Below are 72,089 nucleotides of genomic sequence, written 5' to 3'. Positions count from 1 at the left end.
TAGGAGAAAAACATGGCCACCTTCTTCCAGAAACAGCGCCACACTCTTCTTCAGTTTGTGTGAGGTATTGCAGCTCAGTTCCATTGAAGTGAATGGAGCCAAGTTGTAATAACCATACACAGTCTGAGGACAGGGTGGTGCTGTTTTTGGACAAAAGTTACTATATTTTTTAAATCCCTTTTATCCTGACTATGTCTGCACTCCATATAATGGCGGTCAAAGCTACATAATAAGCTGCTAGATAGCCATTTCCTACTGGATATCTATCTATCTATCTATCTATCTATCCCCTATCTATCTATCTATCTATCTCCTATCAAATCAAATCAAATCAAATCATCAAATCAAAAAAGCTTTATTGGCAGGTCCAAGTTACACATTAGCATTGCCAAAGCATGGGGAGAATAGGGAGTTGAGGAAATGGGATTCACCCGGGGTCGGTGTACAGGGGTTCATGATGTATCATGGGGGGGGGGGGGGGGGGGGGAATACATTCAGGGTCGGGGTATTGGAGTCCATGACCTATCGGGGTTGGGGTATCGGAGTCCATGACGTATCACGCTCCTCTCAGTCTATGGCAGGCAGTGACGTATTGTGCCACTATAGTCGCTGTGGTCTCTTCTTCTCCCAGCAGGATGGGTAGTTTCTCTTCCTCCTCCATGGTGGAGAAGCCTGGGAGGAGGTTGGAGAGTCTCCTATAGTGAGTGTCCCTCACTGCTGAGTATTTGGAGCAGTGTAGCAGGAAGTGGGCCTCATCCTCCATGGCCTCCTGGTCGCACTGCTGGCACAGTCGGCTCTCCCTGGGGATGTAGCTCTGTCGGTGCCGCCCAGTTTCAATGGCCAGGTTGTGGGCGCTCAGTCTGTAGCGGCTCAGGATCTTCCGGTCTCTGGGGTTGGGAAGCTCCTCCAGATATGGGGCCAGTCTATACTCCCTCTGCAGGCTCTGGTACACGGCCAGCTTCTGGGATGCTCTGACCTCCTCTCTCCATTCTTGGACGTAGTCTTCTTGTCTCCTGGTTATTGTGTTCCTGATCCCGGCTTTTGTGAGCTGGTATGGTGGGATTGTCTGGTTGGGCTGGGTTCCAGAGGGTATGTTTTGGGGCTCTGCTTTGCCTGGGGCCCCTTGGTGTAGCAAGGCTTTATGGTGATAGGACCCTTCACTACTACCATGTAGGTGACCCCAGAATGACAGCGCCCTCTTCTGGATAGTTAGGTGCAGGGGGAATCTGCCCAGCTCTGCTCTACAGGCACAGTTAGAGGTGCTCCGATGGACCTGGAGGAGATGCTTACAGAACTCCAAATGGAAGATTTCCGTTGGGCTGGAATCCCATTTTGACCAGTCGGGGTATGTGTGAGGACCCCAGACCTCGCTGCCATACAGGAGAATTGGTGCAATAATGGAGTCAAAGATTTTAAGCCAAACCCTGACAGGTGGCTTAAGGTGGTAGAATTGTCTTCTGATGGTGTAGAAGGTTTTGCAGGCTTTGTCTCTCAGCATCTCGATGGCAGATTTGAAGCTCCCCGTCTGTTCTATTATCAGGCCCAGGTAGGTGTAGCTGCTGGTGGCTGTAAGGGGCTGGTTGTGTAGCGTGAAGGTGGGGGACCCGGCTGACTTTGTTTTCCTTCTCTGGAACACCACAGTGTTGGTCTTTTTGAGGTTGATGGGTAGAGCCCATGTGGTGCTGAACTTCTCCAGGATGGCTAGTTTGTCTTGGAGACCTTTCTCAGATGATGATAGGAGGAGAAGGTCATCCGCATACAGAAGGAATTTCACCTCGGTGTCATGGAGGGTGAGACCTGGTGTTGGGGAGGACTCCAGGGCTACTGCTAGCTCATTGCTATCTATCTATCTATCTCCTATCTATCTCCTATCTATCTATCTCCTATCTATCTATCTATCTCCTATCTATCTATCTATCTATCTATCTCCTATCTATCTATCTATCTATCTATCTATCTATCTATCTATCTCCTATCTATCTATCTATCTATCTATCTCCTATCTATCTATCTATCTATCTATCTATCTCCTATCCCCTATCTATCTATCTATCTATCTATCTATCTATCTATCTCCTATCTATCTATCTATCTATCTATCTATCTATCTATCTATCTATCTATCTCCTATCTATCTATCTATCTATCTATCTATCTATCTCCTATCTATCTATCTCCTATCTATCTATCTATCTCCTATCTATCTATCTCCTATCTATCTATCTATCTATCTATCTATCTATCTATCTATCTATCTCCTATTTATCTATCTCCTATCTATCTATCTATCTATCTATCTATCTATCTATCTATCTATCTATCTCCTATCTATCTCCTATCTATCTATCTATCTATCTATCTATCTATCTATCTCCTATCTATCTATCATCTATCTATCTATCTATCTATCTATCTATCTATCTATCTCCTATCTATCATCTATCTATCTATCTATCTATCTCCTATCTATCATCTATCTATCTATCTATCTCCTATCTATCATCTATCTATCTCCTATCTATCTATCTATCTATCTATCTATCTATCTATCTCCTATCTATCTATCTCCTATCTATCTATCTATCTATCTATCTATCTATCTCCTATCCCCTATCTATCTATCTATCTATCTATCTATCTCCTATCTATCTATCTATCTATCTATCTATCTATCTCCTATCTATCTATCTCCTATCTATCTATCTATCTATCTATCTATCTATCTATCTATCTCCTATCTATCTATCTATCTATCTATCTATCTATCTATCTATCTATCTATCTATCTCCTATCTATCATCTATCTATCTCCTATCTATCTATCTATCTATCTATCTATTTATCTATCTCCTATCTATCTATCTCCTATCTATCTATCTCCTATCTATCATCTATCTATCTCCTATCTATATCTATCTATCTATCTATCTATCTATCTATCTATCTATCTATCTATCTATCTATCTCCTATCTATCTATCTATCTATCTATCTATCTATCTCCTATCTATCATCTATCTATCTATCTATATCCTATCTATCATCTATCTATCTATCTATCTATCTATCTATCTATCTATCTATCTATCTCCTATCTATCTCCTATCTATCATCTATCTATCTATCTCCTATCTATCATCTATCTCTCTATCTATCTATCTATCTATCTTTTTTCTGTGCATGATAACACTGTCATAGTTAACACCAGTAAGCAAATATTATCACCATACTGTACACGTTACTGCCATACTGTCACTAAGCAAACCCACCAATATTTCCTATACTAACAGTATATAAGTAACAAATAATATCACCCCACCATGAGCACGGCCATTATCACCACATAGTGACTAATACCGCTACACTGTGACTGAATACAATCCACTATATACAACACTAAAATTAACCAATAATACGAGTAATACCATCACACCATGCCCACTACTCCCACCATACGGTGACTGGATAATACCACTATACCATCACACCATGCCCCCTACTCTCACCATACAGTGACTGGATAATACCACTATACCATCACACCATGCCCACTACTCTCACCATACAGTGACTGGATAATACCACTATACCATCACACCATGCCCACTACTCTCACCATACAGTGACTGGATAATACCACTATACCATCACACCATGCCCACTACTCTCACCATACAGTGACTGGATAACACCACTATACTGGCACCAAATAACAGCCACTATCTAAAGACCAATATTCTCCCAAAGCAGCGACAATAGAACACAGATGTTACACTCTGTCCCTCCAGCTGTTACAAAACTACAAATCCCATCATGCCTGGACAGCTAAAGCATGACGGGAATTGTAGTTTTGCAACACCTGGAGGGCAGGAGTGTGACACCCCTGATACTGAGGCAGATCCCAGCTGTATAAAGGTTCTGCAGACATTATAAGTGATTATAGTGCAGTTACATCCTGTCACTCACAGTAGGCGTCTTCTCTGCACTTTTCCTTTTCTTCTCCATCTAGCTCCGGTCATCAGGAAGGCTTCTCTGGCCATGACTCCTCTCCACGGGATCTGTCAGACAGACATTTTAGGCTTCTTGCTCCAGCAACATCCTCATCTATAAATCCCCCCATATAGAATAGCCCCCCCTGCATCCCCCCATATAGAATAGCCCCCCTGCTGTACATCTCCCTATATAGAATAGCCCCCCCCCGCATCCCCCTCCCATATAGAATAGCCCCCCTGCATCCCCCTCCCATATAGAATAGCCTCCCCTGCATCCCCCTATATAGAATAGCCCCCCCTGCATCCCCCCATATAGAAAAGTCCCCCTGCATCCCCCTCCCATATAGAATAGCCCCCCTGCATCCCCCTCCCATATAGAATAGCCCCCCTGCATCCCCCTCCCATATAGAATACCCCCCTGCATCCCCCCCCATATAGAATACCCCCCTGCATCCCTCCCATATAGAATAGCCCCCCTGCATCCCCCTCCCATATAGAATAGCCCCCCTGCATCCCCCTCCCTATATAGAATAGCCCCCCCTGCATCCCCCTCCCATATAGAATAGCCCCCTGCATCCCCCTCCCATATAGAATAGCCCCCCTGCATGCCCCTCCCATATAGAATAGCCCCCCTGCATCCCCCCAATATAGAATAGCCCTCCCTGCATCCCCCTCCTATATAGAATAGCCCCCTGCATCCCCCCATATAGAATAGCCCCCCTGCATCCCCCTCCCATATAGAATAGCCCCCTGCATCCCCCCCATATAGAATAGCCCCCCTGCATCCCCCTCCTATATAGAATAGCCCCCTGCATCCCCCCCATATAGAATAGCCCACCCTGCATCCCCCTCCAATATATAATAGCCCCCCCTGCACCCCCTCCAATATAGAATAGCCCCCTGCATCCCCTCCCATATAGAATAGCCCCCTGCATCCCCCTCCCATATAGAATAGCCCTCCCTGCATCCCCCTCCTATATAGAATAGCCCCCTGCATCCCCCCATATAGAATAGCCCCCTGCATCCCCCCCCCATATAGAATAGCCCCCCTGCATCCCCCTCCTATATAGAATAGCCCCCTGCATCCCCCCCATATAGAATAGCCCACCCTGCATCCCCCTCCAATATATAATAGCCCCCCCTGCACCCCCTCCAATATAGAATAGCCCCCTGCATCCCCTCCCATATAGAATAGCCCCCTGCATCCCCCTCCCATATAGAATAGCCCCCTGCATCCCCCTCCCATATAGAATAGCCCCCTGCATCCCCCTCCCATATAGAATAGCCCCCTGCATCCCCTCCCATATAGAATAGCCCCCCTACATCCCCCTCCTATATATAATAGCCCCCTGCATCCCCCTCCATATAGAATAGCCCCCCTGCATCCCCCTCCTATATAGAATAGCCTCCCCTGCATCCCCCTCCTATACAGAATAGCCCCCCTGCATCCCCCTCCCATATAGAATAGCCCCCTGCATCCGCTCCTATATAGAATAGCCCCCCTGCACCCCCTCCCATATAGAATAGCCCCCCTACATCCCCCTCCTATATATAATAGCCCCCTGCATCCCCCTCCATATAGAATAGCCCCCTGCATCCCCCTCCTATATAGAATAGCCTCCCCTGCATCCCCCTCCTATACAGAATAGCCCCCCTGCACCCCCTCCCATATACAATAGCCCCCTGCATCCCCCTCCCATATAGAATAGCCCCCCTGCACCCCCCCCATATAGAATAGCCCCCTGCACCCCCTCCCATATAGAATAGCCCCCCCTGCACCCCCCCATATAGAATAGCCCCCTGCATCCCCTCCTATATAGAATAGCCCCCCTGCACCCCCTCCCATATAGAATAGCCCCCCTACATCCCGCTCCTATATATAATAGCCCCCTGCATCCCCCTCCATATAGAATAGCCCCCTGCATCCCCCTCCTATATATAATAGCCCCCTGCATCCCCCTCCATATAGAATAGCCCCCTACATCCCCCTCCTATATATAATAGCCCCCTGCATCCCCCTCCATATAGAATAGCCCCCCCCCTGCATCCCCCTCCTATATAGAATAGCCTCCCCTGCATCCCCCTCCTATACAGAATAGCCCCCCTGCACCCCCTCCCATATAGAATAGCCCCCTGCATCCCCCTCCCATATAGAATAGCCCCCTGCATCCCCTCCTATATAGAATAGCCCCCCTGCACCCCCTCCCATATAGAATAGCCCCCCTACATCCCCCTCCTATATATAATAGCCCCCTGCATCCCCCTCCATATAGAATAGCCCCCTGCATCCCCCTCCTATATAGAATAGCCTCCCCTGCATCCCCCTCCTATACAGAATAGCTCCCCTGCATCCCCTCCTATATAGAATAGCCCCCCTGCACCCCCTCCCATATAGAATAGCCCCCCTACATCCCCCTCCTATATATAATAGCCCCCTGCATCCCCCTCCATATAGAATAGCCCCCTGCATCCTCCTCCTATATAGAATAGCCTCCCCTGCATCCCCCTCCAATACAGAATAGCCCCCCTGCATCCCCCTCCTATACAGAATAGCCCCCCTGCATCCCCCTCCCATATAGAATAGCCCTCTGCATCCCCCTCCCATATAGAATAGCCCCCCTGCATCCCCTCCTATATAGAATAGCCCCCCTGCATCCCCCTCCCATATAGAATAGCCCTCTGCATCCCCCTCCCATATAGAATAGCCCCCCTGCATCCCCCCAATATAGAATAGCCCTCCCTGCATCCCCCTCCTATATAGAATAGCCCCCTGCATCCCCCCATATAGAATAGCCCCCCTGCATCCCCCTCCCATATAGAATAGCCCCCTGCATCCCCCCCATATAGAATAGCCCCCCTGCATCCCCCTCCTATATAGAATAGCCCCCTGCATCCCCCCCCATATAGAATAGCCCACCCTGCATCCCCCTCCAATATATAATAGCCCCCCCTGCACCCCCTCCAATATAGAATAGCCCCCTGCATCCCCTCCCATATAGAATAGCCCCCTGCATCCCCCTCCCATATAGAATAGCCCCCTGCATCCCCTCCTATATAGAATAGCCCCCTGCATCCCCCTCCCATATAGAATAGCCCCCTGCATCCCCTCCCATATAGAATAGCCCCCCTACATCCCCCTCCTATATATAATAGCCCCCTGCATCCCCCTCCATATAGAATAGCCCCCCTGCATCCCCCTCCTATATAGAATAGCCTCCCCTGCATCCCCCTCCTATACAGAATAGCTCCCCTGCATCCCCCTCCCATATAGAATAGCCCCCTGCATCCCCTCCTATATAGAATAGCCCCCCTGCACCCCCTCCCATATAGAATAGCCCCCCTACATCCCCCTCCTATATATAATAGCCCCCTGCATCCCCCTCCATATAGAATAGCCCCCTGCATCCCCCTCCAATACAGAATAGCCCCCCTGCATCCCCCTCCTATACAGAATAGCCCCCCTGCATCCCCCTCCCATATAGAATAGCCCTCTGCATCCCCCTCCCATATAGAATAGCCCCCTGCATCCCCTCCTATATAGAATAGCCCCCCTGCATGCCCCTCCCATATAGAATAGCCCCCCTGCATCCCCCCAATATAGAATAGCCCTCCCTGCATCCCCCTCCTATATAGAATAGCCCCCTGCATCCCCCTCCCATATAGAATAGCCCCCCTGCATCCCCCTCCCATATAGAATAGCCCCCTGCATCCCCCCCATATAGAATAGCCCCCCTGCATCCCCTCCTATATAGAATAGCCCCCTGCATCCCCCCCATATAGAATAGCCCACCCTGCATCCCCCTCCAATATATAATAGCCCCCCCTGCACCCCCTCCAATATAGAATAGCCCCCTGCATCCCCTCCCATATAGAATAGCCCCCTGCATCCCCCTCCCATATAGAATAGCCCCCTGCATCCCCTCCCATATAGAATAGCCCCCCTACATCCCCCTCCTATATATAATAGCCCCCTGCATCCCCCTCCATATAGAATAGCCCCCCTGCATCCCCCTCCTATATAGAATAGCCTCCCCTGCATCCCCCTCCTATACAGAATAGCTCCCCTGCATCCCCCTCCCATATAGAATAGCCCCCTGCATCCCCTCCTATATAGAATAGCCCCCCTGCACCCCCTCCCATATAGAATAGCCCCCCTACATCCCCCTCCTATATATAATAGCCCCCTGCATCCCCCTCCCATATAGAATAGCCCCCTGCATCCCCTCCTATATAGAATAGCCCCCCTGCACCCCCTCCCATATAGAATAGCCCCCCTACATCCCCCTCCTATATATAATAGCCCCCTGCATCCCCCTCCATATAGAATAGCCTCCCCTGCATCCCCCTCCTATACAGAATAGCCCCCCTGCACCCCCTCCTATATAGAATAGCCCCCCTACATCCCCCTCCTATATATAATAGCCCCCTGCATCCCCCTCCATATAGAATAGCCCCCCCCTGCATCCCCCTCCTATATAGAATAGCCTCCCCTGCATCCCCCTCCTATACAGAATAGCCCCCCTGCACCCCCTCCCATATAGAATAGCCCCCTGCATCCCCCTCCCATATAGAATAGCCCCCTGCATCCCCTCCTATATAGAATAGCCCCCCTGCACCCCCTCCCATATAGAATAGCCCCCCTACATCCCCCTCCTATATATAATAGCCCCCTGCATCCCCCTCCATATAGAATAGCCCCCTGCATCCTCCTCCTATATAGAATAGCCTCCCCTGCATCCCCCTCCTATACAGAATAGCCCCCCTGCATCCCCCTCCATATAGAATAGCCCCCCCTGCATCCCCCTCCTATACAGAATAGCCCCCCTGCATCCCCCTCCTATACAGAATAGCCCCCCTGCACCCCCTCCCATATAGAATAGCCCCCCTACATCCCCCTCCTATATATAATAGCCCCCTGCATCCCCCTCCATATAGAATAGCCCCCCCCTGCATCCTCCTCCTATATAGAATAGCCTCCCCTGCATCCTCCTCCTATATAGAATAGCCTCCCCTGCATCCCCCTCCTATACAGAATAGCCCCCCTGCATCCCCCTCCCATATAGAATAGCCCCCTGCATCCCCTCCTATATAGAATAGCCCCCCTGCACCCCCCCCATATAGAATAGCCCCCCTACATCCCCCTCCTATATATAATAGCCCCCTGCATCCCCCTCCATATAGAATAGCCCCCTGCATCCCCTCCTATATAGAATAGCCCCTCTGCACCCCCTCCCATATAGAATAGCCCCCCTACATCCCCCTCCTATATTTAATAGCCCCCTGCATCCCCCTCCATATAGAATAGCCCCCTGCATCCCCCTCCTATATAGAATAGCCTCCCCTACATCCCCCTCCTATACAGAATAGCCTCCCCTGCATCCCCCTCCCATATAGAATAGCCCCCTGCATCCCCTCCTATATAGAATAGCCCCCCTGCACCCCCTCCCATATAGAATAGCCCCCCTACATCCCCCTCCTATATATAATAGCCCCCTGCATCCCCCTCCATATAGAATAGCCCCCTGCATCCCCCTCCTATATAGAATAGCCTCCCCTGCATCCCCTCCTATATAGAATAGCCCCCCTGCACCCCCCCCCCATATAGAATAGCCCCCCTACATCCCCCTCCCATATAGAATAGCCCCCTGCATCCCCTCCTATATAGAATAGCCCCCCTGCACCCCCTCCCATATAGAATAGCCCCCCTACATCCCCCTCCTATATATAATAGCCCCCTGCATCCCCCTCCATATAGAATAGCCCCCCCCTGCATCCCCCTCCTATATAGAATAGCCCCCCCTGCATCCCCCTCCTATACAGAATAGCCCCCCTGCACCCCCTCCCATATAGAATAGCCCCCTGCATCCCCCTCCCATATAGAATAGCCCCCTGCATCCCCTCCTATATAGAATAGCCCCCCTGCACCCCCTCCCATATAGAATAGCCCCCCTGCATGCCCTCCCTGTGTGGCCACATGTGAAGGGGTTAAAAAAAAAAAAACATTCTCACCTCACCTCGCTCCCAGCAGCTTCTTTCTCCGGATCTTCAGCAGCTTCTTTCTGCTGCAGCAGCGTGGCGGCGGCGGCGGCGGCTCTCCTCTCTCTCCTCCAGGTCCTCAGCGGCGCGTCAGGGAAGTGACGTCACCGCTGGGGGCCTGGTGGAGGTGGCTGCAGACGTGCCTGCGCGCGGCACGTCTGCGGCCCTTGGCACTTGGGGGAAGCACAACGGGGCGGAGACACGCCACCGCAGCCCCCTCCCGCCACCACAGCCCGCTCACCTCACCCCGGCTGGCCCGCTCCTGACGTGCTCCGCCAATCAATGAGGGGCCGCTGCGGCCCCACGTTGATTGGATTGGAGGAGCATGTCAGGAGCGGGCCGCAGCGGTGATTTTTTTTTTTTCCATTAGACAGCCCGGGCGGCCCACGGACTAGTAATCTGGCCAGCCCAGCGGGCATTTGCCCGCCTTGCCAGATTACCAGTCCGGGCCTGGTGTCTAGTATCTCCTCCCTACAGTGTAGTGTGATACTACATGTCCTGTGCTGCAGTGTGGCTAGTATCTCCTCCCTACAGTGTAGTATGATACTACATGTCCTGTACTGCTGTGTGTGTCTAGTATCTCTTCTCTACAGTAGAGTGTGATACTACATGTCCTGTACTGCTGTGTGTGTCTAGTATCTCCTCTCTACAGTACAGTATGATACTACGTGTCCTGTACTGTTGTGTGTGTCTAGTATCTCCTCTCTACAGTATAGTGTGATACTACATGTTCTGTGCTGCTGTGTGTGTCTAGTATCTGATCTCTACAGCACAGTATGATACTACATGTCCTGTACTCAGGGGTGTAGCTAAAGGCTGATGGGCCCTGGTGCAAAATGTTAGCTTAAAGTCATATCTAACGTTATATCCAATTACTCTAATGTGCCACCATGTTCTAATGCACTGTCACTGCCTCCACCTCATGTACTGCACTACTGCCCCTATAATTAATGAACTGTACTGTGTATTCCAATCTTTGACTCTCAATCTGCAAAACTACAACTCTCATCATGAACTGCCAGTTGGAAACTATGGGGGTTGTAGTGCTGCAACCTGAAGAGCCACATGCTGCAAAACTACAACTCCCATAATAAACTGTCAGCAGGGCATGATGAAGTTTGAACTTCTGCAACCTCGAGAAGTCACCTGATATCACCTGCAGTCCTATGTAACACCACAGATTACAGTGATATCCCTCTGAGTACAGATAATGTAGTAGTCACCTGCAGTCCTATGTAACACCACATAACACAGTGGTATCTCTGAGGACAGATAATGTAGTAGTCACCTGCAGTCCTATGTAACACCACATAACACAGTGGTATCTCTGAGTACAGATAATGTAGTAGATTTCACCTGCAGTCCTATGTAACAGCACAGATAACACAGTGATATCTCTGAGTACAGATAATGTAGTAGATGTCACCTGCAGTCCTATGTAACACCACAGATAACACAGTGATATCCCTCTGAGTACAGATAATGTAGTTGTCACCTGCAGTCCTATGTAACAGCACAGATAACACAGTGATATCTCTGAGTACAGATAATGTAGATGTCACCTGCAGTCCTATGTAACAGCACAGATAACACAGTGATATCTCTGAGTACAGATAATGTAGTAGATGTCCCCTGCAGTCCTATGTAACACAAAAGATAACACAGTGATATCTCTGAGTACAGATCATGTAGTAGATGTCCCCTGCAGTCCTATGTAACAGCACAGATAACACAGTGATAACTCTGAGTACAGATAATGTAGTAGCTGTCACCTCGGGGCGCCCCTACTAAATGATGTTCTACAAAATAAAAAAAAGTGTCATACAGTGACTCACAGGTGACGTCTTCTTTGATCTGAGGCGTCACTTTCCCTTTTCCTCTCCATCCGGCCCAGACCTCCATGATGATTCCTTCCAGATATGTTTCATCTTTTCAGAACCTGTGAGACAAACAATTTAGGCTCCGCACATTTCTAGCAGCTTCCTTTCCTTTCTCCCTCCTGTAGGCTCCCATAGTAACTGCGCTGTGTGGGATGCCCCCTGTATGTAGGATTCCCTGCTGTGCCCCCATATACTAATAATGCCCCCAGAGGTGCCCCCATATACTAATAATGCCCCCAAAGGTGCCCCCATGAGCTAATAATGCCACCAGAGATGCCCCCATGAGCTAATAATGCCCCCAGAGGTGCCCCCATGAACTAATAATGCCCCCAGAGGTGCCCCCATGAGCTAATAATGCCCCCAGAGGTGCCCCCATACACTAATAATGCCCCCAGAGGTGCCCCCATATACTAATAATGCCCCCAGAGGTGCCCCCATATACTAATAATCACCCCAGAGGTGCCTCCATGAGCTAATAATGCCCCCAAAGGTGCCCCCATATACTAATAATGCCCTCAGAGGTGCCCCCAGGAGCTAATAATGCCCCCAGAGGTGCCCCCCATGAACTAATAATGCCCCCAGAGGTGCCTCCATGAGCTAATAATGCCCCCAGAGGTGCCGCCTATGAACTAATAATGCCCCAGAGGTGCCCCCATGAGCTAATAATGCCCCCAGAGGTGCCCCCATATACTAATAATGCCCCCCAGAGGTGCCCCCATGAACTAATAATGCCCCCAGAGGTGCCCCCATGAGCTAATAATGCCCCCAGAGGTGCCCCCTATGAACTAATAATGCCCCCAGAGGTGCCCCCATGAGCTAAAAAAGCCCCCAGAGGTTCCCCCATATACTAATAATGCCCCCAGAGGTGCCCCCCATGAACTAATAATGCCCCCAGAGGTGCCCACATATACTAATAATGCCCCCAGAGGTGCCCCCATATACTAATAATGCCCCCAGAGGTGCCCCCATGAGCTAATAATGCCCCCAGAGATGCCCCCATATACTAATAATGCCCCCAGAGGTGCCCCCATATACTAATAATCCCCCCAGAGGTGCCTCCATGAGCTAATAATGCCCCCAGAGGTGCCCCCATATACTAATAATGCCCCCAGAGGTGCCCCCAGGAGCTAATAATGCCCCCAGAGGTGCCCCCCATGAACTAATAATGCCCCCAGAGGTGCCCCCATGAGCTAATAATGCCCCCAGAGGTGCCCCCATGAGCTAATAATGCCCCCAGAGGTGCCCCCATATACTAATAATGCCCCCCAGAGGTGCCCCCATGAACTAATAATGCCCCCAGAGGTGCCCCCATGAGCTAATAATGCCCCCAGAGGTGCCCCCTATGAACTAATAATGCCCCCAGAGGTGCCCCCATGAGCTAAAAAAGCCCCCAGTGGTTCCCCCATATACTAATAATGCCCCCAGAGGTGCCCCCCATGAACTAATAATGCCCCCAGAGGTGCCCACATATACTAATAATGCCCCCAGAGGTGCCCCCATATACTAATAATGCCCCCAGAGGTGCCCCCATGAGCTAATAATGCCCCCAGAGGTGCCCCCATATACTAATAATGCCCCCAGAGGTGCCCCCATGAGCTAATAATGCCCCCAGAGGTGCCCCCTATGAACTAATAATGCCCCCAGAGGTGCCCCTAAAAAAACAAACATCCTACTCACCTAATCCGCGCTGTGGCTGCAGGCAGAAGCTCTCCCTCCACTTCTGGCTCCATCTTGCGAGCCGCAGGGACGGGACTTCCGGCAGGCGTGATGACGTCACATCATCACGCCTGCCGGAGAGGTCACGTCCCGGCGTCCCATAGGCTGCTGGTATGAAGTGTCGGCAGCCTATGGGAGGGAATACAGGAGGAGGACGCTGACACTTCCTGCTCCTGTATTCTGATCGCTTTAATGTTCCGCCCGCTCACTGTGCGGGCGGAACATCAAAGAGATCAGTGCATCCCGAGAAGCTTCTCGGGATGCTCAGAGACAAGTGGCAAGGGGGGCCGTGCGGGCCCCCCTAGCGTAGGGGCCCGGTCGCCATTGCCACCGCTGCGACCCCTATAGCTACGCCACTGCCTGTACTGCTGTGTGTGTCTGGTATCTCCTCTACAGTAAAGTTTGATACTACATGTCCTGTACTGCTGTGTCTGTCTAGTATCTCCTCTCTACAGTATAGTGTGATACTACATGTCCTGTACTGCTGTGTGTGTCTAGTATCTCCTCTGTATAGTACAGTGTGTTACTACATGTCCTGTACTGCTGTGTGTCTAGTATCTCCTCTATACAGTATAGTGTTATACTACATGTCCTGTACTGGTGTGTGTGTCTAGTATCTCCTCTCTACAGTACAATGGGATACTATATGTCCTGTTCTGTTGTTTGTGTGTCTAGTATCTCCTCTCTACAGTATAGTGTGATACTACATGTCCTGTACTGCTGTGTCTAGTATCTCCTCTTTACACTACATTGTAATACTACATGTCCTGTACTGCTGTGTATGTCTAGTATCTCCTCTCTACAGTACAGTGTGATACCACATGTCCTGTACTGCTGTGTGTCTAGTATCTCCTCTCTACAGTATAGTGTGATACTACATGTCCTGTACTGCTTTATGTGTCTAGTATCTCCTCTCTACAGTATAGTGTGATCCTACTTGTCCTGTACTGCTGTGTGTGCATTATGTCCTCTCTACAGTATAGTGTGATACTCCATGTCCTGTACTGCTGTGCATCTAGTATCTCCTCTTTACAGTACAGTGTGATACTACATGTCCTTTACTGCTGTGTGTCTAGTATCTCCTCTCTACAGTATAGTGTGATACTACATGTCCTGTACTGCTGTATGTGTCTAGTATCTCCTCTCTACAGTATAGTGTGATACTACTTGTCCTGTACTGCTGTGTGTGCATTATGTCCTCTCTACAGTATAGTGTGATACTCCATGTCCTGTACTGCTGTGCATCTAGTATCTCCTCTCTACAGTACAGTGTGATACTACATGCCCTGTACTGCTGTGTGTGTCTAGTATCTCCTCTCTACAGTACAGTGTGATACTACATGTCCTGTACTGCTGTGTGTCTAGTATCTCCTCTCTACAGTATACTGTGGTACTACATGTCCTGTACTGCTGTGTGTCTAGTATCTCCTCTCTACAGTATACTGTGGTACTACATGTCCTGTACACCTGTGTGTCTAGTATCTCCTCTCTACAGTATAGTGTGATACTACATGTCCTGTACTGCTGTGTGTGTCTAGTATCTCCTCTCTACAGTACAGTGTGATACTACATGTCCTGTACTGCTGTGTGTGTCTAGTATCTCCTCTCTACAGTACAGTGTGATACTACATGTCCTGTACTGCTGTGTGTCTAGTATCTCCTCTCTACAGTACAGTGTGATACTACATGTCCTCTACACCTGTGTGTGTCTAGTATCTCCTCTCTACAGTATAGTGTGATACTACATGTCCTGTACACCTGTGTGTGTCTAGTATCTCCTCTCTACAGTATAGTGTGATACTACATGTCCTGTACACCTGTGTGTGTCTAGTATCTCCTCTCTACAGTACAGTGTGATACTACATGTCCTGTACTGCTGTGTGTGTCTAGTATCTCCTCTCTACAGTACAGTGTGATACTACATGTCCTGTACTGCTGTGTGTGCATTATGTCCTCTCTACAGTATAGTGTGATACTCCATGTCCTGTACTGCTGTGCATCTAGTATCTCCTCTCTACAGTACAGTGTGATACTACATGTCCTTTACTGCTGTGTGTCTAGTATCTCCTCTGTACAGTACAGTGTGATACTACATGTCCTGTACTGCTGTGTGTCTAGTATCTCCTCTCTACAGTATAGTGTGATACTACATGTCCTGTACTGCTTTTTACCTCTGCCAGGAGGAGTTGCTTCTTTGGGCACTGGGCGAGGGTAGATTCATTTTATTTTTCCGGGACACTGTGTCATCTGTACAGCCCTTTCATTTTAACCTACTGCTATCTGCCCGGCGATCAGATATCTTCCGGCTCTCATCCGTTGTCCGTCTGCGTCACCACTGCTTCCCTCTGACCCCTGAATTAACTCCTTCACCAATATTTGCCCCAGGCAGCTAGCACTAGTACCAGCACCAGCAGGTTTGCAGCCACCTGGGGAGTTGTGTGTGGTGGGAGAATTAACTGATTAACCCCTCCTTTACTGATACAATGTTCTTTATTGATGCAGAACACCTTACCTACCTTACTTTTGTGTTGTGGAACGAATTGTCTGCATTTCAATTATTTCTTACAGGAAAATTTTCTTTGATACACAAGTGATTTGTGTTACAAGCACATTCACAGAGCGATTTACGCTCGTAATCCAAAGTTTCACTGTATTAGTTATCTGCTTATTTTTCTTAAAATCTTTATTTTTTTCTTATTTTGGGCCTTCAAGAACCAATTGCCAAGTTTCAATACAATATATTCAACATACAATGGTCGTCCTGGAACCAATTTATTGTAACTCGAGGAACCACCGTATATACATATATATGTGTTTAAAAACCAACAAGAACATAGAAACAGGACATCTAATAGCTTCCCAGGTGTCCCTGTAGGTAATCTGGTATTTCCACTGCACATTGAGTAATGATTGTATATACACAGTTCCTTTAATGGTGTTTGTATGATATTTACTCAATATTGCTCTAGTTGTGACCAATGTTTCAAAGTTTAGTACTGCAAGTTTTTGTCCCAGCTGTTTTTTTTTGCACTTCAAGATCATGTTCTATAGCCAGACTGTAAGGGTTAAGTTACCGTCCCATAGTGGTCTGCAAGCAACTCAAGGCCACACTGCAAGGCCACTCGCTATGTCTTCAGCTTTCTTTCTTTCTTTGGAGTTTATTATCTTTTCGTGACGTATTTTACTCCATGTTCTTTGCTACATCCGCGCTCACGCTTTAGATATTGTCCCCAGGCTGATACTGTGGCTCAGTAGCTGTAAAGTAATCTTCCAAAAAGGACTGCAAGTACTCGAATGTCGGACGTTCTTCGGGATCACCCTTCCAGCACTGCAACATGAGGTCGTGAAGGGATGGGGGGCAGTCTACAGGACATGGCATGCGGTACCCCCTTTCTACTTGCTCCAGGACTTCTCGATTACTCATACCTAGTTTTGAGAGAAAAGAAGAGAGACACAGAATTATAAATCATGGTCATAATCCTAAAATATCAATTGAAAAGTTGATACTTATGTTGTAAGAAATCGGTATTATTTGAAAGGGCCCTATTACAGAGATTCGGCCACTTATAGCTCTGTATAATAGAGAGAACGATCAGTCGATGAACTGATAATCGGTTGATCGTTTCTTTAAAGGAGAAGTCCGGCGAAAATTTTTATTAAAGTATTGTATTGTCCCCAAAAAGTTATACAAATCCCCAATATACACTTATTATGGAAAAATGCTTATAAAGTGCTTTTTTCCCCTGCACTTATTACTGCATCAAGGTTTCACTTCCTGGATAACATGGTGGTGTCACTTCCTGGATAACATGGTGATGTGACGACCCGACTCCCAGAGCTGTGCGGGCTGTGACTGCTGGAGAGGATGATGGCAGAGGCATGCTCAGTGTCCCTCCAGTGCCCTGTGTCCCTCAGTGTCCCCCTGCCATCATCCTCTCCAGCAGCCACAGCCCGCACAGCTCTGGGAGTCGGTTCGTGACATCACCATGTTATCCAGGAAGTGACATCACCATGTTATCCAGGAAGTGACATTACCATGTTATCCAGGAAGTGACATCACCATTTTATCCAGGAAGTGACATCACCATGTTATCCAGGAAGTGACATCACCATGTTATCCAGGAAGTGAAGCCTTGATGCAGTAGTAAGTGCAGGAAAAAGGCACTTTAGAAGCATTTCCCATAATAAGTGTATATTGGTGATTTGTATAACTTCTGAGGGGCAATACAATACTTGAATAAATATTTTCGCTGGACTTCTCTTATAAGTCCAGACCTAAAATTGTCAGGTGCTCATTGCTACATGTAATAGCTAGGTGCAATAGTGATGCACTTACCTTACCACGTTCCCTGATGTCCTCGGGCCTTCCCGGAGTCCTCAGAGACCTTCCTTGGTCTCTGCAGCTCTGCCTTCTGCTCCGGTCTTCTGCTTAGCCAATCACTGGCCGTGACCAGTGATTGGCTCAGCAGCCGACACTCTGTCAGTGTATAGACCAGAACAGAAGTCAGAGCTGCAGAGACCAGGGAAGGCCTCTGAGTACAGCAGGGAAGGCCCAAGGACATCAGGGAACGTGGTAAGGTAAGTTAATACTTTCTTATTTTACACTAAAGACAAGGGCCGCATGGACATTGCCAACAATGTCCATGCAGCCCTTGCATCCCGATAGCCGGCTTGTGTAATTGTTTAGTAAACGAGCGATGGCCTAGCAGATCAGCGCTCGCTTACAGTTTATGATGGGGCCGTGTCATAGGACAAATAGCAACAAAGCCTTGTGCACTTCTACATTTACGCATAGAAACGTGTGGTGTACTGAGCGCGTTGTTACAGCACAGTAAGCTCCAGACTCTGTTGCCTAGCAGATTTTTTGCACCTGGATACGGAATTCTTCCCTTCGTCACTAGCTCACACACTAGGATTCCAAATGACCAGACGTCAGATTTAATGGTGAATCTTCCATACATAGCAGCCTCAGGAGCCGTCCATTTGATGGGAAACTTGGCACCTGTTCGGAAGCACAAGGATAATGTAAAGACTGAGTCGTGAACAGTTCAGGGACTTATGCAGAATAAGGAAATGTAGCTTTTATTACCACATTGTAGTCACAGCCAACCAAATGACTTTGGTACTTCGTTTTCCAGGTGTTTTTTTTTTTAGGCAAAATTTATTGCTGACCTATCTTCAAGATCTATTTGGTTACAGCGGGGGCATACACAGTGAAACAGAGCAGGAAGAAGACGCTACGTCTCAGGTCCGCTCAGTCACTCAGTGAGGGAGCCAGTGAGTGGCTGAGCGGCCCTGAGACGTAGCTTCTCGGGCGGCGTCAGACACCAGGAAGCGGCTGGGAACCGGGCACCAGAGCGCCGTGATGCTGGACCCGCCGCTGAAACCGGGGAGGTAAGTGGACGTCTTTTATTTCAGCCACCTCCTCCCCGGTCCCCCAAAAAAGTGCCCCCACGCTGGATGACCCCTTTAATGTAGTGTAATCTCTGAAACTTTCCATAAAGGATTAGCAAACATGTGTTACTTATACAAGCATACATTATTCCATACAATATTCTATTTTATACAGTAGATTTTTTTTTTTCCCTTTAGGTACAGTTACCTTGTCGAGCTGTGTACTCATTGTCTTCGATGAGCCGTGCAAGGCCAAAGTCGGCTATCTTGCAGATCAAGTTGTTACCCACCAGAATATTGGCAGCTCTAAGATCACGATGAATATAATTCATTCTTTCAATATACGCCATACCTGCAGATATCTAGAAGAGGAGAGATGCATTGTTCATACCAGTCTATACCAGAAGAGTGGCTTCAAGAATTGACAAGTTAATGTAATGGTGATAGAAATAGTCGGAAGTTGTTGAACTAGAAATTATGGCTGGAGAAAAAAAAAGAGGGTTGGAGGAGATAGTGGGCGCTCAAGGATAAAACCAGTTACGTAACTCAACAATGTGAAGAGACATTAAAAAAGGCAAATATAAATGTACTAAGATGGCTGCCGCTCTGGGCAGACTTGGGCCTTAAAATATCAGCTGTCTATACTATGAAGACCTCCATTTCTGCTTCAGTGGCTGCAGGCACATTAAGACGATGTTCACACAACATACACTTTATGAGAAGAACGGCAGTTGTTTCCAATTAAAACAACATCCGTTTTTTTTATAGTGAAATGTAAACAAATGTAAAGTCAATGCAAACAACGGCCGTTGTTAACACAATTGAACAACCACTGTTGTTTCATTCGGCCGTTGAAATAATTGTCAATTGTCAATTATTTTCAGCCATTGTGCATTGAATTCAATGCAATTTTCAAAGCAACAACGGCCATTGTTTTTGAGTGCCAAAGGCTGTTGTCCGTCAAGTGTGTGAACATAGCCTTAAAATCATATCTGCAAACTGGTGTCCCCAGTCTCAATACAAAGAATGGGCATTTGGACATTCAAATAAGTTGATACGTAAGTCTTGACGTGTCAGATACCTGTATGAACAGACCTCCTTTTCTGTGTTGCTGGATAGACACTTAGGGGGAGATTTATCAAACATGGTGTAAAGTGAAACTGGCTCAGTTGCCCCTAGCAACCAATCAGATTCCACCTTTCATTTTCCAAAGAATCTGTGGGGAATAAAAAGTGGAATCTGATTGGTTGCTAGTGGCAACTGAGCCAGTTTCACTTTACATCATGTTTGACAAATCTCCTCTGTACGTGTCATGACAAATCAAGCGGCCAGGCTGCACAAACAATCTTTGTATCATTTGTGTAGCCCTGGAAACTGACAACAACGATATGTAAATATCCATGCTGTCAGTTGCCAGATACTTACCATCCACTCTTCTTGTGATCCGACATCTGAGTCTTTAGTCCTCCAGCCGCTAGCTGTATCCTCAGGTCCCACCTCCTCCGGCTGCCAATCGTTCTGGAGAAGGCGAGGCCTTAAGTTACAGAAGCGGCCGAGGATGGGTCTGAGTCGGCTGAGACGGATCACAAGCAGAGCAGAAGCTAAGTATACACTGCTTATGATCTGAAAACTGACAGCACGGATATATATATCTGTTTCCTTTTATTGTTATTGGCCACACATAAACCTGTTTAAACAGGAAGATGCGTGGCCGATTGCGATAAATTTTAAAGCCTCGTCAAAAGGCCCATACAGCCAAGGATTGGGTGTTTGCCAGTCCTCATATGATCGCTGGCACATTTACACATGCCGATTATAGAAACATAGAAGGTTGTCGGCAGAAAAAGACCACTGGGTCCATTTAGTCTGCCCTTTTAGAATTTCCCTCCTTATTATCTTAGGGTACTATTAGGGTGCATGCACACTACGGAATCCCCGCGTATGACCCACTGTGGATTCCGTCGCTCGTACCCGCTCGGGGCGGCACGCATCTCCGCCCGTGACATAGACACTATTCTAGGCACGGGCGGATTCCGCATTCTGCCGAAAGAAGTGACATGTCAGTTCTTTCGGCAGAATGCGGAATCTGCCCGTGCTTAGAATAGTGTCTATGGCACGGGCGGAGATGCACGCCGCCACGTGCGGGTGCGAGCGACGGAATCCGCCGCGGGTCATACGCAGGAATTCCGTAGTGTGCACACACCCTTACACGGAACAATAATCGGCCGAATAGGCCCTATCCAGCCGATTATCATTCCGTGTAATAAACACAACGATCAGCCGATGACAACAATCATCGGCTGATCGTTCCTATAGGTTCAGACCTATAATTGTGGGGCACTAATCGCACATCGCTACATGTAATAACGGCCGGCGGCTGACGATTTGCAAAGTGCATACATTACCTATCCATGGTCCAGGCCTCCTTATGCGCTCTACTTCTCCCTGGGTCCCGTGTGCTGCAGCTTCAGAGCGGCCTGTCTTAGCTGGCTGCCGCGGCCAGTGATTGGCTGAGCAGCCTGTCAGCTGAGATAGGCCGCTCTGGAGCTGCAGTGCGTGGGACCGGGGAAGAAGCGGACCGCAAGAGGAGCCCTGGACCATGGATAGGTAATGTATGCAGTTTAAGCAAGGGCTGCAAGGGCATCGATGTCCATGAAGCCCTTGTAAAACGATTATCAGGCCACGTAATAGGCCCAGTAAACGAGCGCCGATCTAGCAGATCAGCACTTGTTTACAGTTATTATCGGGCCCCCATTGAGCCATGTAATAGTACCCTTAGGATAGATGTATGTTTATCCCAGACATGTTTAAATTCTGTTATTGTAGATTTACCAACCACATCTGCTGGAAGTTTGTTCCAAGCATCTACTACTCTTTCAGTAAAGTAATATTTTCTCATGTTGCTTCTGATCTTTCCCCCTAACCTCTCACTGTGTCCTCTTGTTCTTGTTCAGTTTCTTTCTAAAACATTTTCCTCCTGATCCTTATTTACGCCTTTAACCTCTTCCCGCTGCCGCACTGTTAATTAACGTCGCTGCAACCTATGCCTGATGCTGCAGCAACGTTAATTAACAATCCAGGATGACACAGGCACAGGAGCTGTGTCTGTGTCATTCGCGGCGGGTCCCAGCTGCAACTCTCAGCTGATCCCATAAGCTGATGTCCAAACACGAGCTGAGCATTGAGGCATCAAAGGGTTAACATACTTAAAGGTTTCATACTTAAAGGTGCTTTTCTAGCAACTCTTCCCTTTAAAAGGCCCTTCTAATAGGGGTTAGGACAAGGAGACACAAGGTACCTTTCAGATACCTGTCTGTGCTTCCATAACATCCTTTTATTCCCTGGTAAAAAGTGTCAAAGAGGCGTTTCAAAGTCCTTAAAATGCCAATTGCTGCAACGCCTCCTTTCTCCCCCTCCACATCCCTGTCCCTGCTTGATTCACAGTCAGCTTAGTGCTGAGCCCTGCTTCCAAATCTCATCCTTGTGCTATGCGCACAAATTGAGTGCAGGTGCGGAAGCAGGGCTCACCTTCTAGCTGTCAATCAACCAGGGATAGGGATGGGAGGAGGGAGCGAGGAGGCTTACCCGCCCTCAGCACTGTAGTGGTGTGAAATCCAGTATATATAACACCCAGTATATAACAATGCTAACCAGAATATGGTGCAAAATATGGTTTAATATTAGGCCGCCATTCCCGAGACTATACAAATTTTATAATTCCTACAATTCTTTTCCCACCTATTTTACATCTGTAGAAATACAGGGATGTCTTTATTCTCCAATAGATTTTTTATTTTTTTTTTGCAGGATTTTTCTGAGCTAAACAAAAATATTTAAACTGGGCTTAGTGAATTTCAGTTTCTTTGGACTAAGAAGCTCTCATTGCTGCATGAAGAATCCCTGGAGAATCATAACGGAGGTTTATCCAGATGCGGAAGTCCAACAGTCTGCGTGTACACCGGCCCTGATCGACTGGCTAGCAACAGCGTAAAATGTTTCCTGGCTGCGTCCCTGGAAGCCTGTAATTAGCAGCCTGCTAGCTGTTAGCGTGTACAGGGATGCATGCTGCCAGCATAATGAACATCTGTATATCTGTAATGTCTTCTACCCTCATCTATGGCAGACCGATAAAGAGGCTGTAATGCTACAGCTAGTATACATATATATATATATAGAGAGAGAGAGAGATTGTTAGCAAGGCTGTATCTGCAAGATAACCCTCACCATAGCCTGTGCTAACAAGGCAGCCAGAAAGAGTGTCACTTGTTGTTGTATTCCACATGATAAGAAGCGGAATCTGAGGAAGTGAATGTGAATTCCATAAATGTAGCGTCTAGAATTGGTAAATCCGTAAAATCTCCCGTGCTCTTTATGCATAACAGTTGCGAGGGTATAACAAGAATGGAAAAAAGGGCCTAGCGCTGTGCTGCAGCAATCTTTTATTGAGAAACAGATTGCTTTTATCAGGAAACAGGGAAATTAAAGGGGTATTCCACTCAAACATAACCTATCATATGTTGCTGTCCATGGGGAGACTAACAATTCCTTCTATACTTGTTATTATCTATTCAGTCTCCTTCCCCCAGTTCTGAGCTGCTGCTTTCTGCTTTTCTCTCTGTCGCCCCCTCCCTTTTGAGACGGCTAATGTAAACAAGTCCCTGGCATGCTGTATCTGCAACATTGTAGCTTCTTTGTAATGCTCGAAGGGATAATCACAGTGAGATCATCAGCAATTTGACCTCAGAATAACCCTCCCCGTATTACAACGAAGCCACGATGTTGCAGATAAAGCTAGCTAGGGACTTGTTTACATCAGCTGTCCCAGAAGGGGGGAAGGGGGAGGCAGAGAGAAAAACTCACACACAGATTTTTGTGTTTCCGCCAAAAAAACAACAGCTGAAACAAGAGGCAAACTCCTCTTCTCTCTACCTTCTACAAAGCACTACTACTTCTACTCTTTCCAAGCACCTACCTCAAGCACTAAGTCAAGCACTCAAGTCCATGTCAAGATTATTTCTATCTGCAAAACGCTCTTCAGTAAAGTTGTTATATTTTTGTACATCAAACGCACGGGACTCTGTCTGCACCTACACCTATACACACACCACCGCACACCTTGGGTTATTTTTCCCCTCATCTGTGGGTGGCAGTGCAGACAATTTGGGTGGGCCCTCTGTAATGCAGCTCCATTAGAATCAATTTTTACGTAGTTTGAACCTAGCCTAAAAAAAGACCATTTGAAAAGTAATAAGGCAGGAATGAAACAAGGTGATTTGTTAATTAATTCATTCTTTTTATATCCGCATAAAAGAAAAAAATGTCAGGTGAAATGTAGGCGACAAGTTCAGTTGCAACCTAAAAAAATGAAAGTCATATTACTAGGAGCAGATGTCATTTACCCCATGTTCTAAGGCAGACATGATAGATAGTGAGGTTGTCAATGTATGGCTCTTAGTGATGATGCCAGTAAGGCATGATGGCCCAGAGCACTAACGTTATGGTAGATTTTACAAAGGCCAAGCTTGCCTCCTCCAAGATCACCATTGCTTCCTCTAAAAAGGAGGACACCGATGACCTGGAAGAGGATGGTTTGTACGCTTTCTTAGGCAATGGGATGCAGCCATCATATTGGATGGTTTTATCGTTGGCTTCTGGATTCCTTTCATCCCAAGTGGTGAACCTACCTCTTCCACTAACCTAAAATCTTCCATCCCACAGATGCAGTAGCCAAGAAGCTTCAACAAGAAATGTCCCTACTTTCCCTTTCGCCTATACGGCCATCCACCTTTCCATTACTTTAGAACGCGAGTTCCCGGAGTAGTTCCAAAGAAGGAAGCAGATAAATACAAATCGATATATTAATGATGGAATATACAAGGATATATCCATGTTTCAATATTCTTCCTTCGACAAGGTACTATGCTTTGTGAGGAAAGCGGGCCCAAGGGGTGCAGATGGCAAAATCCGACATTCAGGGACAGCTTTTCGTCCCCTGCCAGTACAATACCAATGCTTTCATTTACTGGCTGGTTCTTTCAGGGAAACTACTACTTTAATAGGAGCCTCCCAATGGGATGACTAATACCCTGCTATTACTTTGTATTTAGCTCATTCCTCTGGTGGGTCGTCTTTTGGGAATCGGGAGTTCATTCTATTCTCCTTTACCTGCATGATTTTAATTCATGATCTAGCCCAGAATAAAATTTCCCTTCATGCCCTTCAGACATTGTCGCATATGCTACAATATTTTGGATTCTCTATCATAGAGGGAAAAACTGAGGGTCTCTCTTTGGTCATTATCTTCCTGGGAATTGATATAGATTCCAGTAAAATGGTGTTCTCACTCCCGCAGAATAAGTTACAGGAACCTTCCATTTAATTTTCCAAGGTTAGGCGCTCAAAGGAAACTACCTTAAACTATTTACAGCCCCTGTTAGGTCATTTAACCTTTGCAAGTGAAGCCTATGAGCAAAGCGTTGTGCCATGGGTTAGCTATGTCTTGTAAGGGTATAAAACAGCCTCACCACTTTATCAGAATTAAAAAAAAAAACCAGTGAAGTAGGAACTTAAAATGTGGCCAGATATATCTAATCTGGACCTCCTCTTTTTCACTGACGTTATTGGTTTTTGGCGCTACACACCTTTAAAAATGTTCCCAGTACTTACTCAGTACTCTTACTTTACCATACAGAAAAAATGGCTGACATGTGCAGATGTCTCAGCTCTTTACAGTGCCTGTCTACCTTATCGTTTTTGTATATCATACGGTAACAGAGGTTTTTCCGTGCAAATACATGGTGAACCATTTCGGCCTGGACTTATTTATTTTGTTTGATGAATTAGGATAAAATAGGCTGTAGCTTTCTGTGTCAGAAAATTGTTCAAGCTTGGTCACGAAAACAGGTGTTCACTCCTGATGGTAGAAAGGCGTTGGCACGCCAAGCATCTATTATGCGCCTGCTGCCAAAGTTTAAGGATGACCAAACCGAACAAGGCTATGTGATACCAATATTTACCATAAAAAGCCCCTGTTGCCCGTTCCTTCATTGAAAAAAGTGTTTGCATGAGAATCTGGTTACTAGGCCACTCTTGCATTTACTGGGCCAGTAGGGGAGCCGACCATAAACCCTACGGCTGTAACCTTGGATACCAACCTTACAGTTCAGATGTAGAGAGATAAGGGGCCTATGCAGGTGACAACTGCGTATTAATACAGGCTGGGAGTAACCATATGGGCCACACCAAGAATGTCCTCCTCATTCAAATCTCAGAATTTTCTTCTCTTCTAAACGGCCAATTTATCATTTGGTCGGAATTGGTTTCTGGAGACAACTGTCTCGTTTTCAATCATAAGGGATGCCTCTATAAGTTAAACATGGCAGTCTCTCCATCGGTCTGCAAAATTGGGGTCCCCGCCCTTCACCATAGAAAGATAGAAAACAAGGGCCGCACATTGAAAAGGAAAGAGGTGTCCAACTAATATGGCCTGGATATTTAAAATTTTGATTTCCAGAATGACATTAATCAGGCTTAGGCCTTGTGGGGTTGCCCCTTTGGTTAGCTGTAACCATGAGGCTAGTTACGAAATTGCAAGACTAGATAGGTGGTATAATATGAGGAGTTACGATGGTGTTTTAAGATATTACATTGTGGCCATAGCGGCTGAGATGCGGAGGAGGCATGGCCTCCTCCCATGCCTAATTAATAAGGGGTCAGCCTGGAAGCAGGAGTAAACCAGGCAAAAAATCTGGTGCCTGAGGCCAAATGCAGTGCTGGATGGCTTTACTCTTAGTAAATCCGACCTGGTAAAGGGGGCAGGGCTTTATCACAGTGCATCAGTAAGTCCTTCTCCCTCCACATGCTACCTATAGTACTGCACTTTGTAAATCATTCCCTAGCACTGTGCAGCTACTGACGTTTCTTTCCTCTCTGTTATACCACCATGCAAACAGTAATCCTTTTTGCCTCTGCATGCCATCTATAATAGTATACTGTATAAATCTTCAGTCCAACATAGTGTAAGCCTGTTTAGAGCATTTTCACCAGCATTATGTCATGGCATAGCAAAGAGGAGTGTGTGGTGTGTTGTGCTGTGGCTGCCTAAAGAAATATGGGAAAGGAAGTCTAGGTGTGTGTACTCCTGGCAAACAGACCAGCTATGGTCTCATCTCCTATGTTATGTGACCTGGGCGGCCGCATAATGTAAATCTTTGGGGCCATCCAGATCGGAAAAGGACACAGCCGGGAGAAAACGTGTAGCGGTCTGAACACTTGGACATGTCAAAAGGCCCCCCACCGGGCTCTGGGATCTCCAGCAGAGCCGACATCACGACCCGGCTGATGGACTGGCCGCTCCACTGAGTGGGCTGTCCACCAACCAGGACAGGCATTTTCCCCTGAGTCGTGACATCATCAGAATTCGGGGGAAAATGCTTTCCAGTGGGGGTCCGGGGACTGGTCAGGCAGCGCATGTCCAAAGAAAAAAAAGGTCTTACTCTCTCTTTAGTATTCACATACGTCCTTGGCACGTCTTGAAAATATACTTTTCAAGATAAAAAGAAAGTGGGTAGCAAGTGATGATTATTATGTGTGGATGAAACCATGCCTGCACACTATGTCTAATAGATGCATGGTGTTATAGTGAAAGTGGAGCATCAGGAATCAGAACAGGTAAGAACTTTTCCACTCCCCGCACAGCCCATTTAAGGTCTGCATGGATATCCTGCTGCCCCCAGTGGGTGGAATTGGGACTGGCCCATAGTCAGCGTTGGTGGAGGTTTGGTTTTTGTACTCTTTTATGGTCAGTATTACTTTGTCTGTATAATAAAGGTGCCTAAACACAGTGGAGGGAGGTTTTTAGAATTGGCCAATTTTGGCAGTTTGTCAACTGATGTCATAGAACATGTGGCTCTAAAAACACAGGACTAGCCAGATATCCCTCCGGGAAGGACCCAGCCAAGGGGTGGCTATTGTAGGGAAACCACCAAAACCACCATATTAATTGGCCCTATAAGTCAATGTAATGACATGGGAAAAACCAAGGCTAGGTATCCATCCACAGACAGCTGTTTTGGGGTGTTGCCCCTCATCAGTGTGGAGCGGGACAGTGTGGCTAGCTGTGTGTGGATGGATACCTGGCCTTGGTTTTTCCATTGTCATTGCATTGACTTATAGGGCCACTTAATATGGTGGTTTTGGTGGTTTCCCTAAAGGAGCCGCCCCTTGGCTGGGTCCTTCCCGGAGGGATATCTGTCTAGTCCTGTGTTTCGAAACTCTTCAATGAGTCTCCACTGGCTCTCTTTTTTGCATATAAAGGAAAGAGATAGTATAGAGAATAAAAAGAAAACAGAGAGTAATTATATAATGAATATTTTACATTATTGTACTTGTTTAAAGGGAACTTGTCACCATGAAAATACTACCTAAGCTATCGGCATCATGTTTTAGAGCAGAAGGAGTTGATCGGATTGATATATATCTTTATGGGAAAAGATTCTGTATAACTTGTCATTTATTGATTGAAATCTCTAATGTTTCCATGCAAAAGAGTTCAGTCCATTGAGTGACCCCGCCCACTGGACTCCTTAACACAGAATGATCAGGGATTTCAATCAATATATTACAAGTTATACTGAATCTTTTCCCACAAAGATATATATCAATCTGCTCAGTTCTTCCTGCTCTATTATATGGTGGTGATAGATTAGATCGCAATGTCTTGGTGACAGATTCCCTTCAAGAAATAACATGAATCAATGTACCTGTGCAGACATATCCACTAGCTGTGGTAACTTCAAATGGCGGCCTTCCTTTTCTTTTATATAGTCTAGCAAGCTTCCTGAAGAACAAAAAAAACTACAGTTGGAATTAGCACAATTGGCAGCCACATTTTACAGCAGGAAGAAGAGATCTATCTAAATAATTGGGTTGTCAGAACTGTATGTGAAGATGGTGCTTAAAGGAAAAGTCCCACCAAAGTTAAAAATCTCAGGCAGGTAGGGGGTGCGGGAAATAAAAAAAAAAAAAAGCATACTTACCCATCCCTGTGCCCCTGCAGCACTGACCTTCCAATTCCTGCCAGCTGCAACGTCACATATTCGGCTGGTGGACTGCCTGGCCAGCCAATCCATGACTCACCTGTCTGTTGACAGAGAATGACATCCATCAGCTGACATTGGCGGATGAGAGCGGCGTGACAGGGGCACGGGGACAGGTAAGTATGCTTTCTTTATTATGTTCCCGCACCCCTCTGCCTGTTTGGAATGAATGGGTAACGTGCAAGGAAGCAATTGTCATTATTTTATACATCATATGAAATCTAGCAAGGTGGGACAGCTCACTGCTGAACATACTCACCCTGTGACATAAATTCTGTGACAATGTATATGGGCTCATCCGAAACCACTGCATACAACTGGACCAGTTTATCATGGCGAAGCTTTTTCATGATCTGCGCCTCCTCCAAAAATGCTTCTGGGGACATAGTACCTGGTTTGAGGGTCTTCACAGCTACTTTAATTGAACCATTCCATGTGCCTTGTAAGTGGGAAAAGAGAAAAAAATGTCACCAGATATTCTCGTATATTATTCTGATCATGGACAGATTAGGTCGGGGGTAGGGAACCTCGGCCCTTGGCAAATACGGCCTTGACCGCGGCACCAGCATTCCCACGCCGGCACCAGTCTATTCATATAAAAAATACATAGTGACGTACCTAGTGGTACATTCACTTTAAGAAGTGCACATGACATCTAGGGCCACATAGACGTAGCTCTCCTACTGACACTATAGTAGGAACAGCTGCATTTACATTTACATTTAACCTATTTTTATGTAACTGATGCAACTTCCGACACGTTTTGCTTGTAAATGATTGCATTATCAGGGTATTTAAAGGGGTATTCTCATCTCCTAACCTTTTCTTAGTTGATAGAGAATGCAAAAGAAATGAATTTTACATGTGCTTTGCATTAGCAGAATAGCTTTCTTATCTCTCCCTGTACTGTTGTCAGCTCGTTGCCTAGGTTCCCGACCACCGCTCTCCACTCCTCAGGCTGTGAAGTCAGGAGGTGGCCGGATTCCTTGGGAGCGGGTGGGTTTGTTTTCACTCTCTTTCTGTCTCCCACTGAGCTTACACACATCTCCAGGGACAATCCACAAGCCTTGGTGTGTAAGCTCAGTAGGAGACACAGCGATGGAACATTCACAGATATTTCTGCCACATTTCAGTATCCCAGCATGTGAACCTACCATCATGTTCACACTGAGGAACACGTGAGGAATTGAAGAGGAAAGTTGTCTGCTTGAAATTTCCTCTTCTTCAGCTCTGGCGGAATAAGAAATCCAAAGCCCCAATGACTTCTATAGGATTTCTCTAGCTGAAAGCAGATCCGTGGAAGTACATTCCGTGCGAGAATTCCAACAAGCGAACAACAGAATGGAAATACTATGTGTGAACATGCACCTGTAATAAGCTGCATATCCACTACATGTGAGCATACCCTAGAAGAGCAAGCGGTAACCTTTGCATTAGGGATGTTCCGAACCTGCCGAGGTTCGGGTTCATATGAACACTCAGCATCAGATTCCCGCTGTCTGCCCGCTCCGTGCAGTGGGTGGATACAGTGGGAGGACCGCCTGGAAAACTGGGATACAGCCTATGGCTATAGCTGTATCCCAGTTTTCCAGGCGTTCTTCCCGCTGTATCCACCCTCTCCACGGAGAGGGCAGACAGCGGGAATCATTTCCGAGAGTACGGGTTCGGACCATCCCTACTTTGCATGTGTGAGATTAAAAGATCTTGAACGTTAACTGCTTTTTTTCATATATATGAATAAAGTGATATTTGGGATATGTATAAAGGGGTGTCCACTTATGGAGAACTCCCTAAATTGCCCTTTAATAGGGGGTTTAAAGGCTAACTATCAGCAGATTAGAAGAATCACATACTCATATGTCCCTATAGGGCACAGGGTGCTGAGGATGAAGGCACATTTCTTACCTTCATCCTCTGTGCAATTTCTGTACTATTAGCGGTTCAACCTTTATGCTAATTAGTCTTTTTTTGGTGCACTGGGGTGGGACTACAACCCTTAGTACACCAATCCAGACCATCCCTGGCCGGCCCGCTCTGCTGATATTCTTTAGTAGGGGTGAACCGGTGCACTAGGGGTGGTTCAACAACCTGCAGTGCACCAAAACACCTAATTTGCATAAAGATTTAAAGTGACTCTGTACCCACAATCTGACTCCCCCAAACCACTTGTACCTTTGGATAGCTGCTTTTAATCCAAAATCTGTTCTGTGGTCTGTTCGGCAGGTGATGCAGTTTTTGTCTTAAAAAACAACTTTTAAACTGGTAGCCCCGTGCCCTATGGGAGTGGCCTAGATTGTGTATGCATTAGGCTGGCACAACCTCTCTGTCCCTTCTCCCAGCCCTCCTCATCATTAGGAATGCTCCAGGCAGATTGCCTACTATTCATCAGCTGTGTCAGCCCGGCACATGGGCTGGATCGTTGAGACACCTGTGCAAATGTTCAGCATGTGGAAAATGTTTCAGTGGCATTCCTAATGATGAAGAGGGTGGGGAGGAGGGACTGAGGGTTGGTGCAAAGTTAGGGCACAGATATTTTAAGCCACGCCCGTAGGGCACGGGCTGTACATTTAAAAGTTGTTTTTAGTACAATAACATCACCTGCCAAACGGACCCCAGGACAGATCTTGGATTAAAAGCAGCTATCCGAAGATACAAGTGGTTTGGGGGGGGGACAGATTAAGGGTACAGAGTCGCTTTAACTCCTAATAGCACAGAAACAGCCCAGAGGATAAAGGGAAGTAACTTACCTTCCTCTTCAGCGCCCTATGTGCAATAGGGATATGTCAGCAGGTAATGGTCCGTTTAAACGAAGCGATAATTCGCCCAATCGATCGTTTAACAATTTTGAAGCAACGATTTGGTTTTTATAACGATCAGCATTTTGACAAATAAATCGTTAGAAAATTTGTTAGAAAAATCGTTATTGCGATCGTGTAAGCCTATCTTGAAAGACTGTTTACATTAAGCGATCTGCAAATTTTTTGCGAATGACCAACGACGATTTGAGAACATGTTAAAAGATCACAAAGAACAATTTCTCGCTCGTCGATTGATGGTTCGCTGTGTTTACAGGAGCCGATTATCGTTCAAATGCCATTGTTATCGCGAAAATTCGAATGATAATTGTTCCGTGTAAACGCACCATTAGATGCTTCTAACTTGCTGATAGTTTCCCTTTAATGCAATACTCTGCATTACAGAAACTAATTTAGTCCCTGAAAACAAACTCTCCACAGCTTGTTTGTAATTTGCAACAATGTGTCTGGTTTTGCAGGCAGCGTTAGGGTCCTATTACGCGGAGCGATTTTCAACGATTAACGACTAACGATAAATGATCGCAAACGAGATTGTTTATCGTTAACCTGAAATCGTTCACCATATTACACAGAACGATGGTCGTTAGTTACGATCGTTACTATGATCGTTATTTCGATCGTTACTATGATTGTTTACTCCATCTGATCCCAGCAAAACAATGAACAATGTGCAATTACACTGAGCGATTAGTGAACAAATGCGGAACTTGAGCGAACGAATCTGGAATTACAGAGAACGATTAACGAACGTTAAAAGATAATTTTAGGTTCAGATCGAAATCAACGACACACGAACGATTTTTCAATCGCTTAGCATTTAAATTCAAACAATATAACGATTATTCGCACGATAATCATTCCGTTTAATAGGCCCTTAGACAATAACCACAGAGAGTGCAGGGATGACTATTCAGCCATTGAAACAGCCCATATAGTCGTACCTTTCCAGACGTCTCCAAAGCAGCCCTGTCCCAGCTTTTTATCTAGAGTGATAGACTCTCTTGCTATTTCCCAGGCATCTTTTGCAAGTCCCATTGTCTGAGGTTTTAGGTTGACACACGGCTTTGTTAACAGTTGGCACAGACCATCATTGAATTCTGCAGAGATAAAAAAAAATCATATAACAGATAAAGAACTACGGCCATATAGCAGGCGTGCAATAAAAGAATCGAATGACAGTGGATCTGTTTAAAGAATATACTGCCATTGTAACCCCTGGCTCAAGATGATACATATATGCACAGTGGTATAACATCCACAAACTTTTTTTTTTTCTCATTCAGTTTTATTACTGGTCATTTGTGTAAAAAGTGAACATGTTAAATGTTATATTTTGTTAATTTTATGTTAATTTTTAAGGCTACGTTCACACAACGTAAGTTTTTTTATTAATTGGGGCCATTGTTGCCGATTTGCAACAAAAACCATGATTAATAGAAAAGTTATGTTGCACTGAGGTCAGAGGGAATCACATAGTATACACTCCGACATGTCAGTTTTGTGCGGCCGCTATTCATTGAATGGTGGCCGCACAACCCTGACAGTGCAGACAATGGAAAGTGCGGCTCCGGCCGCACTTTCCATTGTCAGCTATGGTGAATTGGGATGCAAGTGCACACAGATGCGCCCACATCCCAATTCAGCACAAATGAAGTTCATCCGGCCGCTACTGCAGTACTGGCCGGGATGAACTTCATTGACAACGGCCGTTCTGTGACACGCCCGGGTCACAGAATGGCCGGTGTCTCATGTAGTGTGAACACAGCCTAAATGTTAAAAATATTTCTTATTCAAATTGTATTCCGATTATTTGTGTTAAAGTGTACTTGTTGTTATAAAAAAAACTTTTGATCGGTCCAGGTCTGAGTGCTCACACCTGTACCGATCAGGAGAACGATTACCTGCACGAGAACAAGAGAACCGCAGCTGCAGTGTGTGCATAGAGTAGAGCAGAGAGTGGATGCACTGCAGCGTGGTCCTGTCCCCGCTCATTCTACCAATTGGTACAGGTGTGAGCACTCAGACCCGGACCGATCAAAACTTTTGATATGTCTGTATGACATGTCAAAAGTTTTTCTTTTATTAACGACAGGTACAAAGTTCGGTTGTAATATATAGTGATCCCTGCAAATGACCAAATTTCTTCAGCCACTGGTAATCAAATGTAGAGTATTTGGGTTTGGTGCCTCCTAAATGAGGAATTATCACAACAGTACAGCGCATTTCCGGTGGCTCCATAGAGAATGAATGGAACCACGGGTCATGCGCTGACCTGCGGCTCGAATTATACCAAAGGAGCCGGGTGCCGATAGAGAGATCCCTGGGAGGTGCAGAGGTCGGACGACACCCTGCAAACTCCTACTTGTCTCCTATCCTATGGCTAACAACACTCTTATAAAGCCATCACAAAAACATAGCTAGAAATAGACACCTCACCTTGACAGATTTGATAATGACGTAGCTGAAATGCTGCCTTAGAGCCCTAATACTTGGCGCGATATGAAGGAGCTCGGTGTCAGGGTGTGTAATAGCGGGGGCAATATTTGCCACATCATAACAAGGGAAAACAATATATGAATTCATGATGCACAGTTTTGTTAGAAAATATGTAATTTAACAGATCTTAACTCCTCCTAACTCAAGGCTTACTAGTCCAGTGGGTGGTCTTATTAGAATTGGCTTAATATTTATACACTCACCGGCCACTTTATTAGGTACACCTGTCCAACTGCACGTTACCACTTAATTTCTAATCAGCCAATCACATGGCGGCAACTCATTTAGGCATGTAGACATGGTCAAGACAATCTCCTGCAGTTCAAACCGAGCATCAGTATGGGGAAGAAAGGTGATTTGAGTGCCTTTGAACGTGGCATGGTTGTTGGTGCCAGAAGGGCTGGTCTGAGTATTTCAGAAACTGCTGATCTACTGGGATTTTCACGCACAACCATCTCTAGGGTTTACAGAGAATGGTCCGAAAAAGAAAAAACATCCAGTGAGCGGCAGTTCTGTGGGCGGAAATGCCTTGTTGATGCCAGAGGTCAGAGGAGAATGGGCAGACTGGTTCGAGCTGATAGAAAGGCAACAGTGACTCAAATAGCCAACCGTTACAACCAAGGTAGGCAGAAGAGCATCTCTGAACGCACAGTACGTCCAACTTTGAGGCAGATGGGCTACAGCAGCAGAAGACCACCCGTTACTAGCATGGTGTACCTAATAAAGTGGCCGGTGAGTGTATATATATGTGGTATCCCACCATGGGTGTTGCTATTGGTTACACCCTTTGCAAAAGCCTGTACTTAAAAGTGTAAGTGGTAATGTAGCAGTACCAAAGTTTTACCACTAGATGTCGTTGTTAAAAGTGTTTAAATTCAGATATTGCACAGCTGTAGGAACTAAAGGGTTATTGTTTGCATATGTACCACATGGCTCTGTACACCAATGAGAGTTCTTTCTTCTTCTAACCTATCATCTCTCTCTTTACTTCTTACACACGCACTCCTCACCCACTCACAGTACAGTTTACACATGCTGTAGCAAGGAAGTCACATGGGTAGAGGAAGCGTGAGGTCTTTTGCCTTGGATTCTATAGAGGAAGGAGGCAAGATAGGACGCTCCCTACAAGCAGTCAAGTTAGGCCCTGGCTCCTGCCAGGTCCCCAGTCTAAGTTGTTGTCTAGACGTAGAGCACATGTACCTAGACACAGTTTTCCCTTAAGCAACCTTACTATACACTATGCAGTGTTAAGTCACTAGTAGAGAGGACAAGTCAGGGATCATCCTAACCCACACCGTGGACAAGAGGAACACAGTGCAGGACAGTATCCACAAGAAGTAAAGGAACTGATCCGGATAGAGCAAAGTTGCTAGAAGCCTACGCACTCTATCATGCAGCGCAGGTGTAATCAGAGAACTCTAACCACTCTGCTCATCCCAGGTAACAAGGTCTGGGGTTTGTGTCACCCTCTAGGATGGGTCACCCGACACTGGTGGGCTATAGGTGGTGCAAAGACCAAGGAGTCAAAACACGGGCACAAGTATTCTTTCTACTTTCAAGTATTCTACCTGTAAAGTTCCGACAGAGCACAGTACTACTTGGGTTGGGACTCTCTCGACATCCTCCTCTCTACTCTTATAATCTCTTCTATCTCTCAGCACACAACCCAGCCAGCACGGCTGTATCACCCTCTTCACTCTCAGTACAGATCTGGTTTATCAAGTTAAAAGTAACTTGTCAAGACGAAAGTGTATTGTATTCTCCTGTATTAAGTATCTTCACAGTAAACAAGAGTATATGTATTTTAACGGGACTCTGTGGTTCTTCACCAAGCACCGACACAGTAATCACAACTTCCTTGGGTTATCTCCCCTTTCTGTGGGTGGCAGTGCCAATAGTCCGGGTGGGTCACTACTCCACTCTGGACCACCGTGATAATTGCCCAAGGGACCCCCAAACTAACCCGGCAGGTTACTGTCCACAGGGGAAAAGGTATAGCCAGCCCACTCAACATAAAAGCAGGTGTGCCAGCATACCTGTGTGCCCAACCGGCACTGGCGTCACGACAAAACACCAAAGGTCAGGGCTATACCTCGGCCAACCACTACACCGGTGGAATCACGCTGTCCCATCTTACCTGTGGCCGGCCGTCTGTCACTGCTCACTGGCAGGGCAGCACACATGAGCACCACCACATATATACAACTATTTGGGGAAAACTGTCAATCATTGAATGAGACCGCCCATTGGACTCCTAAGCCCAAAATTAGCAACACTTGAAATGAATAAAATACTGAATCTTCTCCCAACCTTCTCAGCTCCTCCTGCTGTATAACATGGTGGCTGCAGCTCCTACTGCACCTTCTCAGTAATCAGCATATGAATCACTAACACCTTTATTTATGTATAGGGCACCTAATACACACTTGTGGGTGCATGTGACTCCATCAAATGATTTACTGATTCCAGGACGGGTGGCACTGTCTGCAGATTACTACTCCTGCACTTTTACTGCCAATTAGAAATACTCAGATGGCTCGTGTGTTGACTATGTGCAGCTGTGCAGGCAGTTGGCATTGTATTTTAGAGTCCTGCAGTTGTCACTGTATATAGCAGTATGTACAGTTTTGCTCAAAAGTTTACATACCCTGATAGAATTTTAGCTTTCTTGTCCTTTTTTCAGAGAATATAAATGATAACACAAAAACTTATTCTCCACTCATGATTAGTGGTCGGGTGAAGCCTTTTATTGTCAAACTACTCTGTTTTCTATTTTTGAATCATAATGACAACCAAAAACATCCAAATGACCCTGATCAAAAGTTTACATACCCCAATACTTAATACCATGTATTGCCCCCTCTAAAATCAATGACAGCTTGAAGTCTTTTGTGGTACATGTGGATGAGGCTCTTTATTGTCTCAGGTGGTAAAGCCGCCCATTCTTCTTCTTATGATATTAAGGTCAGGGGACTAAGATGGCCACTCCAGAACCTTCACTTTGTTCTGCTGTAGAAAATGACAGGTCAATTAGGCCTTGTGTTTGGATTGTTGTCATGTTGCAACATCCAAGTACGTCCCATGTACAGCTTCCGGGCTGATGAGTGCAAATTTGCCTCCAGTAACATGCTGCATTCATCTTTTCTTCAACTTTGACCAATTTTCCTGTGCCTTGTAGCTCAAACATGCCCAAAACATCAGCTATCTACCCCAATGCTTTACAGTAGGAATGGTATTCCTTTCATCACAGGCCTTGTTGACGTCTCTCCAAATGTAATGTTTAAGGTTGTGGCCAAAAAGTTCTTCCAGAAGTTTTGAGGCTTGTCTCTGTTTTGTTTGGTGTATTGTAGGTGAGATACTTTGTGGCATTTGCGCAGTAATGGCTTTCTTCTGGCAACTCGACCATGCAGCCCATTTTTATTCAAGTGACTCCTTATTGTACAGAGTCCTGTATTTCAGCTGAACACCGATCGATTGGTATTATCAATTTTTTGAATATCAGAACAAAGTGAAGGTTCTGGAGTGTCTATCTCAGTCTCCTGACCTAATTGTATTATTGAGCTACTCTGGGGAGATCTCAAGGGTGCATTTCACACTATTACGGGCCGTGTTTAAAAGTCTAAAATGGAAGCTGTAGTTTTGCAGCCTGTGGCTCACCAGATGTTGCAGATCTACAGCCCCCATCTTGTCCTGATGACAGCTCATGATGTGAGCTGTAGTTTTGCATCCTCTTGTGTATATTTAGTCTGCCCCTGACTATATATGATTTGGGGGAGGGGGCCTATGCTAAAATTTTGCACTAGGGCCTACAGGCCCTTATCTATGCTCCTGGTGGGACAGTATTATTTGCCCCTTATATACTGATATTTTTGGTAATCTCAGGCCCGATTTACTGGATTTGGTCAGTAACAGTGTGACAGTATGGTGACAATATTTCCTTCATGGTGGTTCCTGCCTTGGTGCTGCTGCCAGCCATGGATGGTCAGCAGCGCATTCGGAATTCAGGACAGTTTCTGGACACACATCCACAGCTGTCTGGAATGCCGTATGCTCCTACAAACTCCTATGGGGTCATCTGTGCCTGGATTCTGGACGAAAATAGGACAGGAGCTATAATTTCCTGACCTATTTTCCAGAACGGACACCCTTCAAGAAAAATACAGAAGGGAGTCTGGGCCCAGTAGAAGCCTATGGAAATCTGGATAAATTTTGAGGGTTTTTTTTTAACAAGAGATATAATTTAGTATGCATATTGTGTATAGGAGCAGGATGCTGGTCTGCATCCACATTTGTGACTAAGCACAGAAAAATCAGACACAAGGATGGCGTTTGCAGGATTGTAACCAAGGGGGGGGAGCCATAAACTATTAATAGAATGGCCAGAAATAGTGCTGCATCCATGTACACACAGGACAGCACATCCTGAAAAGTCACCTGTGGTGACAGCTATACTGTCGGTAATTATCCAATGAAGCTGCAGTACCAGTTACTTCCACTTGATGGCAGCATCATCCCCTGTTATATACAATATGATTCAATAATGAGCAAGGTGGCATCGTTTTGTTGCTTTCATAAAAAATAGTGGTCCAAACATAGCTACACAGTGATATATATATATATATATATACTGTATGTATATATATATATATATATATATATATATATACACACCGAGTACCCCCAAAGATATGATCGGTTATAAATGTTCCTACAATATTCCCATTTTTTCCATAATATATTCCCATATTTTCAGGTAGGTGTCCCAGAAATTACACCCCAGCCCATGATAAGTCCATGACACATCCCTCACCTTTAACCACTTATGATACCATATGTGCCCATAAGTATTTCTTACCTGTGTAATGTTGTACCAGCTCCTGCACGCTGTCAAACTGAACCCGGGTGGTGATGTAAAAGCCTCCGTTATCAATCTTGCGGATCTTATAATGTTTGACATGATCTCCCTTTATATTATCAAAGTCCCGAATAGACAGTGAGAATGCACCTATGTAAAGACCAGGAGAGGCATCAGAATACGAACAGTAAGGGAAATGAAGGAAAGTGTAGTAAGAGTCATTTGTAAAAGCCTTACAGTACTTATCAGCTGCTGTATGTCCTACAGGAAGTGGTGTAGTCTTTCCAGTCTGACACAGTGCTCTGTGCTGCCATCTCTGTCCAGAGTAGGAGAGGTTTTCTATGAGGATTTGCTGCTCTGGACAATTCCTGACATGGACAGAGGGGGCAGCAGAGAGCGCTGTGTCAAATTGGAAAGAATACTACACTTCCTGCAGGGCATACAGCAGCTAATAAGTACTGGAAGACTTGAGATTTTGAAATAAAAGAAAAATGACAAATTTGTATATTGAATTGCTAAAGTTCCCCTCTAAATGACATTTAACCCATTGGTGCTTTCTGCCATACAATGGAAATAGCATAGGAAGTGTATGAAGTGGGATCATTGATAGCTTGAGCTATAACAGCAATTGTTACATGAATTTTTACAAGATTTTAAAGTATAGCTTTCATTTTTTAGAAACTTGTGGCTTTCACACTGGAAATAAGTTAACCTTCATGTTATTTTTCTATAGTCACCTCAGTTGTCTAGTGTACACAGCCATATAGCGATGGATATGCCCAACTCATGGAAGGAAAAAAAAAATCAGCATTTTTCTGTGCTCACGCACAGCATTTTGGCAATATTTTAGCACTTCTGCAATTTACAGTAAAAATACTAATTTTTTTTACACTGATTTCGATGGCAAAACGCATCCATAACACCATGGTGGACATTTATCAGTGTTGCGCCCCTGGCGTGCGCCTCTTAGGTTATTGGTGGCGCGCTCCTATCCATCCAATATTCGGAGATCATCTCTCTCACCCTTTGTAGTTTCACTTTCTCTGATCATGAAGCTTCCTTGGATATTTCCGTCACTCAGCAGGTGCCTCTCTGCATCCTTTCTGCCCAGTTTACCAAAGTACCATCTGTGGGAAATATAATAGAAAAATAATCGGTTACCCTCCATGTTGTAGATATAGTGAGGATTAGCGGAAAGACGGACATTACAGCAGTTATCCCACCGTTCTCTCCTTGGTTATAGAGCATAGTGTAGAGCAATACTTGTGCCCTATGGAAAAAAACAAACCTAGGATCATACTACACAGGCCAATGAAGGCCTGATCAATATTGTGAGTGAGTGCCGATCTCTTTTACTGGTCCAACAGTAATCACTTCACCTGCCCAAGTTCCCGGTCTTCTCCTGTGCTCTGTGGCTTCAGAGCGGCCTGTCTCGGCTGACCCCCTGCCCCAATCACGTCACAGATCCTGTCACTTTTTTATTTTTTAAGAAATCTACCGGGGTTGTGATCACAAGCAGTTTTGCAATATACTTGATTAATTTTTAATTTTTCTATGTTTAAATCAATGTTATACATATGGTCAAATATCCGTGCTGATATTTGGTCTTTTCTCTGTTCGAACAAAAAAAAAGGAGACCAAACAGAGGAAGACCCCGTCCTTTGTGCACTGTGACAAGGAAAGACACCTGTTCATGATGCAGGTTGTATATCAGCTGTAGGCAATTATCTTAGGATAATTATATTAACTAACTCTATTATCAGCTCTGCAGTTTACCAGGAGACAATGCTCTTTGTTATGTAACAATTCGGTCAGTATAATGTCACTGTGTGGTTACAGAGGTTTTGGTGCTGTGTTACAGGAGAGCTGACCGTACAATGCAAGCACACCCAGGATTATTGAACGCTGAATGTCGATACGCAGCAGCTGTACATATGCGCAGTGATGGGAAGACACCTAGTGGCCATATGTATAATGTTGATTTCATTCCCTAGGCCTAGCCTAGCCTCATTGACTTGGCTGCTGCATATTAAAGGATCATTTTTTACCCTTTAATTAAGGCAAATTTTAAAAGACAACCTGGAAGGTTTTTCTGTCATCAAACAGACGTACTGGAGGTTTAGGGATAGTATAGTATATAGTATTTAGAGATGAGCGAGTCCATTCGAACCCGAACCTCCGGCATTTGATTAGCGGTGGCTGCTGAAGTTGGATAAAGCCCTAAGGCTATGTGGAAATCATGGATATAGTCATTGGCTGTATCCATGTTTTCCAGACAACCTTAGAGCTTTATCCAACTTCAGCAGCCACTGCTAATCAAATGCCGAACGTTCGGGTTCAGATGGACTCTAACCCAAACCCGGTTCGCTCATCTCTGCTAATTTTGCTTTAAAAAAACAAGTAGAAAGTAGATTGCAAAACTACCTGGGATCACAACCCCTGCTGATTTCTTAAAAAACAACAACTTTGCAACAGTGCCTCTCCAATATTATTAGATGGGAAGGGCCCTTGACGTTGCATTTTTTCTTCATAAAACCACATTAAAATGCCAATACAGTTATTTAGAACTGATTATGATCATTTTTTATAGTGACACTCTCACCTCCTTTTTGCATTCTGACTTCTCTACACAGTTGTAGTTTTCATACCTTATTTTATATCATAAGTCATGGTGCTTGTTCCAGTTAAAAGTGGTTTTATCATCTGCGGATTGTGCCACCTGGCCAAAGCGCCATGAAGCCCCACCCACAACAGCGCTGTAGACCCCGCCCCTCTGTGACATCATACCTGTCTAGGCCCTGCCCCCTCGACAGCCATTGCAACTGGCCAGCCTAAAGGTCTAGGCCCCAACCCCCCTAGGTTGGCCCATACCAATAGGTGGGACGTGGCCAATGCGGAGATGACTTCACAGAGGGCAGGGCCTATGGTGGTGATGTGGGCGGAGCTAAGTGGTGCTGCAGCCGTGAAGCCCCGCCCAGGTGGCACAATCCGCAGGTGATAAAAGATCCCTTTTAACTGGTGCAAGCACCATGACGTATGATATAAAATAAGGTATGAAAATTGCAAAATTTACCCTTTACACCTATGTAGAGAAGTCAGAATGCAAAAAGGGGATGACGGTGTATCTCCTAGATTTTCTTTTACTGATTGGAGTCAGATACGAAAAGTATTCTTTTTTCTAATTGTAATTTTTTTTTTATTTCACCTTTTGTACGTTGTTATGGGGGCGGCCATCTTTAGGCTGAAAACACACATGGCAGTTTTTGTGCCAAAACTAGAAGTGGATCCAACAGAAAAGAGACAAGTTCTCCCTTTAGATTTTCCATCCCATTTGAATCCACTTCTGATTTTGGCACAAAAACTGCAATCGAAAAAACTGCCGCGTGTGATTCCAGCCTTACTGAACTGTTTTTAACAGCATTTAATAACATACTTTATGAAAAGCCTCATGGACATAGACGACAATAGACAGGACCTTTCCTATTGAGATTAATGTGAAACGTTACCAAGTGCTCTCTGTGACCTGTGAAGAGATTATTATTCCACAGGGAGCTGCTATTGTCTCCTCCATCTACTGGTGTCACATGTTGCTGCAATGCTGTACAGATCACTTTACAGCAGCCTCCTCTCATCACCACAGACACAACAGGAGGTCTCAGCTTAGGGTCCTATTCCACGGGCCGAGGAGGGCCCGATCAACAATGTAAACGAGCGTCGATTTGTTAGATTTACTGGGCTTATTCCACGGCCCAATGATCGCTGAGCGAGGGCTGCAGGGACATTGTTACCGATGTCGTTGCAGCCCTTGCAGCATCATACATTACCTGTCCAGGCTTCTTCTCCGCGTTGTCTTCCTCCCCTGTCCCCCGCGCTCTATCTTCAGAATGGCCGATCAGCTGACAGGCCACACTCAGCCAATTACAGGCCGCGGCGGTCTGTATGCTGCTGCTTGTCTAATCGTCAGTCGCCCGCCGTGCACCGCTATTCAACCGTAACGATGCGCGGTGGGGGAACGATGATTTTAGGTCTGGCCCTAAATGAACGATCAGCCGATGACACGATCATCGGCTGATCATTCTCTCTATTTCACCGAAGGATAATCGGCCGAATCGGGGCAAATGGGGCCGATCCGGCCGATTATCGTTACTGTGGAATAGGGCCCTTAGTTTTAGCCCCGGTGGTGAGAATGGAAACTGCACAATATCAGGATTATTTTATAATATAGACAGAAAAATGGAAAATTAGCAAAAACGTCACCAGAATTCTTTAAAGGGAACCTGTCACCCTCCCGTGCCGGGGTGAAGGCCGCCCGACCCCCCGCTAGCCCTGGATACTCACCCCATCTTGCTAAGTCCCGTTCCTGGAGCCGGTCCCGGGACAAAGATATCCTTGTCGGAAGCCCATAGAGAATGACGGCTCCATTCATTCTCTATGGGCGTCAGACTCATCTCAGCAGGACCAGGCAGTGCCTTAGTTTGTTGAGTAGTGACAACTTTTTCTCTTAGGGTTGGTGCACACTACGGAATCCGCGCGTATGACATGTCAATTCTTTCGGCAGAATGTGGAATCCGCCTGAGCATAGAATAGTGTCTATGGCATGGGCGGAGATGCGCGCCGCCGCGTGTGGGTACGAGCGACGGAATCTGCCGCCGGTCATAGGCGCAGATTCCGCCATGAGCTGCTGTACTCACTCTTCTGCTTGGATAGAGTTTGTAGGGGCCACATAGTTACTAGGGATGTATCCTGTTTCTCCAGAACGCAGTGATCGCGCCTCCCACCAGTCACCTTCCCTGTAAGAAAGAAAGAGATAAAGTCAGATTAAGAACCAGAGAAGTCTCACTAACATGATACAAGAACACAGGGGATACGTAACAAGCTCGGGGTAGAAGCTCATGATGGAAATATTACGACTATGGGCCCTATTATACCCGACGCTTATCGGCCGTACTTGGCCGATTACTGGCCCCTCTGGCCGATAATCACTTTCTGTAACAATTCATGTTTGATGCGAATGTACCACCAGGTACATCGCTTTGTGTGTTTTTTTTTTTTTTTTTATATAAACAGACCAGTGCCAGCGGCAGTTTATTCCCAAGCAGGGGCCCGGCTCCATTGATTCTAATGGAGCTGTGTCACAGAGGGGAGGGGGTTTCGTCACACTGGGGGCTGGCAGGCTATGGGAGAACCAGGCCGCTGTTCAAAAAAAGGATCATGCCATTGGCGTCCCTGCACCGGCCTATTCCTGAAAAAAAAAAACACAAAGCGATGTACCTGGTGGTACATTCACTTTAAAGGCAACGGTCGTTGATTGTTTGTTTAAAGCGACTCCGTACCCACAATCTGTCCCCCCCCAAACCACTTGTACCTTCGGATAGCTGCTTTTATTCCAAGATCTGTCCTGGGGTCCGTTCGGCAGGTGATGCAGTTATTGTCCTAAAAACAACTTTGAATCCTGCAGCGCTGTGTCTAGCGGCCGGGGCTTACATTTGTATATGCATTAGGCTGGCACCACCTCTCTGTCCTTCCTCCCCACCCTCCTCATCATTAGGAATGCTCCAGGCAGATTGCTTCCTATTCCCCACCTGTGTGTATAATGAACATGGGCTGGATCGTTAAGACACCTGTGCAAAGCTCAAACAGCAGTAAATGTTCCTGGAGCATTCCTAATGATGAGGAGGGTGGGGAGGAAGGACGGAGAGGTGGTGCCAGCCTAATGCATATACAAATGTAAGCCCCGTCCGTTAGACACAGCGCTGCCGGATTCAAAGTTGTTTTTATGGCAATAACTGCATCACCTGCAGAACGGACCCCAGGACAGATCTTGGATTAAAAGCCACTATCCGAAGGTACAAGCGGTTTGGGGGGGGGGGGGACAGATTGTGGGTACAGAGTCACTTTAAGGCATGAACTAAAATCATGATCCCGATAGCGACGATCGCTCCATGTAATAGGAGCAGCAAGAGTAGACCGCCGCTATTTTCTATGGGTCACCCGGATAATCTAAAGATCGTGCTGGCAACAACTCCTGCAGTTCCCCGCAAGATTCCCCCCCAATGTTGGTGCGTGTAATAGCGCTGACGGTGAGCAGGGAAACTAGGAGAAAGCGAGTGCTGACCTGACAGGTTGCTCCTAAATATCGGGCCATCTAATACGGCCCTGAGGTCGCGTTTACATGTCTGAGAATTTATCTGGACTTCTTATCAGGAAATCTGGGTAAACTTCTGGACCCTTACGGATACCCTTGAGGATTTTACCTGAAGGGTGCTGAAAAATAGATCTGGAAATGATGGGACATGTCCTATATTTGTCCTAATGCATTGTATAGCCGCCCAGGCATGGGCCACCAATGCTGATGCTGGCCCTTTAACTGCACGCTCTCCTTATTAGGACTGACCGTGTCCCATTGGCTCCCGACCCTGTCAATCACTCTTGTGGTTGTAGGCGGCATTATACCTCTGGTCCCAGAAGGCCACTACCTCTTCTCCAGCATTGCGAGTGATGTCACTTATGCACACGCAGCGCCAGAAGAGTGAACAAGAAGCCGGAAGGGAGCACCGCTGCAGCAGGTGAGTATTAAATATTTTTTTCCTCCTTAGTTTTTACAGCCAGGAAAAACTGATGGTTTCCTGACACCTCCTGGAAGGCTTCCTGATCACTGATTCCTGACCGTGAATCCACCTAGATTTAATAGGTCAACATACAAAGAAATCCTTAGCAGTTGGCACTACTCAAAGCACCGCTAGCAAAATCCTGATGGTATGAATAGTGACCGAGCAAACAAATGTGGTGCAGCAGATATAATCCAATGGTGCTCAGCTAAAGTCCATACAAGTATATCTAACCGGTTTATGGAATTCATTTATATTTAAAGGGAAGCAAACACCAAAATATCAGGTACTGACGTAAAAACAAAGCAAAAAAAAAGTTTTATGCAATGTTACCTTAGCTACATCTAAGCGTTACATGTCGCGCTTGTGCCCCAAAACATAGTTATTTAGACCATTAAACTATGTTTTAGTGCGTCATGTAAAGCGCTTAAGTTGTATATGAGGTAACATTGCCTTAAAGGTTTTATGCTGAATTTTCGGTGCTTGCTTCCCTTTAATTAAAGGCAATCTGTCAGGTCTATACCACGTACAGAGCTGCAGACACAAGCAAAGAAGTGATAAGAGGATAAAACATATGATCCCCTTGTCTTTGCTGATGGCCATTTGCAGAGTTATAAAATTGCAGTTATATTTGGAAGCTAAAGTGCTATAAAAGTGTTGCTGAGCCACAGCATGCATGCCTCCTCCCTCCCCCACCCTTCCTTTCTTTTATGATTGGCATACAGGATTGAATCTCCAGCCCTGTACATTAATTAGCCAAGAAAAGGGGAGGTGGGGGAGGGGGAGGCATGTATGCTGTGGCTCAGCACCTCTTCAATAGCACTTTAGCTTCCAAATATAACTGCAATTTTATAACTCTGCAAATGGCCATCAGCAAAGACTCTCTATCACCTCTCTTCCTGTGTCTGCAGCTCTGTACCCGGTATAGACCTGACAGATTCCCTTTAAATTTCACTTGCAATATAGGATTAGTTTTCATGACTGAGTTTTCCTTTCAGGTCAAACCCATGAAGGCTACAGCGATGGAGAAAATTCAAATTCATTGTACACAATGACTACATATATTATACGATTGTGATTCTTATGTTAGTTAGGAGGTGGTTTCTTTACATACGAATTGTTTATGATGTGGAATTTATCTCCCTTCACAAATGTCAGGTCATCTTCTGTCCGAGCTTCATAATCATACAGAGCCACAAAGGTTGTCACTCCTAAAGAAGAAGAAAATTAGGGCATAAAGACTGGGTCTATGTTCCAAAGTACAAAGTAATTTTGAGGATTTGGGGGGCACCTGACTCCACGCGGCATCCTCCACAATTTATCATTGCTCCCCTGTCAGTTTAGTCTGGCCGCCAGCAAAGGGTTAATTTGTCTGTTCATTTCCCTCCCCTTTTGTTTATGTCAGGTCCAATAGTGAAGATTCCCGGCTATTGGGCCAATGAGGGCTCTGATCACATACCTGTGCGAGGCGGCGATAATAATGGCTCTTACCGCTGACTTGTCAGTTCACATTACTCTCTGGAGCTGTTGCCCTCCCTCCCTTTTTTGTATGTTTTAAAGGAGAAGTCCAGTAAAATTTTATTAAAGTATTGTATTGCCCCCCAAAAGTTATACAAATAACCAATATACACTTATTATGGAGAATACTTATAAAGTGTTTTTTTCCCTGCACTTACTACTGCATCAAGGCTTCACTTCCTGGATGACATGGTGATGTCACTTCCTGGATAACATGGTGATGTCACTTCCTGGATAACATGGTGATGTCACAACCCGACTCCCAGATCTGTGTGGGCTGTGGCTGCTGGAGAGGATGGTGGCAGGGGGATGCTCAGTGTGCCTCCAGTGCCCTGTGTCCCCCATTGTCCCCCTGCCATCATCCTCTCCAGCAGCCACAGCTCTGGGAGTCGGGTCGTGACATCACCATGTTATCCAGGAAGTGACATCTCCATGTTATCCAGGAAGTGACATCACCATTTTATCCAGGAAGTGACATCACCATTTTATCCAGGAAGTGACATCACCGTGTTATCCAGGAAGTGACATCACCATGTTTATCCAGGAAGTGACATCTCCATGTTATCCAGGAAGTGACATCTCCATGTTATCCAGGAAGTGACATCACCATTTTATCCAGGAAGTGACATCACCATTTTATCCAGGAAGTGACATCACCGTGTTATCCAGGAAGTGACATCACCATGTTTATCCAGGAAGTGACATCTCCATGTTATCCAGGAAGTGACATCACCATGTTATCCAGGAAGTGACATCACCATGTTATCCAGGAAGTGACATCTCCATGTTATCCAGGAAGTGACATCACCATGTTATCCAGGAAGTGACATCACCATTTTATCCAGGAAGTGACATCACCATTTTATCCAGGAAGTGACATCACCATGTTATCCAGGAAGTGACATCACCATGTTATCCAGGAAGTGACATCTCCATGTTATCCAGTAAGTGACATCTCCATGTTATCCAGGAAGTGAAGCCAGTAGTAAGTGCAGGGAAAAAAAGCATTTTATGTGCATTTCCCATAATAAGTGTATATTGGTGATTTTTATAACTTATTGTTAGGAATACATTACTTTAATAAAAAATTTCACAGAATTTCTCCTATAAAAAATAATATTATAAATTATTATAATAAAAAGAAAATAATAATAAAAGGGAAAAAAGGTAAAAGAAGAATAAGAGAATGACAAATGACAAAAAGAGCCACAGCTCTGGGAGTCGGGTCGTGACATCACCATGTTATCCAGGAAGTGACATCTCCATGTTATCCAGGAAGTGACATCACCATTTTATCCAGGAAGTGACATCACCATTTTATCCAGGAAGTGACATCACCGTGTTATCCAGGAAGTGACATCACCATGTTATCCAGGAAGTGACATCACCATGTTATCCAGGAAGTGACATCTCCATGTTATCCAGTAAGTGACATCTCCATGTTATCCAGGAAGTGAAGCCAGTAGTAAGTGCAGGGAAAAAAAGCATTTTATGTGCATTTCCCATAATAAGTGTATATTGGTGATTTTTATAACTTATTGTTAGGAATACATTACTTTAATAAAAAATTTCACAGAATTTCTCCTATAAAAAATAATATTATAAATTATTATAATAAAAAGAAAATAATAATAAAAGGGAAAAAAGGTAAAAGAAGAATAAGAGAATGACAAATAGTGTGATTCTTGTGTTGAGAGAAGTCACAGCTGGCGGAAAATTATGCTTAGCAAATGATGGATACCATGCATGTCGTGTATGGTGGGAGTCTGCCAGTGGCGCACCATTTGCTATCGCTACAATTGAGGTAGGCATGTCACATGTCAGTTGGTTTTAGAGTTTATATTGGAAGAGAATTAAGGGGGTACTCTAAGCGGAAATCTTTTTCTTTTAAATGAACCGGTTTCAGAAAGTTATATATATTAGCACTTATCAGCTGCTGTATGTCCAGCAGGAAGCGGTGTATTCTCTCCAGTCTGACACAGTGCTCTCTGTTGCCACCTCTGTCCATGTCAGGAACTGTCCAGAGCAGTAGCAAATCTCCATAAAAAAAACTTTCCTGGACAGTTCCTGACACGGACAGAGGTGGCAGCAGAGAGCACGGTGCCAGGCTAGAAAGAATACACGACTTCCTGCAGGACATACAGCAGCTAATAAGTATATGAAGACTGGAGATTTTCAAATAGAAGTAAATAACAAATCTATATAACTTTCTGACACCAGTTGATTTAAAAGAAAGATTTTCGCTGGACAATCCCTTTAAATCAGACTCTTTTCTCCTTACCAGAAGATCCTGTAACACCAATTCCTCTCTGTCCTCCACCCAAGAAAGGTCCTCCAACTATACATAGTGACCTGCTGGCAGGAATGCCGCTGTCTTGGTGGTGGAAGGTTGTCGTAGGGTCTGGGTAATAGCGTTGACTGGAAAAGTTCTCAGCACCTAAATTCTCCGCTTTTTCTTCTTTCTTTTTGCACTGTGCACAGCCCATTACCTGCAGAGACCACAATCAGTAACATATAGGATCCTATAGAGGGCAGGTGAGGGGAGAGTGTACAAGGTATCCACAGCATGGAATCATGGTCCATTACAGTTATAATAGCCTGAGTCTATAAGGTACATGAAATCCTATAGCCACATGCTGCATTAGGAGTTATAGGCACCTGAAGGTAGGAGAAACAGACATGGACTTAAACAGTCCGAAAAATAAAACATATGATAAGCATTAAAGAGGCACTGTCACAGATTAACAAAAAAAAAATCAACAGGGTTTGTGATTGTGAGCAGTTTTGCAATATTTTTTTTTTTGTAATCTTTCTATGTTTTAAAGTGTCACGGTCATTAAATTTTTTAATTTTTTTTTTGCAGAAATCAATAGTCCAGGCGATTTTGAGAAACTTTGTAATTGGGTTTATTAGCCGAAAAATGTATTTTTATCATGAAAAAGCAGTTTGAAGCTCTCCCCCCTGTCTTCATGGTTCTCCTATGGAGAGGGGAGGGGTGGAGAGAGATGAGGCACCAAAACAGGACAACAAAGAGTTAATTTACAGCTACATCACCGGGCTATCTCCTCTGAAGTCAGCACTGACCTCTCTGACCTCTGAATACTGGCTTTCAGGGGCTCCCTGTGGTGTAATCCTGTGTTCTCTGCTCTCTGCTGCTTTCTAATCTCCCTCCTCCCCCCTCCCCTCTCCATAGCACAGACAGGATCCGACTGATGTAAAACAGTCGAGATTTTCTAAATTCTGAGCAGTGGATGACAGAAAGAAGAGGAGGGGGGACCTGGGGAAAGTCTTTTTAAATGCAGATAATGGCATATTTGCCTGATAAACCCAATTACAAAGTTTCTTAAAATGGACTATCGATTTCTGCAAAAAATTTTTTAATGACAGTGACACTTTAATCAACGTTATACATATGGCCACTAGATGTCTCCCTTCACTGCACATGTGAACAGCTGCTGGCCGTCCACATTCAGTAGCAGAGAATCCTGGGGGTGCTTGCATTGTATGGTCAGCTCTCCTGTCACACAGCACCAGAAATAAGACATCCTTCCTGGACCTCCCCAGAATATTCACCAAGAGCGGTGGGTCTGGCGTGTGGCGGGTCAGCTGCATGACGTGCAGAGGACGTGGGGGCCATGAACCAGGCTTCCCGCAGTGCTGGTTTTGGAGTTCCACAAGATGATTAGGTGAGTTCTGGGTGGCGGCGGCCTTACTTTGGGGGGTGCCCTAGTTTAGAGTAGGGGGCGCCTTACTTTCGGAGGGATGCCTTACTTTCGGTTAGAGGCTAGAGTAGGTGGGGTGTCTTATTTTAGGAGGGCGAATTATTTTCGGGGAAACACGATATAAACCAAATTCAGGAGGAGCAAAGAAAATATAAATATTTGTTTAGAGGATTACTTTTATTTTTTGCTTTATGTCACATTTTTAAGGCCCAATAGGAAACTTAAATCAGTGATCATTTGACTACATATATATAATGCTTTTGAATACTTAGTATTGCAAAGCATTATTGCCTCTCATTGTCGTATTTAAAGGGGTTATCCAGCGGAAAAAAAAATATTTTTTTTCTTTTTCAGATCAGGTGGCTTCAGAAAGTTACATAGATTTATAATTTACTTCTATTTAAAAATCTTCAGTCTTCCCATACTTATCAGCTGCTGTATGTCCTACAGGAAGTGGTGTATTTTTTACAGTGTAACACAGTGCTCTCTGCTGCCACCTCTGTCCATTTCAGGAACTGTCCAGAGCAGCAGCAAATCCCCTTAGATTTAGAAAACCTCTCCTGCTCTGGACAGTTCCTGAAATGGACAGAGGTGGCAGCAGAGAGCAATGAGTCAGACTGGAAAGAAAACAACATTCCTTGCAGGACATACAGCAGCTGATAAGTATGGCAAGACTTGAGATTTTTAAATAGAAGTAAATTACAAATCTATATAACTTTCTGAACCCAGTTGATTTGAAAGGAAAAGATTTTCACTGGAGTACGCCTTTAAGCATGGCCTAATCCTATTGTACCAAGTAAATAATGCATATCTGTCTTTTTGTAAATACAACCAAACTGAAAATAAAAATGGCGAAGCTCGAATTAGGCAGGGTTCACTGTGTTTTTGCAGTCAGTTCTTTTCATCCCTTTTTATGCAAAAAATGAATGAAAAACAGATGAAAAAACGGATGCATTTGTGTACATCCGTTTTGATCTGTTTTTCCGTTGACTTCCATTATAAAAAAAAAAAAAAAAACTGATCAAAATGCATCCGTTTTTTTCTTGAGTACACAAAAATGTGGTCGACTATGTTTTTGTGTACGTTAAAAAAAGGATGAAAGGTTTTGATCAGTTTTTTTTTTTTTATAATGGAAGTCAATGGAAAAACGGATCAAAGCGGATGTACACAGATGCATCAGTTTTTTCATCTATTTTCCATCCGTTTTTTCATAAAAGGGATTTAAAAAAAAACGGACTGCAAAAACGCAGAGAACCCTGCCTTAAGACCTTATTACACGGAGCAATGGAGAGGAGCAAACAAGTGCGGTCGGCACTCGCTTGCTCCACGTTCCACATCGGCAGCTAGCGGGTAAATGCAGGGAGGACCGCGAGGAGCTGCGGGGGGGCTGCCCAGGGGAGCATTGGATCGTCCGGGCAGCCCATAGCAGATAGCAGTGGTCTGCGGAGCGATGGCAGCAGATCGCTGCTATCACAGCCGTTTGTCTTTCGACATGTTAAAAGACAAACGACAGACAGTGATCGGCCGACATTGTTCATGTCAGCTGATCGTTGTCTTCTATTACGTGAGACAATTATCGGCCGTAACGGCCAAATACAGCCGTTAATCGTTTCATATAATAGGGCCTTTAGTTGTGCAAATAAAGAACACTGTTGTTACCAAGCTATAGACCACATTCACACCTTGACATTTTGGTCAGTATTTTCCATCATCATTTCGTTTATAATAATAACCCAATGTAACCGCCCTCTGAGGGTCTCATACTTACTGATGGAAACAGATGTCACCAGCGAGGCATTACCTGATGGGCACCGTCTGTAAGAGAAAAAACACTCATGGGTTTATATCCTTCCAGGCTTCTAGACGTCCTAGACGTTACCGTTTTTCTCTGTCTATAACCGACCTGGCTGACAGCTTCTCACATATCGGGTGTCTCTCTTCTCATTGTCCTAGGCTGTGGTTACAATATTCATTCTTTGCGTCTGTCCCATGTTAAAAGTTCGATCCGACCTTCTGATGTTGTGTAAAATAGCTGATAAAGTGCACTACTGTAATGTGAGAAGACCAGACCACGTCCTTCCTGTTAAGATTCAGCTGGTCAATCATTTCCTGATTGACTGTGAGGGTGGAGATCACTTCATAAGCGTCTAAATGTCATTCATGCACTTATAATAATAATACGTCTTTTCAGCTCCGTTTAAAAAGACATCTGTTAATTTGAGTCTAAAATAACGGACGTTATTTAGCTGTCTGACCTCCCCTTAGTGCAATGACTGGTGTTTGTACATTATATGGCTATGTTCACACAACGTCAAAAATATTAAAAAGGCGGCCGATTTTCATATTTAAAATAATGTCCGTTTTTGCCGAGATTTAACTGACTGCAATGCAATGCATTGGGAAGATGGACGTCCAATGCACACAGCGTATTGAATAACGGACGTTTTTGCCGCGGGCGTCAAAATAATGAACTTGATCATTGTTTTCGGACGTCTTTTGCAAACAGCGGACGTTTTTTATTTATCGTTCACACACAGTTTTCCTTTTGTCAACGTTCTGTCTCCGTTTTTACTATTAAATTCAATGGACTTTTCAATTAATCCGCATCCAAAGTCCAACTAGAATAATGTACAAACACCCATCAGTGCACTAAGGGGAGGTCCGTTATTTTAGACTCAAAATGACGGACGTCATTTTAAACGGAGATGAAAAGACGTTGTGTGAACATAGCCTTTTGGTTTAGGATTACTAATTGGCCTTTAGGTGCGGCTGAATTGAAAAGTCCATTGAGTTTAATAGTAAAAACGGAGAAAGAACGGTGCAAAAAGAAAAGCTGTGTGTGAACTACTAATAAAAAACGTCCGCTGTTTGCAAAAAACGTCCGAAAATAATGATCATGTCCATTATTTTGACGTCTGCGGCAAAAAACGTCCGTTTTTCAATACACTGTGTGCATTGGACGTCCGTCTTCCCATTCACTTCAATGCATCCCATTGCAGTCAGTTAAATCTCGGCAAAAACGGACGTTAGTGTAAATATGAAAATCGGCCGCCTTTTTAATATTTTTGACGTTGTGTGAACATAGCCTAAGGGTTTGTAATGCACAGTTGCTAACAATCACGAGACAGCACCAGCGGCCAGTCCATCAGCTGGGTCATGACCCAGTGGAGGTCCCAAGGCTTGGGATCTAATAGATTCCACTGGGCAGGATGAGACAGATGATCACCGATTCATAATAAAGCTATTGTGCAAAATGAGAACTTACGCTTCTCGGTTTCAGCGGTGACCTCAAATAACTACTAATAACTCACCTTTCCACTTACTAAGGAACTGAAATTGTAAGATCTGTTTTTTAGATGGTTTGCATTCCAGCAGTATAAGGCTATGTTCACACAACGTCCAAAAAAGGAAAAAAGCGTCTGCTTTTTGTGTTTAAAAAGACGTCCGTTATTGCATCATGTGCTTGACTAATTTGCATTGAAGTCTATGAAATAACGGACGTCTTTTTCACGCACCGTATTAAATGCGTCTGCCTCAAAAGATGTGTAAAAAAAGGCGTCCGTTATTCCATAGACTTCAATCCCTTTTAGTCAAGCATATAAAAAATGATGCAATAACAGTCGGACATCTTTTGAAACACAAAAAGCAGACGCTTTTTTCCTTTTTTGGACGTTGTGTGAACATAGCCTCATGCTGCACATACACAGGTGAGTTTACCGATAACTTTAGCAGCCACACGTCTATTGGATTTCAATGCAATTTCAACGCAATTTTCAACGCAACAACAGCCATTGATTTTCCAATGAATACATAGTTCTTTTCATAATGAAATGTGATGCGTTAAAGGCAATGCAAACAACGGCCGTTGTTCACACAATGTATTGAACAATGGCTGTTGTTTGACACGGCCGTTGAATATGTCATATGTTATTTCCGGCCGTTTTGCATTGATTTTAATGCAATTTTCAACGCAACAACAGCCATTGTTTTTAAGTGCCAAACGACGTCCGTTGTCCGTATGTTGTGTGCCCATAGCCTAAAGCGGCATTATCAACTGTGTTGTAAATTTTCTGTTTAAAACTTGTGTGAACTTCAACATTGGTCTCACTTTCCCCAATAAACACATACACCTTGTCTCAGCACTAAACAAAGGCCGTTGTTGCACTGAAAATGGCCTTGATTTCAATGCACAACGGCCGGAAATAATTGACATGTCAATTTTTTTCCATGGCTGTACCAAACAACGTCCGTTGTTCAATACACTGTGTAAACAACGGCTGTTGTTTGCATTGACTTCAATGCAACAGAATTTTTTTTATGAAAAATAGTTTTATCATAAAAATTACATTGTGTTAACATAGCCGTACACTGATGTGTGATCAACAGCAATAGGGCGGCACAAACAATCTAGCAACTGTTCATGTGGCCCTGGCCACACAATCATTGAGGTGTGTTAGGGTCCATTTACACAGAAAGATCTGACAGATTATCTGCCAAAGATTTGAAGCCAAAGCCAGGAAAGGATTTGAAAAGGGGAGAAATCTCAGGCTTTCCTTTATGACCTGTTCTCTGTTTATAGTCTGTTTCTGGCTTTGGCTTCAAATCTTTGGCAGATAATCTGTCAGATAATCTTTTTGTGTAAATGGACCCTAACACACCTCAATGATTGTGTGGCCATACTTGTAATTATCTATTCAGTCTCCTTCCCTCAGTTCTGAGCTGCTGCTTTCTGCTGAAGACACAGAAAACTGTGTATGAGCTTTTCTCTCCGTCTCCAGCTCCCCCTCTTCTCTCCTTCTCAGACGGCTGATGTAAACAACTCCCTGACTGGCTGTATTTGCAACTTTGCAATGCTGGGAGGGTTAATCTGAGGTCAAGTTGCTGTTGGACTCACTGTGATGAATCCTCCCGGCATTACAAAGTTGCAGATAGGGACTTGTTTAGCTGTCTTGGAAGGGAGGGGGGAGGAGGGGGAGATGGATAGAAAGGCTCAAACACACAGTTTTTTGTGTCTTCAGTAGAAAGCAGCAGCTAAAAACTGGGGGAAGGAGACTGAATAGATAATAAGTATGGAAGGAATAGATAATAAGTATGGAAGGAATTGTAAGCCTCACCATGGGCAGCAACACAACAAAATTTATGTTTGAGCGGAATACCCCTTTAAGAGCAGTGACGAATACAGAGTTGACCGGGTGTGGGGACCAGGGTGTTTTTATTCAGGAGGGCATCTGCTTTGTGCCCCCACATAGCTATATAGAATATGGAATATATGGAATTTGGCTAAATGATACAAACCTGTTCCTGACTCTTTGGGAGGATCAGGTCATTTATCAAAATCACCATAGGGAGCTATAAAATAATTGGTGATATATAGACAAGTTTTCCCGTTGCGGGTGGGTGAGAAGGAAGGAGTGAAAATATTTAGTGAATGACGATGACCTCAATATAAAACTATCTTGGGAAATCGATGAGTTAGAAATGAACTTCTTAGACCTCACAAATTTCAGGAGGTGAAAGTTTCGGTACAAAAACATATTTTAAGGATATGAGTGTAACGGCTATACTAACAGTCTGAGCTGTCACTTTGGTCCCTGGCTGGAGACTATTACACTGAACCAGCTGCTATGTGTTAGATGGAATAGCACCATAGAGAGCGATTATGAAAATCAAAGTACAATTCTGGTATAGAAGAATCAAGTGACTCTCAAAAGCCTTTGGCAACAGCTAGAAAGGAGATAAGAGGCCTAGGAGGCACCATGGCTTAGTTTTTTAGCACTGTAGCCTTGCAGTGCAGGGGTCCTGGGTTTAAATCCCACTAAAGGCAACATCTGCAAAGAGTTTGTATGTTCTCTCCAGCAAAGGCAACATCTGCAAAGAGTTTGTATGTTCTCTCCACCAAAAGCATAATCTGCAAAGAGTTTGTATGTTCTCTCCAGCAAAGGCAACATCTGCAAAGAGTTTGTATGTTCTCTCCACCAAAGGCAACATCTGCAAGGAGTTTGTATGTTTTCTTGATCAAAGGCAACATCTGCAAAGAGTTTGTATGTTCTCTGTGTGTTTATGTGGGTTTCCTCCCAAAAAATGCAGATAGGCAGTTTAGATTATGAGCCCTAATAGGGACAGGGACTACTTCTAGTAATAAAGATCCTTGGACCCAGGGGTGTAAATAGAAATGTCTGGGCCCCATAGCAGACTTTTGATTGGGCCCCTCCCAACTGACCTTAAACCCGTCAGCTGTAGTCATAACCTTTAACATTTAGCTCAGCCACCGGGTGCTGAGGGGGCCCAGTGTATTGCAGGAGCAGGCCACCGGGCCCCCTGATGTGACGGGCCCCATAGCAGCCGCTATGGCTGCTACAGTGATAGTTACGACCCTACTTGGGCCCCCATACATTATATGCATAAACCAGCAAAATGACAAGAGTCTACAAAAGAGACATTGTGGGAACATAGCCTAACATAGCCTAAGTCCTTTGGGGAAAATATGCAGCTTGTAAACAGAATCAGAGGTTTTGTGTCAGAACCTCCTTGTCCCCCTTGTCCCTAATATGGGCTCTACCCTCCACAATCTCTGTCTCATTTTTTTATAGTTTTAATAAACGTATATCATTTTGTAATATAACTTTATTTTAAAAATGACCATTTTTGATTAAATGTATGTAGCCATTGACTGATACGGGACTCTCTGCTGCCGCAAACGTCTATGGCGGGAACTGCTGGTCCCAACCCATCCACTCTGTTAGGTGCGGCACACGCGTCAAGCGATGTTATTAGTGTCACAGAGCCCATCCACAGTATATTGTACATTCTCATGCTTAGCTAAAATGCATTAGCATATACAATACATGATAGAAGGTTCCCTGTCACTAGCAATGTGTGCATTGCAGCACTTAAAGGGGAACTATCAGCAGGTTAGACAAATCTAACCTGCTGACAGCTCCCTAGTGAGCCCACGGTGCTCAGGATGAAGGTATGTCTGTTTCCTTCATCCTTCGTTCCCGTTCTGGTAGCTGTGAAATACTCTGCCCAGTAAGCCATAAGGAGCACTGGGAGCAAGGCTACCACCCCTGAGCACCAGTCCTGCCCATGCCTGACCAGCCCCCTCAATTGAAAATCATAGCTGTGCAGGGGCGGGCCCTCGCCAGGATGCCCCTTCTAATGATTATCAATGGAGGGGGCTGGCTGGATCAGTGCTCGGGGGCAGGGCTGCTAATGGTATACTTGGCAGAGGATTTCACAACTAACAGCACAGGAACGCTGCTGACGATGAAGGTAAAGTGCTTAAGTGCTGCGGGCCCACTAGGGAGCTATGAGCAGGTTAGATTCATCTAAACTGGTGATAGTTCCCCTTTAAAGGGGTTATCCAGCGCTACAAAAACATGGCCACTTTTCCCCCTACTCTTGTCTCCAGTTCAGGTGCGGTTTGCAATTAGGCTCCATTTACTTCAATGGAACTGAGTTTCAAAACCCCACCCAATCTGGAGACAACAGTAGGGGGGAAAGTGGCCATGTTTTTGTAGCGCTGCATAACCCCTTTAACCTCTTAAGGATGCATGACGTACCGGTACGTCATGCGCCTGTAAGAGGTGTTCAGAGCGGGACCCTGTTAATAACCGCCGCGGTTCCGGGTGCCCCTTGTAGCCTGGGACCGCGGGTATTAGCGGGCATGGTCCGATTGCCGTGCCCGCTAATACAGTAATCAGATGCAGCTGTCAAACATGACAGCTCATCCGATTACCAGACGCAGCACTTCCCTGGTGTCTAGTGTAGTGGACGTTGTCCCGGAGGAGAGATCTCCGTACCTGCTGCCAGCCGGGGACCTCTCCAAGATGGCGCCATCCCCGACTCGGCACTCATTTGTTTTCGGCTGCAGCAGCCGAAAGCAAACGAGTGCCGATCTCATTGATCTTTGCTGTATAAGTATACAGCAAAGATCTCAATGAGAGATCAATGTGTACATACTAGAAGTCCCCCAGGGGGAATAACCCTAACCCCAGGGGGAATAACCCTAACCCCAGGGGGGCTTCTAGTATATGTGTAAAAAAAAAAAAAAAAATTGTTATTAGTAAAAAGCCCCCTCCCCTAATAAAAGTCTGAATCATTCCTCTTTTACCAGGTTTTAAATAAAAATAAACAAACAAATAAATAAATAAACATGTTTGCTATCTCCGCGTGCCCAATCGCCCGAACTATTAATTAATCACATTCCTGATCTCGCACGGTAAATGGCGTAAGCGCCAAAAAATCCCAAAGTGCAAAATTGCGCATTAGAAAAGTGAACATCATGGCGCAAAAAATGACACCTGACACAGCCCCATAGACCAAAAGATAAAAGCGCTATAAGCCTGGGAATGGAGCGATTTTAAGGAACATATATTTGTTAACAATGGTTTGAATTTTTTACCGGCCATAAGATCAAAGAAAAGTTATACATGTTATATATCGTTTTAATCGTAACGACTTGAGGAACATATATAACAAGTTTTACCCCAGGGCGAATGGTGTAAAAACACAGTCCCCCAAAAATGCGTTTTTTTTTGTTCAATTTCATCACACTTTGAATTTTTTTCTGGTTTCGCAGTGTACTTTATGCAAAAATTCAGCCTGTCATTGCAAAGTACAATTAGTGACGCAAAAAATAAGGGCTCATGTGGGTCTCTAGGTGGAAAAATGCAAGTGCTATGGCCTTTTAAACACAAGGAGGAAAAAACGAAAACGCAAAAACTAAAATTGGCCCCGTCCTTAGAGGGTTAAGCAGTAGTGGGTGAGCAGGACATGACAGCCTTGCAGTTCCTGCCACAGACGTTGGTGGCAGCAGGGAGCCCGGTGTCAGCTCTTACTGCTACCAGCCAATGTCTACATGCATTTTAAACAAAAATGGTAGACTGTCTTTACCCAGTACCTGTAAATGGGAATTAGGAGCAGTGTTCTCCATGGCAAGAGCCAGCTGAGGCATAGAACAGCTGCACAGGTTCCTTTCTCTTGCATGTAAACTGCCTCGAATCATGCCTGTCTGTTCCGTCAAATTGATGTTCTTAGTGCTGGCTTTTCATCTACTTGTTACCGTGCACCCTCACATGGTGAGCTGTCTAAAACTGCAGTTTTTTTTTTTATATTAATACAGTATACTATAGCTGAATCAGGAGATTGCACAGTCTAGTGCCCTACTGGGACAAGAAAAAAGGTGAAAATAAAGTAAAAAATAAATAGATAAAAGAAAAAAAAAAACATAAAAAAAAAATTACATTATTTAACCTGCACGGAAAATGGCATAAAGAAGAATTGGGAAAAAATTAGCCTTCGTAAAAATATGAAAAATAATCAAAAGGTTGCCTGTACTCAGATATAGTACCACTAAACACGTCAACTCATCCCGCAAAAAACAAGCCCCAACACAGCTCTGTAAAAGAATAAATAAGTTATAGCTCTCAGAATATAGCGATACTCATTTTTTCTAAAAAAAAAAAAAAAAAGATAAAAAATATATAGCTTTTATGAAAATAATAAAAGTAATAAATATAAGTAATAAACCATAAAAAAGTTTATGCATCAGGCATTGAGGCAAGAACACATTTAACATGTGAGATATAGAGATAAACTACATATATATATATATATATATATATATATATATATATATATATAAAGCACATCCCATGAGGCCCAGAATGGTACCAATGAAGACGCTGGTCTTGTCTCGCTGGTGAGTAACACCTCTTTTTTATCGTATGTCAGCCCAAGCCCAAAGTTTTCAAAGTGCTAGAAAGGACACGGTAAAGTATATACCGAAATGAGTGCCTGGTTTTAAAGAGTCACTGTCGTTTTTTTGATGTTTTTTTTTGCAGAAATCAATAGTCCAGGCGATTTTAAGAAACTTTGTAATTGGGTTTATTAGGCAAATATGCCATTATCTGCATTCAAAAAGACTTTTCCCAGGTCCCCACCTTCCTCCTCTTGTGACTTGTTGCATCAGACACAACCCTGTCTGTTCTATAGAGAGGGGAGGGGGGAGGAGGGAGTTAGTCGGCAGCAGAGAGCAGAGACGGAGGTGGGTGACAGTGGTATTCAGAGGTCTCAGAGGTCAGTGCTGACTGTCAGAGGAGATAGCCGGGTTATTAACTGTAGATTAACTCTTTGTTGTCCTTTTTTGGTGCCTCATCTCCCTCCACCCCTCCCCTCTCCATAAGACAACCATGAAGACAGGAGGGGGAGCTTTAAACTGTTGTTTTTTTTTATGATAAAAATGCATTTTTAGGCTAATAAACCCAATTACAACATTTCTTAAAATTGCCTGTACTATTGATTTCTGGAAAAAAAAAATTAAACGACAGTGACACTTTAAGGGTTTAGCTCTGAAAATGACCATGATTGAGAAGAACTTGGACCAGAGTATTAATAGAACTCCTGTAAGCTGGCAACTTCACAAAACTGTGATCACTCCGACCACTTCTGCAATGACTAACATGCCAAAACATTAAACACAGAGGGACATTTTAAGCTTCTGTTTATAAGAATTAAATATATTAAATCACCACTTTTTGAGTAACAGATGACTTTCTAATCTGAGGTGGGTAGTCAAGGTAGAGTTCCTCATAGGCTGGGTTCTCACTGTTCAAGCTTAACATAAACTTTTTATAAGTATACATTAAAGGCCTGTCCTATCTCCACATTTTCAGCTTACCCCCCGTCGTAACCCTGTCTTACATCCTGGTTCGCCGCACCTGGGGGTGGGGGTTGGTAATGGGGAGAGTGAAGATGGAACGGTGTTGCCAAGCTGAATGTTTCCAGGGACAATTCGAGCCCTGGAGACATGTGGGATATCAGATGGAGACATAACATGAGTAAAAATAAATTTACCAGCTCCCGACCACCTCTATCATAGTTAGTAGAGGTGGTCAATATACTAGGCAATTGCTGTCAACATCACAGACTTCAAAAGAAAGCAATTTAGCTAATGTATAGCATTTGCAAAATTTCATTTTTTTGCATTTGCTATTATCCAAAAAATATTGAGGTCATGGCTAAAATCGGATGTTGATGTGCACCATACAACAGAATCTGTGGGAAAAATTATTTGTAACATATATAAATTTTTGTACATAGCAAAAAAAACAAACAAACATAATGTAATTACAGTATACTGTCAGTATACCCTAAAGCTAGAGCCCCAAGCTGTCCATCTTTACTTGCCTCAACTACCCTAAGCGGTAGAGGACAACTTGGCGATGGCCCCTTTCTGTGCCAAAGGTGAATACACAGAACGCAGACAAGATGAACAAACAGATACGAGAAGTAAACTAGCCAGGGATCAGAATCTATAGAGCAGTGAAGTACAAAATCAGAAACAGGAGAATAGTCAAATAGAAATAGCGGAGGGTCAGAACGACAAAGTAAGAAAGACAGGAGAAAATGCTAGCATGCTCAACAGAGACTAATAGCAAGCACCAGAGTCTGAGTTAGTGAACTGTTTATGGGATGCAAGGAATCAGATAGGACTGAACTCTGACGTCTCAGTCACAAACAAAAAGGAAAAGGAAAAACTAGAGTGGTAAAGAAAGTGGTCAATCCCAGAAACCAAACCAAACTGAACTGACAGATAGAGGAATCTCAGCAGAGCAATCGATGGGTGTGGTGGAGATTCAATAACCACAGCAGCTTTGTTCAGACAAGGCACAACAGGAAACAACAAAAGCACAAAATAATAGCTGAACCTGCCTCCTCCGCCGTACCTTATGGCCAGAAGATAGCGCAAAAGTCTAAACAAGTGCCGGTGTTACAGCAGTCCTCCACTTCTGCAGCTGACTTAAAGCGAATGTACCATCAGGTTTCAAGTTTTTTATATGAATAGACCAGCGTGGGAATGCCGTTGCGGTGGTCCTTTTTTTTAACCTGGTTCCTGGGTACAATGCTGGTCTATTCCCAGGCAGGCCAGCCTCCAGTGTGATGAAACACCCTCCCCTCTGTGGCGCGGCCCCATTGATTCTAATGGTGCCTCGTCACAGAGGGGAGAGGTGTTGTCACACTGGGGGCGGATGGGCCCGCCTACAGTGCTTCAGGCCGGAAATAGATAAGTGCCGTGCGCTGGAACCAGGCCAAGGTTTAAAGAACTTATTGCAGCACCGGTATCCCTGCACCTATTCAGATAAAAAGGCGATGTACCTGGTTGTACATTCGCTTTAACACCCTCTCTCTTTCCTAGTAGTAACATCAAGCACCTTCCACTTAGTCACTGCAGATATGTCCACTTTCCCAACAGTCACAGCTTTGACTTCCCTGGGAGTCGCAGAATCCCTCCAGCACTTTCCTACACTTTTTGCCTTTGGTCATTGTTCTTTCCATTTCATAAAAAAAACCACGTCCGACAGCAACTGAATACAAATCTTTACATTCGTAGTCAACTACAGTGGTCATGGTGATGCCGTCCAGAACAAGAAACTTTTAGGCCACCTCATGCCACCTCTGTCCATGTCAGGAACTGTCCAGGCAGGAGAGGTTTTTTATAGGAATTCGCTGCTGCTCTGGACAGTTCCTGACATAGACAGAGGTGGCAGCAGAGAGCACTGTGTCAGACTGGAAAGAATACACCACTTCCTGCAGGACATACAGCAGCTGCTAAGTATGGGAAGACTTGACATTTAAAATAGAAGTAAACTACAAATCTATATAACTTTCTGAAAACCCCTTCAGATGGACATAAACTTAGTTGTAATAATGGGAGTGATGATATGGTCAGATCCCATTTCACACCTACCTGACTGTTAAATGGGAATTAATCTAACCAGCTGATATCTCCCTATTGTGCACAGGGCGCTGAGGATGCAGATATGTCTCTTACCTTCATCCTCGGTGCCGTTCCCGTGCAGTTGTTAATATAATCGTATCTTCAGTAAAGATGTTAGAAGCACTGGGGGCGGGGCAATCATTCCCAGAGCACCGATCCAGCCCGATGCACTTATAATTATTGGAAGTGGGGGGCCGGCCAGGGGCGGACCAGTGCTTTGGGGGCGGGGCAGTGCTCCACACAGTCTTACAGGAGACACCATTACATTAACAACTGCCTGGAATCAGCGCCGAGGATGAAGGTAAGAGACATACCTTCATCCTCAGTGCCCAATGCACAATAGGGGGCTTCCCCTTTAAAAGAATTGCATAGCAGTTTTTTAGCACTACACATTTTTGGGAAGTAAAAAAAAAAGACACGTAATAACATGAAGAAAAAGCAATTACGTCCTGGGTAATGTGGTCCGTGCTCAGTACGCACTAACAGGAAATGGTCACTTCCTGTGAAGATATTTAGTCTCAAGGTTTCTCAAAATGTAAACGTACAGATGCTATCTCTGCAAGGTTCCTCCGCCTTTGCACAGCTATACGTTTAGAATGCTCCATGTAGATACATTGCAAAAGCATCTTATTGATAGCCAACTTTTTAATGTACCTTCTGTAGATGAGCATCTGGCATCATGCTCAGGTCCAATGGTTTGGCCAATCTTTAACTGCCCCTCCCCATCATCCATCTACCCGGGGCTGTTACTGCCATGAAGCCAAATGAGTTTATTGCTCAGGGCGGCAGATTTATAGAGTCTCTGAAAGGCGGCATGTTTTATGGAGTGGCCATAAATCAGGGATGGGGAACCTTTGGCCCTCCAGCTGTTGCAAAACTACAATCCTCATCATGCCTGAACAGCCAAAGCTAAAGCATGATGGGAATTGCAATTTTGCAACAGCTGGAGGGCCAAAGGTTGCATACCCCTGCCAGTAATGATACTGTCTGACAAAGCTGGACACAATGCAAGAAGGTCAGGACTGCAAATGCTTTGTGGGTATTGTTATATGCTTTAGCCATCACAACACTGCCCCTTTAAATGGAGCACAGGGTGTAATGGTAGTATGACCATGAATAAGATCACCAGGAGTAGTCACAATGCATTGACTTTTGTATATGTCAGGTGCTTTTATTCTTGGACAAGCAAAAAAGATTGAAAAAGAGTCTACACACTCGGAAAACTTTGGAAACTTTGAAACTTTTTCTGTCTTGTCCTGGATGGAAGGTGGTGCCGCGACAGGGGGATTGATGCAGGGCCGTCTTACCCATTGGGCAGGGTAGGCGGCTGCCCGGGGGCCCTTGCGTCCTTGGGGGCCCCTGCCCACTGTGACCTGTATTTTTTGCTTTATAAGACGCACTTATAAAACTAAGTGCGTCTTATAAAGCGAAGACGGCTCCCAAGCAGTGCTGAGCACCGCAAGGAAGCCGTCCCGCCCGCCCCCTCTATTGCCGCTCACTAAGCATATGCATAGTGAGCGGCCCTGAGCCACCCCCTCCGCCCGCCCCTTCTATCGCTTCTCAGCTGACAGCCGATCAGAAGCCCAGGAAAGTGCAATGAGCAGCACTTTCCTGGGCTTCTGATCGGCTCAGCTAAGTGGCGATAGAAGGGGCGGGCAGTCCAGGAACTCACCCGTCCGGCGGCCCCAGCAGCTCCTCTCCCGGCAGCACGCACTCCCGACATCCTCCGGCACAGGCAGCGGCGTACAGAGACGCGGCCTGTGTCCTGGATGTGTCATGCAGCAGGTCACTTCCGGCACAGGCAGTCTCTCTGTACCCCGCTGCCTGTGCCGGAGGATGTCGGGAGTGCTCGCTGCCGGGAGACATCAGCTGCTGGGGCCGCCGGACGGGTGAGTAACTGGTTTGTTGTTTTGGGGGTCACTGGCTACTATGGGGGGCACTGGCTACTATGGGGGACACTGGCTACTATGGGGGCACTGGCTACTATGGGGGGCACTGGCTACTATGGGGGGCACTGGCTACTATGGGGGACACTGGCTACTATGGGGGCACTGGCTACTATGGGGGGCACTGGCTACTATGGGGGCACTGACTACTATGGGGGCACTGGCTACTATGGGGGGCACTGGCTACTATGGGGGGCACTGGCTACTATGGGGGCACTGACTACTATGGGGGCACTGGCTACTATGGGGGGGACTGGCTACTATGGGGGGCACTGGCTACTATAGGGGTGCTGGCTACTATGGGGGGCACTGGCTACTATGGGGGGCACTGGCTACTATAGGGGTGCTGGCTACTATGGGGGGCACTGGCTACTATAGGGGCACTGGCTACTATGGGGGGCACTGGCTACTATAGAGTACTGGCTACTATGGGGGGCACTGGCTACTATGGGGGGCACTGGGTACTATAGGGGTACTGGCTACTATGGGGGGCACTGGCTACTATAGGGGTACTGGCTACTATGGGGGGCACTGGCTACTATGGGGGGCACTGGCTACTATAGGGGTACTGGCTACTATGGGGGGCACTGGCTACTATGGGGGGCACTGGGTACTATAGGGGTACTGGCTACTATGGGGGGCACTGGCTACTATGGGGGTACTGGCTACTATGGGGGGTACTGGCTACTATGGGGGGTACTGGCTACTATGGGGGGCACTGGCTACTATGGGGGGCACTATATGGGGGAATTGGCTACTATGGGGGGCACTATATGCAAAGATGGGGGGGATTTGATGGCGGCGGTTGGGGGGGGCCCAATTCGCACCTCTGCCCAGGGGCCCATAATGCTGTTAAGACGGCCCTGGATTGATGGTGGAGCTGACTTGTGTGTATGCAGTTATTATAAGCTGCAAGTTTCCTGTACACACTGAGGGTGGGTTCAGACTACAGAATTCTCGCGGATAAATTCTGCCGAATTTCGTCGCTAGAACGTGCTCACGGCCGTGTGCCTTTCCGACGGCTCCATAAACACCATTCTATGGGCCGGCTGATTCCGCTATCCCCTGAAAGAATTGACGTGTCAATTCTTTGGGCGGAAGGCAAAATCCGCCCGTGCATGGAATGGTGTCTACGGCAGAGAGAGGGCGGAGAGGCGCGTGACCGTGAGCGCGTACAGGCAACAGAATTCGGCTAAATTTATCCGCGAGAATTCCGTAGTCTGAACCCACCCTTACTTATGACTTTCAATAGACTGGGGAGGTGTGGCCATACACCTTCAATAACTGTCTTTCCCATCCTCCCCTACATATGAACAATTGGCACAGTCAAAAATTCCTGTGTTCCCTATGTGGAGGGGTAAGCTGTAGCCAGACTGCTCTAGCGGTGGATTATCTCTCCCAGAACAAAGGGCTCGGGCAGTGATTTTCCATTACATCATCTGTCGGTGGAGTCTTGGGAGAGCTCCATACAACATACTGTTGGCCGAACCTGCCCCTTGTGTCTTACATAACTATAAAGTGTATGGGGACCTTCAGTTTAGACACTATGGGGGAGATTTATCAAACATGGTGTAAAGTGAAACTGGCTCAGTTGCCCCTAGCAACCAATCAGATTCCACCTTCCATTCCTCACAGACTCTTTGAAAAATGAAAGGTGAAATCATCTGATTGGTTGCTAGGGGCAACTAAGACAATTCTACTTTACACCAGTTTGATAAATCTCCCCCTATAAGCTTGCCTGAAGCGTGTCTGAAGCGTGTCAGAATTTTGAGGCAGATTTTGCCACTTTTTTCGTGCACAGTGTCGCACCTTAGGCCACACCCCTTTTAAAACTTAGGTCACGCACCCACCAGAAAAGTGTCTCTTAAGTGTCTAAAATGCATAATAAATATGAAGACAAGTTCAGTGCGCCAGTTTATGGACACCTTGGTACTCTTGAGGAAAAAAAATGTTTAAATAAACTGGTGCCAGAAAGTTATATAGTATAGATTTGTAATTCCTTCTATTTACAAAAAAAACCCTCAAGCCTTCCAGTACTCATCAGCTGCTGTATGCCCTACAGGAAGTGGTGTATTCTTTCCAGTCTAACACTCCACAATTCCCCAGATATTAATCCTATTTAGCGTGTGTGGGATGTGCTGGAAAAAGTCCAATCACAGGAGGCCACACCTCACAACATACAAGACGAGAAGGATCTTTTGCTAAAGTCATGGTGCCAATACCACAGAACGCCATCGGAGGTCTTCCGGAGTCCATGCCTCATCAGGTTAGCAGTTTTTGTAACATAAAAGCAGACCTACACAGATACAGTGGTGCCTTGGATTAGGAGCATAATTCGTTCCGGGACCGCGCTTGTAATCCAAATCTACTCTTAAACCAAAGCCAATTTTCCCATAAGAATTCATTGAAATGCAGACAATTGGTTCCACGTCCCAAAAATAATGATTTTTTTTATTCTGAATAACAGGTAAAACAAATAAAACAAATGTTTAGAAACAGCAGAATATGTGATATTATAAGTTACTGTACAGTTATGGAGAGGATGGGAAACACAAGGACTGACAGAGACTGCAGGGAGCATGAAGGAATGAGCAGGGCAGATGTGGGCACATACATGCAGCGCTCTCTGTCCGGGGAGAGAGGGGTTACAGCTATGGAGAGATTACCTCCACAGTCCTGTCCCCTGATGTAAGCCCCAGCCTGAAGTGGATCTGCTATGATTTGGAAGACGAGGGAGACGTCCTGGGTCAGAGTACAGGGCTGTAGACCCCACTATGTAGACCATGCCCCTCCTCCACTTGCACTCCCACCCATTACAGGGAGCTCTTAAACCAAAGCAATGCTCTTAAACCAAGTTACAATTTTGAAAAACTGTGAGCTCTTCTTCAAAACACTCTTAATCCAAGTTACTCTTAAACCAAGGTACCCCTGTATTTTTAATGTTATGTATACAATTCAGCCAACTTACCGTCCAGTGTGTGCTGTCTTTTCCTCTGATGGTCTCCCGGCTGTAGTCACCTATACTCTTAGGTCTCCTGCTTTTCTTTTCCTTTACTTTTCACATCTGTCTAAATTTCTATCTATTTCACACGCTAAGAAATCTTTCTCCGAAGCTTCCTCCTTACTTTGGTTCCTCTTTTATATCATAAAAGGAAGTTGAATATTTAGAAGCTGCAATTGTTCATGTCACATATTGCAGTGAAGGTGTTGTCCGGCCCATTGACCGAGTGCAGGGTTGGGAGTCTCCTATTGCAATGGGGCAGCGGTCACATGTGCGGGTCCTCTTCTCCTATACTACAACTATTCTGCACCCAGTCTATTGAATGTAATTCCAGTGATAGCGATGGGCTCCCCCTCCATTGATCCCATGCAGAAAAGGTTTTATAAGGTTCTTGTAGTGTAGTGCACTCTATATCGTATCCATCAGACCCTGGGTATACAGTTGTTTGTGTCGGTTTTCATGTTCAGAGTTGTTCTAATTTCTATAATGGCTTCTAATGCATTCCAGAACATTCCGCTCACCAATTACTACCTGTCTTATCAATAGGCTGACAAAGCGACCTTGTGACCTTCTTCCAGCCTTTATTGGTTCAGTTTCGATGCTTATACTATAGGGTCCTATTCCACGGCCCGACAATCGTTAGCGAGGGCTGCAGGGACATTGTTACACTTGTTTCATACATTACCTGTCCAGGCGCAGGGCTTCTCCTTCTCCTGGTCCCGCGCCGCAGCAGCTTCAGAGTGGCCTGTCTGAACTGACAGACCGCTCAGCCAATCGCTGGCCGCGGCAGTTCCGGCCAGTGATTGGCTGAGCGGTCTGTCAGCTCAGACAGGCCACTCCGAAGCTGCTGCGGCGCGGGACCGGGAGAAGGAGAAGACCTGCGTCTGGACAGGTAATGTATGATGTTTCGAAATCGTCGGTTGCCCGCCGTGCATTGCTATTTCACGTAGCGGGTGGCAATCGATGATTTTAGGTTTGAACCTAAATGAACGATCAGCCGATGACAAGATCATCGGCTGATCGTTCACTCTATTCCACGGAGCGATAATCGGCCGAATCGGGCCAATTCGGCCGATTATCGGTCCGTGGAATAGGCCCCTTATAATAAACTGTTATTTTTTATGTCAGGTTTTCTTCATAAACTGCTCTAGATGCGGCTGATCCTTAGTCAGAGGATACTGATCCTGGAAAACTTTTCTAAATTGGTTGAACAGGATGTGACTTGACTTTAGCCATGACCGCCTTTTCCGGCACAACTAAGAATTGTTGTGAGGATCTGACCAACAACATGTACTGTTACATTGCTATCTCTTACTAGTCCATTGAATGTCCCAAGACTATGACTCAGAAACAGAAATGTAGTTTTTGGTGATTGTATTTTAGTACAGTTCTTTCTCAATAACTCTGCTTTCACACACAAAAAAAAAACTTTGGTAGTAAGGACTGCAATCGTCCATTTAGAAACACAGATTTCTTGGCCATGGGGGCTGGAAGTGAGCGACGATCAGGGACTTTGCAGAGTCTTTACACTGCCCGAGAAGTTGATCAGATGGGCTGTATGAATGATCCTTGTATCGTTCATGCAGCCCTGGAAACTGACAGCCCAGATATGTATATATTGGGGTTTGGGATATGTATACAGTGGTACCTTGGTTTAAGAGTAACTTGGATTGAGAGTGTTTTGCAAGAAGAGCTCACAGTTTTTCAAAATTGTAACTTGGTTTAAGAGCATTGCTTTGGTTTAAGAGCTCCCTGTACTGAATGGGAGGGGGAGTGGGGGAGGGGTATTGTCATGATTGTGCCTGAAAAGGCATCAGTGTCACCCTCTGCGTGAAGATCCGACCTCTGCGCCAAAGCCTATGCTTTTGGCCATGATCCCTTCCTTGTTTTACTGTGTTTTCTACTTGTGTCTTCTGTGTTCCGGTCCATGTTTTCTTAGTTCTCCCTGCACTTTCCTTGCTGTGGTGTGATTGACAGGTCTCTTCACCTCTGGATTTCTTGTGTGTTTCTCCTGCTCCACCTATCCGCTTGGAGTCCGGGACTTCTGTTCCCTTATAAGCTTCTCCCTCCCTTCACTCAGGGCTCTTGATAGTTTTGCAGCTTGTCTGTCTGCTAGATCCTGCCTTTGTGATTTTGTCTGTATTCCTAGTTCCTGATCCCTTTGCTTGTTTCTTGTCTTTGTCTTTTGGTTTCAGTGTTCTCCTTAGTCCTCAGTTTACCTTGTTTAGTGCTCAGTTCTTCTTGCTTTATCTCTGGCTTTGGCTTCACTGTTCTGGCTTTGGCTTCACCGTTACCTGGTTGCATCTCTGGCTTTCGTCCTCCGTTCATTTGGTCCCGTTCCTTGCTGCTTTCTTGGTCCTGTCCTTCTGTGTGTCTTTGTGACTTTGCTTTGTCTGCTGTCATTGTACCTTGTTCGTCTGTACTGTGTCTTGTCTGTGTTCACACTTATTTGAGTGCAGGGATCGTCGCCCAGTTGCGGACTGCTTGTTTAGGACCTGCACTGCAAGTAGGTAGGGAGAGTGTGGGGGGTCTGAGCTATAGGGCCCACTTGTCCTGTGTGTCTTTGTTCCCGGGGGCCCTGACAGGCATGGTCTGCATAGCGGGGTCTACAGCCCTGTACTCTGATCCAGGAAGTCTCCCTCACCTTTAAAATCATAGCAGATCCACTTCAGGCTGGGGCTTGCATCAGGGGACAGGACTGTGGGGTGTAATCTCTCCATAGGTGTAACCCCTCTCTCCCTGGACAGAGAGTGCTGCTATACTGTGCTCACCCTATACCCTGCTCATTCCCACCTGCAGTCTCTGTCAGTCCTTGTTTTCCATCCTCTCCATTCCTGCTATAATGTTCCTGCACTCACACTAAGCTATACACACTGCTGCTATAATGTGCCTGCACTTACACTCAGCCATTCACACTGCTGTATAGTAAAGTTTCTGTCACTGTCCTCCTGCACAGCTTTGTGATTCTCACTTCCTAATTGGTCCATGCTGAACACACCCCTTCCCCATTGCTGTCATGTGACCACACAGACCACTGACAGCAGTCCTGCTTCTCTATTCTAGCCTGTTGTACTAAGCTACTGCATTTTGGGGATCTACTGCTCCTTTCTGTATCTACAAACTCCTGCTGTTTTTATCATTCTTATGCACTTACTATAAATAATACACCACATGCTGATTGCTATACTGTACAGTAACTTATAATATCATAGATTCTGCTGTTTTACCTGTT

At 45.3% G+C, this 72,089-nt stretch overlaps 1 protein-coding gene across 2 annotated transcripts; it reads right to left on the bottom strand.

Annotated features, from left to right (window-relative positions):
• Positions 1–16,387: 16,387 nt before the first annotated feature.
• Positions 16,388–68,975, bottom strand: FGR (FGR proto-oncogene, Src family tyrosine kinase). Of its 2 annotated transcripts, none has more exons than XM_069971631.1 (13): positions 68,825–68,975; positions 52,898–52,944; positions 49,689–49,896; positions 47,004–47,100; positions 43,973–44,071; positions 40,305–40,408; positions 39,282–39,431; positions 32,872–33,027; positions 29,374–29,553; positions 28,779–28,855; positions 19,226–19,379; positions 18,494–18,625; positions 16,388–17,049 (listed from the first exon to the last, which is right to left on the bottom strand). In XM_069971631.1, the coding sequence occupies exons 3-13, from the start codon at positions 49,891–49,893 to the stop codon at positions 16,841–16,843; spliced, it is 1,563 nt and encodes a 520-aa protein (XP_069827732.1). In that variant the 5' UTR covers positions 49,894–49,896; positions 52,898–52,944; positions 68,825–68,975; the 3' UTR covers positions 16,388–16,840. The 2 variants fall into 2 exon arrangements, with proteins under 2 accessions (XP_069827732.1, XP_069827733.1); XM_069971632.1 differs by lacking the exon at positions 68,825–68,975 and adding an exon at positions 53,033–53,192.
• Between the last annotated feature and the right edge of the window lie 3,114 nt (positions 68,976–72,089).

Source organism: Dendropsophus ebraccatus, chromosome 5, assembly GCF_027789765.1.
Source record: "Dendropsophus ebraccatus isolate aDenEbr1 chromosome 5, aDenEbr1.pat, whole genome shotgun sequence".
In the NCBI taxonomy this organism is placed as follows: domain Eukaryota; kingdom Metazoa; phylum Chordata; class Amphibia; order Anura; family Hylidae; genus Dendropsophus; species Dendropsophus ebraccatus.
This window is presented reverse-complemented; position numbering and strand designations above follow the sequence as displayed.

Coding starts and splice junctions, on each gene's coding strand:
- FGR (XM_069971631.1), bottom strand. CDS start 49,893: ATGGGCTGTGCACAGTGCAAAAAGAAAGAAGAAAAAGCGGAGAATTTA. Junction 47,101..49,688: donor TGGTGTTACAGGATCTTCTG/GTAAGGAGAAAA, acceptor CTTCTTCTTTAG/GAGTGACAACCTTTGTGGCT. Junction 28,856..29,373: donor CACAGAATTTATGTCACAGG/GTGAGTATGTTC, acceptor TTTGTTCTTCAG/GAAGCTTGCTAGACTATATA.